Below are 65,298 nucleotides of genomic sequence, written 5' to 3'. Positions count from 1 at the left end.
GCTATTCTTACCAAATGGCCATATGCGAGGAAACGTAGTGGAAACGGTAGGTGTGTCAGAAATTTTGTGAAAAATATTGAATAATTCCACCCCGTCTTTCCAAGCTTATAACTCCTCGAAAAATGTAATTCAAGCCCTAATTTTTTTTTTAATTAAAGGAGCAAGGACCAAGGTTTCATTAAAAAAAAAAAAAATAAATAAACAACGTGGTTTTTTTAAAAAAGGTTTTAAACTTCGGACTTTACAGGTAAATTTCTAAAAAACACTACTTTTTTTTGTTTTAAATTTGAATATATTATTTATTGATCATTTATTTTCAATTTGTGATATATAACACTTTGGTGAGTAAATTAATTATTTACTTTTTAATAGACATTTCAAAATGGAAGGCGTGAAATCATTCGACCCCCCTGTCTTTCCAAGCTTATAACTACTCGAAAAATGTAATTCAACCCCTATTTTTTTTTCAATTAAAGGAGCAAGGACCAAGATTTCATTTAAAAAAAAATAACAAAAGAAAAAACAAACAACATGGTTAAAAAAAAAAGGTTTTAAACTTCGGACTTTATAGGTAAATTTCTAAAAAACACTACTTTTTTTTTTAATTTGAATATATTATTTATTGATCTTTTATCTTCAATGTGTGATATATAAAACTTTGGTAAGTAAATTAATTATTTACTTTTTAATAGACACTTAAAAATGGGGGGGGGCGTGAATGTAAAAAAAAACGTTTGTCTAAAATATTATATTCAGTTTATTGGAAAGAGCATAAAATTTCACATTGACACTGAAAATATCGTAAAAATTCAATCAATAGAAAAATTTTGATAGATTTTTAAAGTTTAAAAATTGAAAAATACTGAACTCGTAAAATTCAATTAATTTCATTACTGTTTAAAGAAAAAATTTCTATTACTTTTAAAACAACTTTATTAGTTTATTTTGGAAGTATAATCCATAAAGAAAATAAACAACCAACTTTTAACAGCGAAATTACCAGTTTTTTATATTTTATTCGCAGTTTCGTGTTAGGAGTGTCAAAAATTCCTACAAAAAATCTGATACACCTAGGAAACGGTTGTTCACATTTTAATAGTATTAAATTTTATCAACACTTTAACTATAAGTAAGAAGAAAAATTAGAAAAAATAAAAATAAAATAAAAGTACATTAGAAGAAATTATATTCAGTTTGACATCTGTTGATTTAGTTTATTTACTTAATATGTTGTGACCAGTTTAGTCTAAAGCAGAATAATCAGATGCAAGCATTCAGTTCAATTCTCAGTAAAATGAGAGATAAACGGATGGTCGTTTCCATTTTGTGTGAACTTCAAGAAACAAAACATTTTTCGAGTAAAATTAATACATTTTCGTTTAAAAGACTGAATTGTTAAATTAATTTACATAAAAAAGTAACTAAAAGATATGAGATTCCCAGTCAAATTTGCAATGGAAAATTATGCAGAGGATCATCCATGATAGAATTTGACTTTTTCAGCCCTGTTCAGTTGTTGGATTCAAAGTAGAAAACATGGTTTTCAAGACTGCTGGTTGTTTGATCGTCTGCATTCACATCCGGGGTCACCTATAAAATGAAATTACAATTAAATTTACCAAAATGATCCAAGATGGTAAAACTAAAGTATATTATAAATATTAAAGAAGTAATATTTATAAAGTAATCTCAACCAGATGTAAAAGCTCGATAAAACCAAATAGGAGATAGAGCTTATAATAATAATAATAATAATAATAATAATAATAATAATAATAATAATAATACAAATCAGCAAATTAATATTAATTTTAGACCTCGAGCTTTTAATAAAATACATACATATATCGGCGCTACTTCAACATTAATTAAGAAAAGAATATCAAACCACATTTCTTCTTTTAACGACCATAATTCTAATAATAACCAAGGAACTTCTCTAACCAGTTTAATTAAAATACTTAATTCTAATAATACCCCCTTCTTAATCAAATGGACTATCATAAAAAAGTTAAATCTTATACTCCAGGCTCTAAGTCATGTCACCTCTGCACAACCGAAGCTATAACTATAATTACTTCTCTTCAAAGTAACAATATAATCAATTCTAAAAACGAACTGATCTCTTTCTGTAAACATAAGTCCAAATTTAATTATGGTAATTTTGAAATTACATAGCTATTACTTTAACCTTTCAGATATATATATAATTTTTCTTTAACATTATCGTTTTTCTATATACTTTCTTAATACTTTAACTTAATAATCCTTTATTTTAATTCTTTATTTCTTCTTTGTTTGCCCGGTTTTTTATCTGCAATTTCCGTTTTGGTGTTTAAATATTCCTATCTATCAAATATATCAATCTACCTACACTTTCATATCCTGTATATTTTTACTTACATTTACTTATATTTTACTATATGCATTTACTTACATACTTACTTGCTTTATCCGGAATTTGCAGATACCGGCCATCCTCTCCCTTAATTTTGTTTTTTTTAGTATCTTTTAATAACTTCTGCTGATATTTTCTTCCTGTACCTTTCAGTTGACCTCTTTTTTTGCCCAATATTTTTGGCACCTTTTAACGTCGACTTGTCTGGGTCATTTTGACATTTGCCTTTCTATTTTATATTTAATTTTATCACCATTCAATCTTTTTTTTCACTCATTTTTTTCTCTCTTCTTCTTCATCCATTTTTCTTAATTACACCTTGTCTCGGCAGCCAAGGTAACGCATATCTTATTTTTTCTTTTAATAATATTATTTGAATTCTTTCCCTTTTTCCTTGTACCTATTTGTGAATTATTCCATGGATTTCGGCCTTTTGGATTATTTTGGACCATCTTCCAATTACGCGATTTCTTTGGATTTTACTTGTGCAAATGGAAATACATTGGATTTACATTTTTGGATTTTACTGTCATTGGATACTTTACCTTTCACCAGACTATCTATTCACATGAAATCACCTTTTTCTTCACCATATTCCCTCTGCTTCACTTTTTGTTATCAAGTAAAATCTTTGACTTACTTGCAGTTTCATCAAATACTTTTGCATGCAAAATCCGATCCCGCATTTTGATAATTCCTACCCTCTGATGAGAAGGAAAGTATTTCTTCGGAACTCCGCGGATTTAGGACTATCCACTTATTTAGTGTTTCCTTTTCAAATTAAATATGTTTCACTCTTTTTCAAGGTGTTTTTTCACATGTTTTATTAACTATTTGCTCTTATATATATATATATATATATATATATATATATATATATATATATATATATATATACACACACTAGTTGGTATATGTCATAGCGCATATATCTATTTTCTTCTTTTTTTTACATAGAAGGCACCATTTATCAAGGCCGAGGGCCACTCGAGGACAAGAGTTAATGAGTGTACAGTAATCAATCGGACAATATCGTAGTAATCCTTAGTAGTGGAAATTTGGTAAATTAGATTACTTAAGAGGATGGCTCATCAAGAACTTGTTTACATTGGATGTGAAGATTGTAGTCCATTGGAAAACAGGCAAACAGAAGAGTTCCATAGGTGTGCAGTTCTAAGAAAGAACATGTTGTTCATGAAATCAACGTTTAGGTTTAGGCACAGATAAAAATATTACCTTAGGTCCATTGATGATGGTTGGGATAGAACACACACTTCTGTTCAGGACTCTGTTTGCTATTTGTCAAAACTGGTGGGAACCAAGCCGCTGCTCAGCTACTTTGGACTTAACAGACTGAGCATACAACTCTCTTACATTCTTTATTACTCTTTTACAGTGGTTGCTTACAGTCCTGAAAGTGGCTTTATTCTTAGTACATCTGTTACATTGGAAACAATGGAAAAAGTGATTCTGGAGAGAACCAAAGCTGGGTGTTAGGTTTTTGCTGGAATATTTTGGGTATAAAGCCGTCTATACCTACAATTAACCGTTCCACCATATCTGATACTATAGAGGACACATTCTTTTTAAACATAAAACGAAGAGGTAGATCTGATATAAATGTACAGAAGTTATCCCAGTCAGCCATAGAGTATCGATATACTGTACAATGGGGAGGTATGTCTGAGGACTTATTACATTTTGTTTTTATCTTAACTGATACAACCAAGTGGTTGAAAGATCCCAATGGAGACAGAATGAAAGATGAACATAGCTCAGGGCAAGTTGTGAGAAAAAGATCTAGGTCACTTGCATACTGACTGTCAGAGTTGGACACATGAGTGGGTTCATGAACAATCTGAGCTAAGTCATAAGCAATGGAGAAATCATGACAGAACCTTCCCTCATCATCTGTCTTGTTTGAGTGGGCTTAACATTCAACATTGTGAACATTGAAATATCCACAGACGTGAATGTTAGCTGAAGGATAAGCAGACAGGATATGGTCAATTTTCTTAGATATCTTCTTAAAGATAGTAACTCTGCTGTCGTGAGGGGGGGATGAGTAGAGAGCAAATATAAACGCAGTGGTGTGAGCAAGTGCAACCCGGAAGCACATATAGAGTAATTTAGGGTTTTTTCTGGAGATTTCCTTCCCACATAGCGATCTTGGGCGTCAGATTTGGAAGTTAAGTTAGAGTATCCTTTAATTATGAACTCATCTAAGAAAATAGTCAGTCCAATGCCAGTTTTTCTTAGGAAGTATAGGTTTGGTTTAGTCTCTTGTAATTGTGTTTCAACCTCTGGAAGTTTCGAACGTAGAATGTTGGAGAAGGAGACATGATAGTGGGGTCTAGGTTGGAAGTTGGAGTTCTGGGTTTAATCCTGTATTTTTTCTGGAGACTTTTCATGATAGAATTTGGGGATTTGTGGAACAGGTTGACAGACTTGGTTAGAGCAGAGCAGAGAGGGAAAGTGAGGAAGAAAAAGAAATGAAGAAATAAATTTTTTTTGTCGCCCATGATAAGGTAAAGCCGTAACAATTACTTACTAATATAGCACCGAGAAGCCCAACCAGAAGCTACTGCATCGTTTAGAATCCATTCACCAAATAGCAATACAGCAGCCCCAGTACTTTGCATCTAATGATAGGACAACCTACTTAGTGGTTAATCCAAACTCAGGTTCCTGACTATCAGGCGGATAATGTCATCCCAGTTAAAACATATACCTCCATCGCCCTTATTAGTGACATGGCTACAAGGATAGACACAGAAAGAGAACATTTCTGACACCTCAGGCGACTACTCACGCAAGAATACTGCCACCCTAGAATACAGTTTTTTCTTCTCTCTTTGTCAGAAAAATCAATCATTCTAAATGAGGACTGAAAGACAAAGTAGGAGGAGCTAGAATTACGGGAGCTGCCGATAATGCATCCACAGTGCCTTGTCTACTCTCCATTAAAATAATAATAATAATAATAATAATAATAATAATAATAATAATAATAATAAATATTCTACATATATAAGTTCAATTGACATTTTTAGGGGAAAATTTGGCGATGATTTTTCCTCTCATTAACTGAAATAAAGAAAGAACTCAGTTAGCAAAGTACTTCTTACAGCAACTCGGCTGTTTTCCTAGAGTCATTTCCGATTTGATTTAAATGGAATTTGTCTACCATTTTGCACACATATTCGACGCTAAGTAGCGCTTTATTAGTATGGGTATTTAAAAAGTTTACTAAAGGGTAGCGACGACAGTTATTTTTTTGCAAAAGAACACGTGGACAAACATCCGATTCAAAATTGGAGAATGCGTTTATTTTGAGGAAAATACCAAGTGAATCACAAACCGCAAATAATAAATTCCAGGAATACATTTTAACAGTAGCATTTAATAAAACACAATCAAATATAAATTCAAAACTGAAATAAATATAATTAATATTACCATTTGCATCTAATAAAAAGAAAATAAATATCGCTAATTCACAACATATCTGCTAAAAGCGTCCGTCTTCAATGCGTAATTATTAAGGATCGTTTTAATTTGAAGGTTGTACCCAGTCAGAGCAAAGGAGTTTGAATCCGAGTAGGTGAGACAATCAGGTAACTGATATATTTACATAGAACACCACTCATCAGGTGTACATCAACGTCTCTTCTCTTTATGATGTGTCCATGTGATGCGGTGACGCATGGACTCAGTGATTGGTAAACATATTGAAATGAGATGAAGACGAATACATTTTTAGCATTTATTTTTCAAGTGGGAAAATGTACAAGTATTTTTGTCTCTTAAAGAAACGGTAACTTGTGCGTAAACACAAAACACAATCCTGAGAATCAAGTGAAATAACTTCAAGTAAATAAATTCAAGAAAGCTGAATTCTTGTAGTTATGATCTTCCATACATTTAATGTCTAACCTTTTTAAAAATACATATAAAAAGGAAATATTTGAAAACCTTATCACACTGGAAAAAATTTGTTAAATTTTATATTTTTCGTTTTTTGAACACACCTTTATTTTAATAACAAATACCAACAAAAATTACATAGGATAGTTACAAAATATCATTTTAAATTTAAAACAAATGATTTTAATGACACACAAATACATACATACATGATGATTGCAACGCCTTGTCAGACGAGTGCCACTCTCTCAGACACTTAAAGTCCATGAGCCCAAAAATGACTTCCATCGCCACAGGACCATTTTAATAGACAAATGCCTGAGGGAGTATCTGTACACAGATGATGTTACAGAGTCTTAGCTTTGTATGACAGCTCTCTCTCTCGGTTGAGATCCAGCAACAAGCAAGAGCAATATAGCCAGCAACAAGTTAAACTGCAGACCAGCTTAATGCGGGTACTGGTCTCCCACTTTACGGTTTTTTAAATCAGAGATTTGCTTCTCCTAGAAAGGTTGCCTTCACCACGGCTTACGGGAGCCCTCTCTACCCCAATACACATATACACACACACAAATATACACGGTGCTAGTTGGCCGTTGACCCTAAAAAAGGGTTCATTCGCCCTTTGGAAAGTTTTGTTTTTAATCCTTCAGGGAGACTAGCCACCCTCCTCACCAAACAAGTCTGGTAGGGGAACCAGTTTAGTTGCCGGTGGCCCGACCATGAGGCAGGTAGTACTGGGTTACATGGTACCAGTAGCATATAACATGACCTGACATACATACATACATACATACATACATACATACATACACGCGCACACATGCAAACACACATACACGCACATTGTTTTACGAATTAAAAAGTGTTTTTAATTTTTGCTTTGGTTTATATTTCAATGATATCAGATATGATGACCCGCTAAACCCGTTCATTTCACCTGCCCTCATAAGTTGACTGCTCAATTTACACGTTGTTTTATTATAACATTAAAAATAACTGTTTTTTATACGATACGAGTGCGTCCAGAAATAATTTTAATTCATTGTTTTTTTTATTATTATTAATCGATATTTTCAATTACTATCGGATTTAAAATATTCACATTATCGAAAACAAACCATCAGTTTTAATTGATTAATAATCGATAAAAGAATGTCTCACATCTGTTGATATTTCAATTTGATTTTACTGCCTTTAAACTGTTGATTAGAAACTGGTTTTAAGTGCAGCATTCAAGTATTATTGTGGTTCATGTTTGCTTCTCAACCAAAATATAATTATATTATTTCCAACGCACTTCTATTGTATCAAAGAACCTAAATAAAAACAGTTTTTTTCACTGTTGTCGACATTGTTTCTGTTTTTCTTTCAATTCGATTTCGTCTAAGTTTTCATCATCTCCACTAAAATTCGGCACAGCATCCCTAGACCTGCGCTTCGATTTGTTATTTTTTTTCTTATTCTTAAATTTTCTTTCATCTTTCCTAACATTATCCGGAACGTCTATTTCGTCCAGACTTTGGGTCATCCTGCCATCTTGAGATGGTTTCCGATTAATCCAAGGGTGCTTCTGGTGATGTTGGTAATCAGCTTGCTCCATACTGGAAGGGTTTTCGAATCTACCGTTTTCAAATAATACCTCATCACCAAAAATATCCGAATCGCTTTTCGATCGAGCTACCTTCTCTATAAAAGTTTCTGGTAATTGCCCGTCAGCACTTCTTCTCTCATCAGAATCCAAAGAAATAATTCTTGATAATCCATCTATTTCCTCATCTATCGATTCTACCGATTCCTCAGAAATTTGTCGGTTCTTCATCTTATGAACAAATTCTTTGAATTTGTCTTGTGCAGAAAGCATTTCAATCCTTATCTGATCGATTTCATCTTCATGCAACTTTTTCAGTTCTAAAAGCAACATTTCAAATTTGTCTTCCAGTTTTGCTTTTTGGCAATCCAATTCCTCAGCATGATATCTTCGAAGTTCTTCCATTTCTTTCAAAAATTCATCGTGAGAACTTTTTGTTGTCAAAAGTTCAATATGGACGCGCCCGAGTTCCTCTTGATACAAAGCATATGTTTTTTCTTTTTCACTCAAAGTTTTCTTGACCATATTATCATGTCCTTCCAATTCAGAATGTAATCTGTTGATCACCTGTTGATCTTCCTCTATCTGCTTCTGCTTAGTTAATTTTTCTTCTTTCAGTTCTTTAATCTCCTGCTCCAGCAATTCGATCTTTTCCTGGAGCTCTTCAATCTCTCGCATCCTTTTGATAAGTTCATTTTCTCTACTTCCTAGACTCATCTTCAGCTCGGAAATCTTATCATCCAAGGCGTCTGTCTTCTCTTTGCACATCTCCCCAATATCTTGGATCTCCTGCTCATGGTGACGCCTCACGTCATCTAAGGTGTTTTTCAAATTCTTTATTTCCTCCTCTTGCTTTTCAATGCCCTCTGCCTTCACAGCTTCGTTTTCGTTGATTGAATCTTTCAAACTGCGCAGATTGTCCGCCATGTTTTTCATCTCTTCTGAATGCCGAGAACGCTCTTCTTCAATTTGCCGTTCATAATCTGCCAATTTCTCATCGGCCTCTATCTGTAATTGTTCGGCGTGGTTAAGTTTCTGCACAACCTTTGCCAGTTTCTCATCATCAGTATATGCTCTATTTGGATCTTGATGAATCAAGTTATCAACAGCCACATTAGGATTCCATCTTTTAAGATCAGAGTTTTCTTTCTTCAAAGCTTCAATTTCTTTGTTCAGCTTCATCTTTTCAGACACAAGATTTTCTTCGGCTATTTTAACCTTGCCATTCAAAATAGCAATGTCTTCGAGCAACGGCCTCACTTCGACATTCCAGACTTCTTCATCTTCGTTACCGCTAACAGATGGCATATCATTTCTGAAAGGTCCATCTTTACTCGTGTGGTTAAACGGATTTGTTGAATGTAGTTTGTCCTCAGAGTTCTTCCTTATTTTACCAAAATCTTTCGAAATAATGAAGTGTTCATTTGCCTTTTTCACATTTGAAAGTTCTTGTTTCAGATACCTAACCTCTTCGCGTAATCGGCTAATTTCAATTGATTCCATTTTGTCTTTGGTTAACAGTTCATTTTTCAAATGCCTTATTTCGCTGTAGAGATCCATTGATCGTTGCCATTCATCTGCGTTTTTCGCATTATTTATTGCTAAAAAATCTGTTTTTATTTTATCAAGTTCTTTATCAATATATTCCTGGGCATCTCTCCAAATTTGGTTATTCTCCATATTCTTCAAAGCAAATAAAACATTAATTTGTTCATCGTATTCCTTTTCGATTTCCTCTCTCATTGCTTTATCATCGATAAGGTCCAAACTTTTGAGATCTTTGGTCGCAAAAATTTGGTTTATATTTGTGACAGGAAGAATAGCATCAGACGTTGAATCCTGTGGTTTGTTTTCCATTTCTGAAGATTCTGGCAGGTGACCACGCTTCTTCAACATCAGTTGGATGACTCCATTCAACCGGTTGATCTCGTTTGACAGCAGATTTGCATCTTCCGATTTTTCGTCCCAGGCTCCAACTTTCTCCTTACCGTTCTTATATTCTGTTGGTTTGAGTTGTTCTTTTAGATATTCTGTCTCTCTTTCCTTGGAATTATCAATATGTCTGAATTCTTTTTTCTCATCCGTAAATCTGTTGCATTCATTTTCGTTTTGCTCTTCATATTTTATCCCAGAAAACTCAGCAGCCCCGCTTTTCAGGAACTGAATTTCATTCTTCAAACATTCGACTTCTTCACTGTGTGTTTTCTTCAATCTTTCCACTTCTTCAACTATATCCCCACTTTCACTGCGCCGTAATATCTCTAGCTCTTTCCATAGAGATTCCACTTCTTGAAGATGGTTCATTTTCAGTTCCTCGACCTCTTCGAAAATGTCTACTCCTTCAAAAGTTTTCAACTCATCAATTTCAACTTGTAATTGATTAACTTCCTCTTCATGTTTTTTCTTTAATTCCTCAACTTCCTGCCAGATGTCGCCATCATCACATGCTCGTAAGTTTGCGATTTCTTCATTTAGAAGCTGCACTTCTTCTTGGTGCTTTGTCTTCAGTTCTTCAATTTCTTCACGAATATCACCATCTTCATAATCCCGATTTTCTTCGATTCTATCCTTTAGATATTCTATCTCGGTCATATTTTGTTTATTCAATTCTTCCAGTTCTTTGATATATTCATCTTTGTTGAATGGGCATCTCCCAACTTTTGTGTTGGGATAGCCCATTTCGTTATTATTGCTGCTGATTACATTCCCTAACAGAATTTGCATTCCTAATTTTTGTGCATGTGCAACCTTCACTTCATTTATGTGGTCTTCTGTGACAAAATCTACATCATCTTTTCTAATGCTACTTCCTTCCATTAACAATCCAGCTGATCCATGAAACAAGATCTCTTCTTCCCAGCGCCGTTTTCTCTTCTGCAACTCACACTTCAATCTATTTATTTCTGTTTTGTATTCATTTGTTTTGTCTTTCCATTCATTCGTGTCCATCTCAAGTTCTTCTATTTGTCTGTTCAGATTTTCCAGTTCATCCTCGTAGACTTTTCTCAGTTTTGGCCATTCCCTCCACTCATCTTCTTTCTCTTTAAGTTCTGTCAACTGTTCATCCAATTTCATCAATTCCAGATTGTAGATTTTATGAATTTCTTCTAGATTTTCGCAATTTCCAGACATGAATTTCTGCGTCCCAACTTCTAGATTCAGTTGTCGCACATCTTTCCGCAGGTTGTCGATCGTTTTTTTGTTATCAGCGTTTATTTGCTCAAGCATTTGTTGCAAAGAACGCAATTCTTCAATTTCTTCATCTTTAGTTTTAATAGCTTCGTCCAAAGCGTTCGCGTGTGATTTGGAATTCCGTATTAATGGCTGACGCCTCAATTTTACCAAGTTTTCTGGTTGGTAGCCGCGTTTTTTCATCTTCTTTTCCAAGTCATTGGCTCGATTGTGTTCTTTGGCCGCGTTCGCATAGGCCTTTGTCAGAAGTGTACGCAAATTGTCGACGATTGCCTCAAAGTTTTTATAGTCGCCATCAAAATCGTTTGAGTTTGGTGAATGTGGCATCGTTGCGTTTTATTACAACTTGGCAGTAATCTGAAATCGATAAAAACAGATATTATTATTGTGGGAAGAATAAGGATATGAATGAATAAATTGCTTTCAAAATATTACAACACAGAATAATTGGGTTAATAATGAAGTAAAATAAAGATTAACGATTTTTAAAAGACAAATCGCATAAAATTGCTGCTACAGTTTTTGAAGAAATTGGATTATGTTGCGTTTAAATGGAGTCACGCTGGACAAGAAGTTTCATAAATTATTTGAGTGATTCAGGAATCAATCTGTGTGTGTGCGTGTATTTCAATTTATCCATATATATTTCGACTACTCTCTTTTATTCCTACTCCCTCCTCTCTCTCTCTCTCTCTCTCTCTCTCTCTCTCCATATATATACATACATACATACATACTAGTGTTGGGACGATTCCTAATTTTTATACGATTCCGATTCCGATTCCAGGAAAATATTGATTAACGATTCCGATACCAAGTACGATTCCGATTCCGATTCCTAGGGAATTATTGTTTTGAAATATACCAGGTAGTTTTATACTTATGGTCGGTAGTTCCCAAATATGTTCCCTAATTTTGGAAGAGATATTTTATGTCTACACCGTCGTGTTTTGGTTTAAATAAAATTATTATATAGTAAACTAAACAGAAAACTTAGCAAAATTTATTTTAGAGAAAATTTATTTTACTTAATTGGAATACAGAAAAAAACCTCAAAGAAAATAGAATTTATCCTTCAGAGAAAAAACAAATAAAATAGAATTTATATAACAGAACAAAAACAAGAAAATTAGAGAATAAATACACACGATTCATTATTTTGGTCCTCATAATTAACAGATTTAATGAATTAAATAAAAAAAAATATAGCGGAAGAGAAAGAAAATATATACTTATTAAATATAAAAAAGATAAATATTTAATTTAATAATTTATAAATGAACGTGCGTAATGAAAAAAAAAAAAAAACAATATAGCATGTGACATGGCGCCGTAGATACAAAATAACCTTTCCAAAGTTAACGACCATATATGAGAAATACCATTAATCGAAAGTTTTTGTGTTTTATACCAAAAAGGTAGGTATAGCGAAAAGTTACAATTAAAGGAATTTCAAAAACGATTTTTTGTTTGGCTATTGATAGTTGTATTTGTGACGGCAGTTCTTCAGACCTCCATAATTCACAAGGAGTAGTTAACACCTATTATTTTTTCTTACTTTTTCATTGCTTTTACACGTTGTTTCTAACGTGAAGAATAAGTTTAGCCAAACTAATTTTGAAATAGGGTATATCAAAGGAACACATATAAAAATGATACTACTATAAAAAACAAATGAAATACTAGATAAAATTGAGCAAACATAATTACCAAAATTACAGAAAAAGATTAAAAAAAAAAAATGGTGAAGTTTGTAGAGTGAAATTAATTCTTGAAAGAAAATTAATTGAACTAACAGAAATGTTAAATAAAAAAATGTCACATTTCAATATTTTTTTAATAATTAAATTCTCAGGGTTGTCGAAATTAAAAATTAAGTGATTTTTTTATTAGACTTCTTTCGAAGCTTGTTACCTTGAAAAATACATTTAAAACCCTGTTTTTTTTTAAATAAATTGAAAAATAAACGCAATTAAAAAAATTTAATTGATAATTGAAACTTTAAAAACATATTAAACATTGAAAAATTACTTATCTCACAAATTAACGTCCAATAAAGTAGATCCAGTTTTCATACAAGAATTCGGTTATAATAAATATATCTTTCCCAAACTTAAAAATTGAATCTTTTTTTTTTTTTTTTTGGAGAGAGAGAGAGTGCTTCAAAATCGCCGGGGAGTGCCGCCTAAAATTTTAAAGAAGTAAATTTTAGGAGTTTAGTGCCTTTCAAAGACGGTTATCATAATTTATTATCATCATTTAATTTTCTTTTTTTCCTCCCCCCCCCACACCTTTCCACGTGGTTCAGTAGTTAACCAGTGCTCCTGTTACTGTCAGTCAGCTATCTTTACCTAAGTTTTAATTTCTAGTTAAAAGAATTTTTCATGAATAGAATCAGCATTTTTAAAAATTATTTTTTTAGTTGTATATATTATATTTACTCTTTGAAGTTAAGGAGGGTTAAAATAAATTGGTGACACCTAGATGGTGACGTAGGCAAAAAAAAAAAAAAAAGACACTGCGATTTCGACCCTCACTAATAAAACTGCTCTGAGTGACTAGTTGGTAATTTTTTGTTCCTTTTCTTTTTTATTTTGCTCCTCCCATTTATTTGGATGCTTCATAGTTAAATGTTTTAACATGTTGGTTGTGGTCATGTTAGATGGTTTTATTCCTCGCGATATTTTAATTTGACAGATTTTGCAAATGGCTTTCAACTCATGATCTTCATCAACTTCAAAAAGTTTCCATGCAAGACTTTTTTTGGAGTTTGGCGTTGTGCGTTCTATCCCAACCATTATCAATGGACCAGAGGTCATCTCATCAGCGTCAGACAGGGCCAAACTATTTGCAAAGAACTTTGCAGCTAATTCTACCCTATGCGACGAAGGCCATCAACTCCCCATATTTCCTCCTACAACACAGAACAAGCTAGGTAACATACAAATATCCGTGCATGAGGTCGCCAAGCTAATCAAGAACCTAGATTCTAGTAAGGCAACTGGCCCTGATGGCATCCCAATTATAGTGTTAAAAAAGCTTCAACCAGAACTTGTTCCCATACTTACGAAACTATTTAAGCGCTGCCTTAAGGAGAAGTGCTTTCCGACCCCCTGGAAGACCTCATCAGTTTGCCCTGTATTTAAGAATTCAGGTGATAAGTCCTCTCCCTCTCAGTACAGACCAATAAGTCTCCTGTGTGTTATGAGTAAGTTGCTGGAATCCATATTAAATAGAGAAATAGTCAACCACCTCAGCAGGAATAACCTTCTTAGTGACACACAATATGGTTTCCGCTCTGCAAGATCTACTGCAGATGTGCTGACGGTTATATCCCACAGGATTAGTGAATCTCTTGACAAAGGCTTCCTTTCTAGGGCAATTGCTCTTGACATATCAAAGGCCTTCGACAAGGTATGGTATAAGGGTCTACTTCACAAGCTACGGTATAACTGGAAATGTTTTCTCAATCATTAAATCATTTCTCTCTGATAGGCTCATAAGAGTAGATGGACAAAAATCGGAGGCCTGCAATATAAATGCTGGAGTCCCTCAGGGGTCAATCCTGGGCCCAACTCTCTTCCTGATCTACATCAATGACCTCCCTAAACACATACTTAAATCATTCGTTGACATCTATGCTGATGACACGACCATCTACGGCAACACATCAAAGGCTGTAAATGACAAAATTCTCTCGGATTCTCTCTGCTCTGATCTTGAGCGCGTGGTTCAGTGGGGGAAGATGTGGCTGGTTACCTTTAATGCATCCAAAACCAAACTCCTATCCTTACATCATCAACGCTCTGATCCCGCGCTGGCATCAATTGTGATGGATGGCTCTCGTCTGGGTGAGGCCCCGTGTTTTGACAAGCTTCTGGGTTTGACCTTTACTCCTGATCTGAAATGGAACACGTACATCAAGTCTGTTGCCAAGGTCGCTGGAAAGATGGTGGGATCCTTCTACCGCTCCAGAAGATATCTCACTACTGATGCAATTCTCTATCTATATAAAAGCCAAGTACGTCCAAGGATGGAATACTGTTGCCATATCTGGGCAGGAGCTGCCAAAATAGCCTATCATGCCTTGACAGAGTACAAAATAGACTTCGTGGTTTAGTGGGGGATGCCCTTTTCTCTACCCTGCAACCTCTCTCCCACAGAAGAGACGTTGCGAGCCTATCCTTGTTTTATCATTATTTTCATGGCAGGTGCTCGTCTGAACTCCAATCCCTCGTCCCCCCTCGCCAATCTTTCACGAAAAACACCCGTCTAGCTGAATCCACTGTGAAAAATTTCCCCCACTCTATATCTGTGCCTAAATCAAAACGTGGATTCCATGAACAAAGCTTCTTTCTTAGAACTGCACGCCTGTGGAACTCTGTTCCGTCTGCCTGCTTCCCTCCGGACTACAACTTGGATGCCTTCAAGTCCAATGTTAACAAATTCCTAATGAACCGCCCCCTTAAGCAAACACTTCAGCAAATCTCCTCACTAACTTAATGTACTTGCAATAACCCTTATTCTTGAGTGGCTTCCGGGCCTTGATAAGTGGTGATCACTGTGTAAAAAAAAAAAAAAAAAAAAAATCCGCTAAAAAAGACAAAAAGAAAAAAATATAAAGAGATGGGGCGGTAAATTGTACCAACCGGTAGTTAACAAAAAAAAACTTATAGAATTTAATTTTTGAAACCAATGTATAAAAGTTTACATAATGAAAAGCAAATATGCATTTTCTTTTGAATTTTTTTTTTGGTTGACTGTGTTCAATTCACACATGTTGATGCGGTTCAATATTGCTAAACTATAAGTCTTAAGTAAAATTCTATTTATAAATACTTTTTAAAATGAAAGTATTTAATTAATCGTAAATATTATTTAGACATAAAAATTAATTGATTACAAAACCTTTTAAAAATATATATATTAATTTCTTTTTCGTTCGGCAAAAAACTGCGCAAAACACTTTTAATTTTCAATTTAAAATTCTAGAAAAAAGATTATATTATTCTGCTTTTAATATAATCAAATTCAGGGTTTTATCTTTATGGAGAAAAAAATAAAAAAATGGATTTTATTTCAATGAAATTAAAAAAAAAAAAACTTGACTGAATTGAATTAATCACCCTTGAATTAACGAAGGGGTTATTTAATAACTTTAGGTTTGGAAAAGATAGGTATGGGGTCGATTTTTTTGAAACTTCAAAAGAAGCCGACTACTGTCAAAACTTTGCGAAATAATACAACGTGATCAATTTCATTTTAGAGATATTTCTTTCAAAAGCCTTCTTTTAAAAAAAGATATAAAAAAAGTACATTGTTCTATTAAACCGTTTACTGCTTAAATAATTTGACTTTGCTCGTTTTATTTTAAGAAAATATAAGTTGAAAAAGCATTTTCATTCAGTATTAGAAGATTTGTCAGTAAAAAAAAAACAATCGCCAAAAAGATAAGCGTTTTTTTAATTTTTACTCGCAATGTAGAGCCCTGCATACTTCTTTTCAAGTTAACTCTTTTGTAGTTTTGATTACAATAGATCTGAATGAATGAACCTTGTAAGGGAGGGGCACTAAGCATTGCCCTGTTAATAATGAATTTCTTTGGTTTCTTTTTATAACATGCTACATTTCTCTCTTGCGGTTAGAAATATCAGGAAATTTTTTTCTTTTTTTCAACATCAGACTAAAAGAATCATAATGAAGGAATCGGAAAATTAAGGTATTTTTTAACGATGCGATTCCGATTCCGATACCTCCCAAAATACACGATTCTTACGATTAACGATTCCGATTAATCGTCCCACCACTAATACATACATACACACATACATACATACATACATATATACATATATATATATATATATATATATATATATATATATATATATATATATATATATATATATATATATATATATATATACTAGCAGGCCACTCGGTATTACCCTATCTTAAATATGATATTTTAATTCATGCACTTTTCGTGTTTATTATTATTATATTAGACTAAATATATATTAATGATTGTAAAAGTTTTATAAAATATGACTTGGGGGCTATCTGCTAGAATTGAAACCAAAACATTTAACATTTCAGACTTAGTCGTTACTGTTATGGCTATCGATAGATAGAAGAGAAAATATTAAAAATTAAGCGACTTTAATGGATATTTACACATGCGTAGAAGAATCAGGTGTAGTCGACTTGCTGTGTGTCATTAAAGCAGTTAACGTGGTACTAAGTTGAACACACTTTGGTTGTACTCAAGGAGTGCAAAGGTTAACGGTGACAGATTAAACCCAGGATTTCCACACATGCGTTGCATGGTCAGTGAGTGTATTTTGGGTGCGAGCTGGTTAATGGAAATTACAGCCCCCCCCTACACACACACACCGTAAAATAAAAAGGAGAGAGCATAGAAAATATAAAGCACAGAAAAAATAAAAAGGAGAATGCTTACAAGTGAGGTTACAGTCAATAGTTCGAGAGTTGAGTAGAAAATTAACGTTCTCATGGAGCGACGAGAGGCAGCTATGTATGGAAGATGAATCAATAGAGAATTTCCCACCCTCCTTCTAAGGATAGGCAGAGAACAGGGACGCGCCATTTAACCGTGAAACAAATAAAATCCTAATTGTCCAGAAAATGAGACTTGCTTGTTGTTATGAGCTTTTTGTTTCAGGTGAGCCGACACGTTCAAGAGATGTAAAGAAAAGATAAAAGGTTTCTGCTTTTATTTTATACCCCCAAAAGGCTGATGTGCCATAAATATGGACATTGACTGGAAATAAGCATGTGGCACTATTTTTTGCATGTGCCACTGTGTTGTCACTCCTTTCCCCCATCGCCAGGAGGTGATTTGGTCGCTCGCAGTAGGATACAGGAAAAAAGGTGACAATAATGCAATTCGCCAGAACCCATTCTCTTTTGTCGCCGGCAAGCATGGGGTGAGCACGTATATTTTTGTTTCGCCGAAAAGGGGGGGGGCAACCTTCATTTCCAGCAGTTAGTTAAGGTTTGTTAATTTAAAAGTTTAATGGTTAAAGTTAATTGTTATGAGTTGTTAATTGTTTTTGTTGTAGAATATAGTGAATATTTTAGTAAAATAGATAAGATCTTCTTATATATTACAATTTGTGTGGCGTGTTGTTTAATTTGCTCTAAACATCAACACGACGTCTGCCACACTTCTCAATAGAACCCATAGGAAAAGGTCACCTTGAGGAATGGTAAAAAGAAAACCATACTAATTCCAGCTTTTTTGAAGAGGACTTCCACGTAACTATATACATAGGGTTAGATGACCCCATCATGTTATATATTTGTTGCCGTTCCCAGGACGTTATGTGTAACTACTGAGCGGTCATGGTGTTACATATAGTTGCCGTTAAACCAGGATATACCCTGAGTTATAAGAAAACACAACATCGGTCCTAATCATTAAACGATCACAAAAATTGTCATATTGGTGCCGAAAACCAACAAACACCCTGTCTAAAATCGATGGTTAAAAATTCACAACGTCCCACTGGCTGAAATGAGGGCAGATTTAACACATGCGCACAAAACACTCAGACATTTGAGAACCCATTAAAAAAACGATGTGGGAAATTCCCTCCAATTAAATTTTAAATTAAAAAAAAGAAAATATTGGAAGGAAAAACCCTTCGTTAAAAAAAAAATGAAAAATATGATTCCTTTACAGAATTGAGATTGTAACAAAAGTCTCTCTAAATAAGTATTTGAAACTATTCCCATCGATTGAAGAAATGTCTCCTTCAAAAAATAAAAAAGAGAATGTTTGAAAATGCAAAACCCCTTCAAATCTTTCTGCATCAGAAAAATGTTGCACTTATAAAAAAAAATCATATTAAAACAAAAGCCCTTCGAATAAATGAGAAAAGAGAACTTTTTAAATGATTAACCACACAGGAAAACTCTTCATCACATTGAATTATGATTAAAAATATGTGTATCTGTTCAATGAAAACCAATTAATTAATCTTAGCTGCTGATGCTGTCTCATTTCAGTTAAAAAAATGTGAATGTTTTCATAACTCGACAACTCTTTAGAACTCGCGATCTTTTATCACATAGAACTGTGATTGGAAAAAAAATCTTTCTATTTCACGAACATTGATTCTACATTTAATTCTGAACTCGTTGATATATGTTCCTTCTTTTCATGTTAGACTGCCATTAACACTGAAAAAAAAAAGACTTATAACTTAATAGATTCTTCACTTGCCAGCAGATTTTTTTTAAATTGATTTTTTCTTAATCGGGTTGAAAAATGTTTATTGGTGATGGAAAATGTAATTATTTGCTCAAAACAAATAGGAACCATGCCTAAAATTTAATTGAAAAAATTATCTTTTTGATTGTTGCTTTTAGAATAGAAAAAAATATTATTACGAAATGTATTAATCACATGGTGACTTAATATTTTCTTCCTCCCATACGCGCTGATTTTGTTGGCCGCAGTGGAAAACTTTTGATAAAAAAATAAAGAAAAAGAAATCAGGCGATTTTGTTGAATTAAATAAAATACTTAAATAATATGAAATTCTTGTTAAAAAAAGGCACCTCTAAAAAAATTGAACACTAACGCTTTTTACTTTAGCGCACGTAGCCTGTATTAGTTTTAAAAGTTAGATTTCAGTCGCCATTATGCGTACCACATAACAATGAGAAATGATGTCCAAAGGGGTGAGGTGAGTTAGGTTTTTGTCATTGTGCGGTGGCCTTGCGTGGTGCTGTTTATAAAGTGGTAGCAGAGGTATGATGAAAGTTCTTCTGTCTCTCTCCCTTCTTTTCTCTTTCTTTATTCTAGTGCTGTTATAAATTGGCCCACATATCGGTTCGGTGAAATCCCAGAACGAGTTACAACCGAAAAACAAAAATACTCTATTAAACTTGGTTTTCTGAATTTTTCGTCATTTTCAAGGAAAAATTAATTACGAATACGATATTTAAAATGTTTTCTGAATTTTTGATAATTAAAAAAAAAAAATGGAACTGGCACTTGAAGTGTTTTCCGAATTTTTAATAATTTTTAAGGGAAAAAATTATTGGTGAAAAAAGTACGTAGAAAATTCCGGGATTTTTAATGATTTTTAAAAGAATAATTATTAGCGGATAATGCTTTAGATGTTACGTGAAGTTTTAATGATTTTGGAAGAAAATTATTTAAGCATAACTAGTAATTATGAAATACTTTGTGGTTGGTGGTTTCTGCAGGTCGTTCTGCGGCGGATCCCTTGCTCAAATAAAGATCCAATTCATGTGGGTCAGTGTGATCATCGAGTCAGGATGAAGTCCCGTAACTTTGGCTTAATTAAAATAAACTAAAAAACAAACTAGACTGGTTGCTGAATGTGGTGTAATTCCAGCGGTAATAGATGCTTTTAATTGTTTTTTTTTTGTCTGTTACAAAATAAGTTAAAGAAAGATACAACTGGTGATCCAAAAAGGGGCGTAATTCCAACTGTTACAAAATGAATTGAAGCAAAATACATCTGGTGACCCCAAAAGGACGTAATCCCAGCAGTAATGCTATGATTCAAAACGTAAATTCAGTGAACGAAATCATAACAGGACCTGTTGTGGTGAAGTCTGTTATGTTAGGAGGTAGTTGAATTTGCCTTGATGGAGGGTAAGGAGTATTGCCTTCTCTGGTATAGGAAGCAATGTACCAGCCATCCACCGTAGCCTTGCTGAGTTCCTGATGGAATGGGAGGAGTATTAGATCACTGATCACAGACGGCTGACTGTTGTACTACCAACGTAAATTTTAAGGGAGTTCTGAAATTTATGATAACTCAGGTACGTTTTTGCTTTTATTTTATACCCCCTCCCTAAAAAGGCTGCTGTTCCGTAAATATGAACATTGACGCAAAATAATTTCAGAATGGATAGAGAGGAATGTTACACTATGTTTTGCATGTGCCACTGTGTTGTCACCCCCCCCTCCACTCCCATCGCTGGGAGGTGATTTGGTCGCTCGCAGAAGGATACAGGGAAAAGGAGACAACAATGCAATTCGCCAGAACTCATTCTCTTTTGTCGCCGTCAAGCATGCGGTGAACATGTATATTTTTGTCTCTCTGAAAAGGCAGCGGAGGCACCCCATCTTCCCTAACAGTTAGTTAAGGGTTGTTAATTTAAAAGTTTAATGGTTAAAGTAAATTGTTTTTATTGTAATATATTGTAAATATATTATATTAGTAAAATAAATAGATAAGATTTTTTATATATTACAATTTGTGTTGCGTGTTGTTTAATCTGCTCTAAACATCAAAACGAGGCCTGCCACTCTTCTGAGCCAGAACCCAACAGGAGGAGGTCATCTTGAGGAATGGAGAACCACCCGAGAAAACCACACTAATCCCAGCTATGCATTCACTTTTTTGAAGAGAACTTCCACGTAACTATACACATAGTGTTAGATGACACTCATCGTGTTATAAATTGGTTGCCGTTCCCATGACATCATGTGTAACACCATCCAGTACATTCTACCGCGATATGTTATAAATTGATTGCCGTTCCCATGACATTATGTGTAACACCATCCAGTACATTCTACCGCGATATGTTATAAATTGATTGCCGTTCCCATGACATTATGTGTAACACCATCCAGTACATTCTACCGCGATATGTTATAAATTGATTGCCGTTCCCATGACATTATGTGTAACACCATCCAGTACATTCTACCGCGATATGCAAATGATTATGTCTGAATACCATGCACTGGACAAGTGAAGCTAAAGCAGTAACATTTGATGTATCCAAAGCCTTTAACAAGGTTTGACAGAAAAGTCTACTCATGGAAATGAAATCATAATCGGCAGTACTTTACGAATATTTAATATTAGTCGTACTACAAGCTAACATGGCGAACCTTCAAATTCTCATTTGTTTCCACGTGCGGTACCTTAACTGCATTGCTGTGACTCAGTTTGTTTAAATGGATCCTTCCCCCAAAAAAGACAAAATTCATGTGTTTTATAAGAAGAAATTAATGTGGCAAATTGTTTTTTTTTTTCATTATAAAAAATATCTTTAAGTTAATTAATAAAGAAAATAGTTTATTTAGTTATTTATTTGGAAAATGTTATCCTCATCTCTTATAGTTGTTGATTCAGGACAATCTGTGAATAAGTAAATAAATGCGGAATGTAAATTAGGTAGATGAATTTTTTTTTTATTTTGTTATAGCAATCTAGCATTGGCTGGTGAAACGAGCACGCTGACACAGAAACATGCAAGAGAAATAATAATCAGAATGATAGAAGAGCGAGATAGAGAGTTTGAGTGAGTGAGAAAGAGAGTGTGTGTGCGTGTGTGTGAGAGAGAGAGGGGAGAGAGATAGAAAGAGAAAGAAAGAGAGAGGGAGAGAGAGAGAGTTAGGAAGAATATATATATATATATATATATATATATATATATATATATATATCTTCTTCTCTTCTCTTCTTCTTCTTCTCTTCTCTTCTTCTTCTATCTATCTTCTTCTTCTTCTATCTATCTATATAAATAAAATGAACTCATTTTTTCCCCTCCGACTTTGACGTTTATAGGACTGCACCTGTATACATTTGGTGCAGCCGTATCATTCACAAACTGAATCACGACATCTGCCGTATGTTATAGGGTTATTACATATCAAGGATCTCGCTGATCACAGTTTCCTATATTCTGTCTGGTGAGAGTCCACTGTAAAAATCGGTTACATTTAATGGAAGTAGTAAAGTAAACTCTCTCTAACAAATTCATCCTACCACCGTCACTCACTTACACCGTACCAGAACGTTCACAGGAGACATTTAAAACCGATCACCGGTTAGAATTTATCTAAAAACTGGACTGGACTTACACTGAAACGAACCACGCTTACTTCGCCATTGGTTAGCATAAAATATAAACACAATTTATAAAGCATTTATTATAATAAAATTAGATTCAAACAGAACACAATCCGTTACCTGGAATTGAATTCACAATTACATTACTTCGATTTCGTTATAACCCGCGTGGTTAAAGTTTAATGAAAACCTGAATTGACATTTACGTGAAACGCACCAAACTTACTTACTTACTTACACAAACACAACTTCCGTTTCGCTCTTTCCTTACGTGCTTTTTTGCTTTCTTTCTTTCTTACCTTTCGTTGTCTTTTTGCTTTATGGGTGATGGTGGTGGGGGTACTTCCCTATCTTTATCTTTATCTTTATCTTTCCTTTCGGTCTTTCCTTCTTTCTTTCTTTCTTTTCTATCCATTTTCTGCTCTTTCCATTGTTAAAACGAAACGAAACAACCGGATATTCCAGGTTTTACTTACACTCTATCACTCTACGACTATTACTTGTGTATCCAACTCTATTTGTGTCAGTAAAAAAAAGTAGCATTTATTGCTTTTGGTAATAATTATTAATTGCTTATTTCTTTTGTTTTTCACCCTTTTTTTAGACTAACCATTCTTTAATCTCACTATAAAATCGATTTTTCCAACTACATTTTAGGTGGGGGGGGGCATTCCAACCTCCGAATGGGGGTTTGTATTACTGTATACATAGATTCGAAAAAGTTGTCAAAAAAAAAAAAAAATACATAACAAATAAATGTTCTCAAAGCCAAGATCAGTTACTTTTCTGCAAAACTGGATATCTTTTTCGTGTTTTTATTCAATGTAACATATTTATTCGGCTCGAAAACCATACAGTGTATACCGATGTATTCGAAAATTCAGGAAGGCGTCTCATACATAACAAATAAATGTTCTCAAAGCCAAGATCAGTTACTTTTCTGCAAAACTGGATATCTTTTTCGTGTTTTTATTCAATGTAACATATTTATTCGGCTCGAAAACCATACAGTGTATACCGATGTATTCGGAAATTCAGGAAGGCGTCTCACACCCTCTTTAACACCGTAAGTATAGAAAAAGGTGTTATAAATAAAAATATATACAAAATACTATTAAAAACACGCCGAATATATGTCAACCTATGTCGCATTAACATGTATTGAGCGAGTTTTTAACAGTATTTCATTAGGTTTTTTATTTATAACATTTTTTCCCAATTCAATGTAACATGTTTATTCAGCTCGAAAACCATACAGTGTTTACCGATGTATTGGAACATTCAAGATGGCGTCTGATTCTCTCTTTAACACGGTAAGTGTGGGAAAAGATGTTATAAATTTTGTATAGTTTTTTTTTTTATAACACCTTCTTCCATACTTACGGTGTTAATGAGGGTGTGAGACGCCATCTTGAATTTTCGAATACATCGGTAAACACTGTATGGTTTTCGAGCTGAATAAATATGTTACATTGAATAAAAACACGAAAAATATATCTATCCAGTTTGGCAGAAAAGTAACTTATCTTGGCTTTGATAACATTTATTTGTTATATATATATATATATATATTTTTTTTTTCACAACTTTTTCGAATCTATGTGTACAGTAATACAAACACCCATTTTGTGTTTTATATAGATAAAGTACAATTGTTGAATGTTACTGTTTTGATTATATTCGTTGGGGGGGGGACAATTAAATAATTAAGAAAGATTAAAATGAAGCGAAATTTAAGTTTCCGTTCCATTTTTACAACAACCGTAAAACAGTGCATACTCAGCAAGTTTTATCGTATTTTATTTATTTTTTTGCATAATTAATGATGGAAGTATTTTTCTGTTTATTTTCTTAACATCTGTTAAAAAAAAAAATAATTTGTACATTCTCTTGAAAAAAAAAATCAAACTTTTCTCTACTTTCACATGTGTTCCATTGTAACAAACTGAGCCACAGCAACGCGTGGCCGGGTACAGCTAGTATATATATATATATATATATATATATATATATATATATATATATATATATATATATATATATATATATATATATTAGTGTTGAGACGATTAATCGAAATCAGGAATCGGAAAAATCGGAAATTTTGGGGGTATCGGAACCGGAAAAATTTGTTCATATTTTCCGATGCCAAAACGATTCTTTAATTATCTTTTTTTTATTTGATTCTGTTTAAAACAAAACCTTTCACTATTGATAATAATGATAATAAAATAATAAATATTTATTGATTTTAAACTAACAGTAACGCTAAAATCCATAGATTACCCCGCTCCCAAGTGTATTTTTACATTCGAGATTTTATGTGCACATTTAATACGTGTTTTTACCGTAATCGTGGAAAATATAAAATTTATATATATATATATATATATATATATATATATATATATATATATATATATATATATATATATATATATATATATATTTGTGCCTATTTGACCGAGAGCGTTCAAAAAATAAAATAAGCGGAATATGAAACGTCGGGCGGGCATATGAAACGAAACACACGTTCCGGCTATTGAAAGAGAATCGTTCATTTAACTGGAATTTGAATAAAGATAATAAAATAAATAAATAAATTCGACTTTTTTTTTCTTGCGTTGTAAATTTTTTTGTCTTCTCTTTTCTGATTATTTATTACATACGAAGAAGTGGTAAAAAACGCAAAATGTTATCAAAGGCCAGATAAGTTACCGTTCTATCTATATGAATACGTTTTTTACTCGCTTTAAAATATTATAAAAATAGCCGCTACTGTACACTTACGTCTTTGAAGTCTTGCTAATGACTTAAAATAAACAGATAAAACAAAATACTCTTAGAAACTCACCCAGGAAATTTGACTGTGATATTTATTGAGACTTCAAATAGTTACGCGTCAACATGCGGTCATTTTTCTTGTTCTCACGTAATGCATTGCTAGACACTATTTTTTTTCGGATAAAAATTTTGAAGTTAATAAATTCATTGTAAAAATCCTTTTAAAGGTAAATATTAGTTTCCTCGGTCTATTATAATTAGTAAAGTCCTAAGATATTGAATTGAATAAAAAAAAACCCCACCTTATTTGGACAAAAAATAGTTTAATAATCTCCCAAAAGCAGATTCTCACTTCATAGAATGTCAACAAAACTAAAGTCTCTAAACATGCATTATACGGAAACCTAAAATGTCAGACAGTCAAAAGGCTGTCTGAAAATGACGTCAGGTAGTTAAACGGAGGTAAGAGGTGCTGGTTTTCTTATTTTTTCCATATCCGTGCATCTGTACATTCCTATCGCGAACGTTTGTATAATTTTTGCCATTTTTAATTTAATTATTTGTCTATGCTCCTGCTTTTAAATTTATAAATAAATGTGTTTATTTTTCAAGATTATATAAAAATGATGTTACTCCGAAAGTTTACATTCATCCAAGCAAGGAAAATATTAGAATCTAAAATATAAAAATTCTGTGAAACCTGTAATTTAAAAAAAAAAAAATAGAAATAGTCAGAACGCGTGTTTTCTTTCATATGCGCAACATTTCATATTTTCACAATTTTGATTTATCAGATGATTTCGGCTATTATTTTTTGTATTTCCTCTCTCTTTCTCTCCCTCTCTCTGTCTATATCTTGCTCTCTCTCTCTCACATCGGCATTCATTTTACATGTAGTTATTCATAACATTTATGAATTATTTGCTTTATTTTACCACTTCTTTGTACGTAATAAATAGTCAGAAAAGAGAAAACGTAAAAAAAAATTTACAACGCAAAAAAACAAAACAAAAACAAACACATAAAAAAACAACCACAGGCGATTTTATTTATTTATAATTTTATTTCTAATTCCAGTTAAATAACCGGAACGTGTTTCGTTTCATATGCGCAATGTTCCACATGTCGCAATTTTGATTTACCAGGTGATTTCGGATATTATTTTTTGTATTTCCCCTCTTTCTTTCGTTCACTTTCTCTCTCTCTCTCTCTCTCTCTCTCTCTCTCTCTCTCTCTCGCTCGCTGTTGTCTCATGCTGCCTGCATATAGCTGTGTTCGTGTGTTCATCAAGAAAAAAGGAACACAACAATATACTCATAAGGGAAAAATAGGTATCACTGCAACGCCATATTTGAATAGTAGCTTAGCCTTCGTTTATGATGAGATTATCATAAAGCCCGGGTATAAGAATGGTCAGAGCTTAGCTAATCAGAATGGCCAGAATAAGGCTAAGGAGACATTATTTGCAATCTGGAAAGTGGAAATAGTATGTTATGTGTATGTAATAACCAGTTAATGGTAGTGCAAGAATAATATTTTATGAAAAATATAGAATTTGTCCCAGCGTCAACTGGTAGTGGTAAGAGCACTGAATATCGAGAGAGAAAAATAGGAACTCTTTCCTCTGTAGATGTGGCGATTGTGATGGTGTTGCTCATCGGATGTAATGTAACATTTTATTATCATAAGTGAATGAGGCAGAAATGGTGGTCGTAAGCTACATAAGATAGTGACTGTCAGAGTAGATGTATTGAATTTGTATGTAGTATCTCTTGTTGAAAATCTACAGTACTTTGGTCCAGAGGGGAATTTCTGCAATCAAAATATTATTCTTAGTTAAAAAATCCATAATTTCTTGATGGCTATACATCTGAACATGATACTAATGCACGTGTCCACACGAGGGCGATCTTTGAACTTTTATTATTCTTGAATTTTATAAATGACCTCTCTGATGCAATTGCATCCAAGATGGATATATTTTCTGATAACACCACTCTAGATCCTAGACATGTCGATAAAACGAACCCACACATATCTATGTCGCTGTTAGAATTCTTAAAAAATGACCTTCAGTCTGTAGTGGAATGGGCAGGTAAATGTTTGATAACATTTAATGTTAGTAAAACCAAGCTCCTTTCATTTTAAAACCTTTTCAACCATTGATTGCCATGTCTTATAGTACCCTACCTGATAGGTCATTATTCAAATTCCTCACCCTAACCTTCACAGGAAACATGAATTGGAACAAATACATAGAAGACATTGCCAAGGTTGCTACAAATAAGATGGGCTCCCTCTACTATGCTAGAAAACTTCTCACACTTGCTAGTATTGTATATTTCTACAAAACCACCATTCACGCATACATAGAGTGCAGTTGCTCCTCAACGTAAATATCACTAACCAACCTGAAAAGTAGCAAATCCCACTCCTTCACTCTAAAGGTCCCCAGATACCAGAAAGCTTTCTACTCTAATAGTTTCTTTCCTCAAACTGTTAGAATTAGGCTACGGAACTCTGCCTCATCTGTCATACTCTCCAGATCTCTTACCTATCGACTACCACTTTTTAAAGCATCTTGACAACTTTCTGCATGAGAAATGCTTCAAAGACATAAGGGATATCAAAAACGCCTTCAGTGACCCCATCGCCACCAGAATGAAAGATTTTAACGTTACTAGCATAAATGCACTTGTTTTGCGTTGGCAAATGTGTGTTGATTCCGATGGTGCTTATTTCAATTAATATATTATCGTTTGAGCTAAGATATATTCATCTGAATTTAAAAGTTTAAAACCGCAATAATTTTCTTGTCAACGTTACATTTTACTTTTTGATAATAGCAACATTATGAAAGATAAGATTTTTCATGTGATTAACACTAGCTGAGCAGCTTAAGTCAAAATTGATGAAGAATCGTGTATTTTGGTAAGCAAGCATGAAACTTGGCACGATTGCTCACAATCGTCTACTCTTCCGAAAAAACTTTTGGGCCACTCAAAAAATCCAAAATGGCCGCCATTTTTCAAGATGGCCGCCACGGATGGTAAAATTTATCATTCTGTGAACTAAATGCCTCATTTTTGACCGATTTCCACATATTATATATCAATTTATATGTTTCTGATGTCAACAAAGCCATTTCTGACGACAAAATAAAGATTTAACACCATTTGAGTGTAATAAAGGCTATATTTTACACACTTATGTCAGTTTATCCCGCATTTTTCTCTTCTTGTTCTTGTGTTTTCATCAGGATTCACACGTTCAACACTCGCAATTGCAGCTACATAAATTTGTACATAGAAGGCCGAATTTATAGCATTTGCATCTTCCAAAGCATTGTGTCTTGCATCCACATTTTGTTAGTTCCTTGCAGCTTTCTGCAACTGGCGGAAGTGTTGTCCAAAATATCTTCCATGTATTGCCGTGCTTCTTCCACCCCCACTCGCCAGGACTATCAATTTCCATGTGACAGCATGTTGCTTGACACCAAATGCACCCTGCTTGATATGTTGCACGCTTTGTGTGTTCAGTTAAAGCTGCTTTAGTTGGGGGTATGGAGTCGTAGGGTCTCTGTTTACGAGCAAACATGTCCAATCTTACAGCATCTATTTCTGTGAGGGAGGTAGATCTGTCATACATTGTGATGACAAACTGGTCAATAACTGCTTGGTCCTCACTTGTTATGACTGGTGGATGACTGCTCAGCTTGACAAATACGTCTGCCACGTCAGGTAAAACATTTCATGTCTGAAATGCTGTCTTTTTGGCTTTATATCGAAAGGCTGACACATTGTCACAACCAGTAAAGGCATGGAAAAAGGACAAGCCTTTTGCTTTTTCAGGGCCAAGTACGCTGATGACTTCATGTACTGGAATAAACTTTGTGTCATTTCCTTGACCAAATTCAATGAACATTGCCTCCAGGTCCAACTCTTTCAAGACTGGAAATACAGTGATGGCAATGACAAGGACATCTGTGTCATTAGCTTTCAGCAGTTCTGTTTTGTAACCATGATTAACTGCATGTTTTGCGTGTACAAACATCCTTGTGTCTGATTCCTCATGGTTGCAAGGTGCTAGTCCTTCAAAACTGATATTCTGATTGCTAACAACATCTGCAACTCTGGTGATTACCACGAGATTTTCATGATCCTGTGCTAGTGAAGTGATTCTATCAGCCAGAAACTTGAAGAGAGCTGTTTTAGTGTCATCATCCCTCAAGAAATTTCGTCAGTTGGGAGGGAGCTTGCCGTTGTGGGTTACCCGACGCTTTGCACCTTGTCCACGTTTTGTCCGTGTTTCAGCTTTCAAACTTGTTGGTAAGTAAACATCAAAAACAATGTCAGTCCTCTCGTATGCTGAACTGAATTTCAGTACCTTTGGAAAAAAATCAAGTTGTGCATACTCTTCGAAGGTTTTTGATTTGCAGGGTGGTATTGTGTTTACCAATACTGAACCATCGATGATGATGACTGACACATGTGGAACTGAATCTGGACATGTAACTCTGGACTGAAGAAGCAATGCAAGTTGAGACTTTGTACCACTGTAGAGGTTTCCATTTTCACTCAACGATGCAGGAAAGGAGTGGTTCTCATGTTTAAAGAATTCCATCAGGTCACACTCCCTGTATTGGCAAGATATGAATAGTTTAGAGAATAAGCGACATCTTTCAAACTTTTATGTTTGGCATCAGTCACTGCTGCTTCTTGTGTCTGGTCAAAGAAGTCTATGTTGTTCCTTTTGATTTTGGAATAGAAAGCAGCCCAGTTTTCTCCCTCTAAGGTCTTCATGAACTCTTTAAAGCGAGTCCTGCCATTCCTTCAGCTGTGGTTTCCGATGCTATAATCTTTGTATTCAGAGTGAGTAGATCGGATGATTCTTCTTGAAATGGATTGCCCATTTCATTGATGACAGCCGTGAGCTTTGTTACTTTACCATAGAAAGCTTTCTGGGATTGACTTGTTTGTTCTCTGTGTTTCATGTTTTCAGTAACATCCTTGTTCGATGACAGTGCTTCATATTCTTCAGTAAGACGACTCACTTCTGGCCCTGCTACCATCCATCTTCGTAGTGCTGAAGTATCCTCTACGACCCCACCCTCTCCTTTGATGATTGCATTTTCCTGTTCATGTGCTTCATCAATGGCCATAGAAGAAAATGGTCGCAATGACTTGAAGACAACAAATTTGCCATTTTTGAATTGCAAATGCGTATCAGGATGGGTCTGCTCTAAGCACAGCATGTCCTTCAGATGAACTGATAGCCATCTTGCATAGTTGTAGTTATTGTTGGCAAAGAAGTATGGTATCAGCTCCATCAGTGTTTCGATATAAAGTTTGAAGTCAGCTTCCCTGAAAGAACGTATCAGAGATAGTATGGTCAGTGCCATTGCAAGCACTAGATACCAGTAACTGAATTGCGGGCTCTCTGCTTTTCGCTTCTCACACCACTCATCAAAGCTTAAGATAACTGACGCATCTTGCTCCAAAGAAGTATCTGCAATGTAATACTCGTATGCTTTTTTCATCAGTGTGTAGAGACTACATGTAGTAATCTGGTTAGCGTATCGTGTCCTAGTAACACTTGGAGCAGTGATGAAAGATTCTGCAATACCAGACGAAGCTATATCTGCCTCTACAATGGCTTCTATCCAACCACTTGCTTTCAGAAGCCACCCAATTGACTTCAGTGCAGCCATTTCAACATGCAAGCTGCCAAACATGATGATGAACTTATTTTCACCATATTGCTGAGGCCAATGCATAAAGTGGCTGATCAACAGTTATGACTGGAATTTGCCCTGGGTTGAGGAACGTTATTATCTCTCTAATCCTCTCCATAACATGTCGTATTGTGGCAACTGAGTGGGCTTGTTCTCGGAGGAGAGGTAGAATTGATGTAATGCTCATTTTGAAATCTAAACCTCTCTTCTCAGAAGCATGGTGTGCCGACCATGTTATGTTAACGTCATCATCAATGCTTTGTGTCAGATGAACCTTTTCTAGCCACTGAAATTCATTTGCTAACAAAAGCCTGGGAAAGTCAATATCAACACTTGTTGGATATTCGAACTCTGGAGGCGACGGAGTCTTGTTCTTTAGATATGCAGGATGAATGTTTGTGAAAGATTCTGGAAGTTCAGGCACCCGTTTTATACTATGATTTTTGATCATAAGTGGTTCACGCAGTTCACCATCACTGTCAGACGTTGGATGTTGAAATAGTGAGATACTGGTACCATGAAAGGATGTTGTAGCTGTTGTTGCAGACGGATTGTGGTCTATATTGTCCATAGCTGATGTGGTAAAAAGACCTTTCCTAAGTTCTGTAGGGCACACAACACCCTCTTCAGTGTACCTGTCAACAACGGCATCACCCAATTGAGCAGATATTTCAAGCACCCTGTCATATGAAATGCTTAGTCCATGGTCATGTAACAGTTCCACAAGTCCTCGTTTTCGTGTTTTCCCATACAAAGATAGGCCCATAAAGATGGGAAAGGGAGTCTCACGATTGTGTCAATGTCTGAATGTGGATGAATTGCTTTTGTGGCTGTAGCAGTTGCACTGCAGGAGCTGAGCTACAGCCAAGTCTGTCTTTGATGAACCTAATTCCAGTTGCGACTTGATATCGACGCCGTGCTCCACCATACAAACAAATTGTTGTAGTGATTGAGGAATAGAATTTCCCACTGAGTCTGCACGGAATCTACCATTAAATTTCCATTCATGAGCAAGCATGTGTCTTCACAAAATACTAGTAGCTTTGTTGAGTATAACAGCATCAGAAAATTCTGAAGCTTTTGACAAGATTGACCCTATATCCTCTGTAAAGGACAAGATAACATCTCTCCCACTCTTGTGAACTTCAAGTGCTGGTATATCTGACAAAAGCTTCTCTTTCAGTCTTGTTGAGTGAACATATGAAGCAAGTCCATGCAGTTCCAACTGTTCAAGTCGTTGCTTATACAGTGTGATGAGATCTGCAAGTTTAAACACAACTGGTGCATCACTGTTCGTATTAGTTTCAACTATATAAGCAAGAAGCTCTGAATATACCAATGGATGGATTCCTTTTTTCTGAGAATCTTCATTTTCCTGTTTTTGTAGAGCAGCAAGGTGACATCTTTCCCTGTTGTAAAGAGTTGTTAAACAATCTTTATGATACTTCAACTCTTGTGCAATGGCATCACAAGCACTCAATCGAGCAAGAATTTTACATTCACCTAGAGTTGTGGCACATTCATTGAGCCTACTGCTGAGCCCCATTGTCATGACTTCACGTCTTTGTCCATCATCTAGAAATTCTTTGTCGCAGATGAAACATTGTTCTGGCTTTAAACTCACTTTTCGAGTCTTTGAACAACTCTTGTCAGTATGTTCCTGAGCGTCAGATGCCCTTTTCCTGGCCCGATCAAGTTTGGCATTTTTGAACAAAGCATGGTAACTCTGATGGTACTGAGCATTGTTTTGCTGCAATGTATCTTCAATACCATCACCTTCATCGAGCCTAGGAGGATTAATAATCATGAGCATCTGACAGAGTTCTTGAAAAAGAGGAATATTTGTAGCCAGCATTGAATATCCATCTGATTTACTGCGACCTGGAATGGGACTACTGAGATCCTCTCCGGTTTTATTGTCTGACATAGGCAGCATTTGCTCCAATCAGTTTTCACATTTGACGTCTTCTCAATAGACATTCTGTAAATGTTATAGGCTTCAGGCCGAGGGTTTATCCTTTTATCACCTGTAACCACAGTTACCGAATATATTTTGACACATTCAGATATGGGATACAACTAGGTTCAGAAAGGTAGGTTCCCTACACCTAGCCCGATCGTTCATCCAGTATCATTTAAGTCCCGTGCGATCTGTACACCATCCAGGTAACTATAGCCCCGTTACCTTTGGCTCGGCTCTCCCGCACTGGCATATCCTGTCAATTCAGGTGCGGCTATCTAACAGACTGAACATTATTTTGTCCATGGGCTTATTAGACAGCATTTGGGACACTGAAACATGAACAGTGTGTCCGTAATTAGTTGATATTGGACCCCATGCTGAGTTTTACAGCAGTGATGTCACCGTTATGCCCTGGTTGTGTCATGACAATCACTCTCTTACATATGACATATTATAAGAATGAGCTGAAAGGATTAATTTTTATAACTAATACATTCAGCTCACTTGGGGAATTGAATATCGAGTCAATGATTCGGTTTAATGGCAACAAAAGGCAAAAATTGACAATATTTGCTTAAATTCATCTCATATATGTGCCTTTGTGGATTGTAGGACACATTTATCGGTTATTTTTGTGTCATTTACTGCTTTCCCATCCCCTAAAACATATAATTTGACTCAAAAATTGTGAAAATCGGTTAGATACTTTGTAAACTAGCAATATTGGATTTCAGAATCTTGAAAATGGCGGCCCTCTTGGATTTTTTGAGTGGCCCAAAAGTTTTTTCGGAAGAGTAGACCATTGTGAGCAATCGTGCCAAGTTTCATGCTTGCTTACCAAAATGAACGATTTTTCCTTAATCTGCTCAGCTACACTGAAAGACAACCTGTTTATTAATACTCGTACCAGTTTCATAAAAAGAAATACGCTTTTGCCAAACAAATGTTTTACAGAATGCATAAAATTTGCTTTAACATTTCTTCCAAAAACTGACGTTTCAGCTTACCGATCATTCATTAGTAGATTATCAAAGCAGTAATGCGTTCCTAACAACTATCAACTACTAATGCCATAACTTTGCAATGGGATTAAAATGCTTTTGAAGATAAACATTATTAAAACCTTTTTTCAAATACCCATGCATAATATTCCCAATTTAGACGTCATTTCTCCGGCTTTTTTGAATTTGTTCATCTTGCAATAGCCCTATGGAACAACTCAGCTTTTTCAGAGATTGATTAACCATGTATTACGAAGACAACCATATGCATATGCATTTATCGATTAATGTCAGCATAAAAAACATCCTGATCGTTTTTCAGACGAAAATTAATATGAAAAGATTATTTTCACGACACATGATCAATTTCAACAGATTATTTTTTCTTACCTGATAAAACAGAATGTATATAAACAAAAATCCTTATATCTCGGTCTATCAGAGAGTTACACAGTTTCATTTTGACAGATAAAATTTCACAGACATTTAACGTGACTAAATCAGTTTGAACCAACTTTACAAAATTTTCTTATAGCAACGAAAAAAACTACGGATGCCTCGAGGAACAAGTGATTGACAGTTTTTTTTTCTATCTATGAAACTTACTTCCACACAAAATAACTTTTGACCATTTATTTAGCTATTAAACATTTTAAGCATGAATAGATAGTCGCAGTTTGACCACACATACTGCCCATAAGGCTTTAATCTATGCCATGAAAAATAATTTCAATAAATACACATCTCAAGAGATCCAACAAGTTTATTTATTCCATTAGCATAGAAATCCGGGTTCTGGAAGTGATGAAGTCAGTGAAGGTCGATTCGGCATCATTTTGGCTTTTGAAGCATTTTTCACACAGGAATTGGCGAGATGCTTGAAAATGTAATAATCAGTAGGCGATAGGTACAGTGAATATGGCAGATGAGGCAGAGTCTCTCATTCATTCACTTTCTGCAAGATCAGTTGAGCAACATGTGCGCGAGCATTGTCATGGAGGAGAATTGGTCCCTTCCATTGACCAATCTCAGGCAATTGGAGCTTAGATAAAACCGGCCACAGACCACTAAACAGTCACCATGAACTTTTAATGGTGCAATTTCGGGTTCGGGAAGTGTTGTGGAGCTTCTCCGGCATCCAACCACCGTACCAAACGTCGCCAGCTGTCGTAGAGGATCCACTTCTCATCACATGTCTTGATACGCTTGAGAAATGGGTCATTTTTGTTGCGCAGAAGGAGTGTAAAGGACACCTCAAAACGATGATTTTTTTTTGATCATCGTTCAATTCATGTGGCACTAATTTATCCAACTTTTTTGACTTCCTTATTTGCTTTAAATGGCGAACGACTGTTGAGTGGTTGATCTCGAGTTAAACAGCCACTTCTCATGTGGTTTTGTGAGGATTGGTATCATTTAAGTCTTTCAAATGTTCATTATCAATGCAGTCGGCCGGCCCAACCGTCTTCATCTTTGAGGTTCTCGTCACCACTGCAAAATTTTTTCAACCAATGTTGTGCCACAAGTTCGTTAGTGGTTCCAGGATCAAACACATCATTGATATCACGAGCTGTCTCGGCAGCTTTTCGGTCTAGTTTGTGACTGGAACAAGAAAATCGTGTGGATTTGAATTTTTTCCATGCTGTCGAAAAGCCTGCTAAAAAATGACTGAAGTGATTGAGAACGGTAATGAATAACATGATTCCATAGAGCAAAATCGCGCTTCAAAATTATATCAATGAATTAATTCAGAAGTCATGTATAAAATAACATATGTGAGAAAATGATCTTGTTTTTTGCATCAAGCTAATATATAATAGTACAATATATGTATAGTACAATATATGTATAGTACAATATATGTATAGTACAATATATGTATAGTACAATATATGTATAGTACAATATATGTATAGTACAGTGATTAATACATTTTCACACACAATGACAGTTAATAACATGAAAAACATCTGATGCGATTGGAAACTGGTAATTTTTCATTGCTGTTGTTACAACCCTTAATGACATTGCTGTTGTTACAACCCTTAATGACATGCTTTCAAATACATTTCTTAAACTGAAAGAATATCTTGTGCTCCTCAGTGCCTTTCAGTGATACCATATATACTTCCCAGAATTAGAACAGAAATTGTAAAAAAGGCTGATTCTAACTGCTAGAACACATGTACAGTATCTTGCCATTGTAGTGGCTACCAGTCGGATCATATGTCCAGTGTCTTGCCATTGTATTGGTCGCCAGATTGTAAAGCAAATGGGGCCACAATCAACTAGTGGTAAAAAAAACCAATGTCAATCATTGTAGTTTTTCCATTGCACTGAAGCTGTGTCTTTTGTCAGACATTTATAACAATTCCAAATAACTACTTTTATTGTCATTTTAGACAAAATAGATCGATTTTATGCACAAAATATAATGTTCGCCTGACTTCAGGATGCACACTCTGTCTGAAAACTTTGTTGTTCAGCTGTGTTGAGTTCAGGTTTTCTGTGACCAGAGCACACACACTAGCTGTGAAACTCTTATCAGTTAATGTGCTCAGTTCCGATCAGGTCTTACTATCACTACATCAGCTGAAATGTTGTACTCTTTTACAAGTGAGATTCTTCTGTTTCTGCTTCATGTGATGTTGATGCTTAATCGGTGTGAATGCATTCCTGTTTTTATGTTACAGATTGGCCTTCTATTTAAGTGTAACGTTATAGAAGGTGTTCTCATTTTGTTCTTCCTCTTGTCTGTCAACCCCATCGAAGTGCCAAACAAATAAGAAAAAATACTTTGAACTCACTTTTTTTTGAAAGACACGGGCTTTCCATTTTACATAACAAATTTTCACAGAGCTGTTACCGGCTAGTGGAAATTTTCTGTCGTCTGCTCTCTTTCTCCCCTGTTCATGCTGTCATGTCTTTCCCACTCCACTCTCTCTATCTTACTGCTGCTGCTGTCTCCACCTGACGTCGCCAGTCCTGCTACCTCCTACTTTTCCTCTCTCTATTTCACTGCAGCTACTGCTGTCTATGCGACGTTGCCGCACATTATGGTGCATAAGCATAAGGTTTAATCCTTTTAGCATGGCATCCAGCTTTTCAATGTTTATATGTTGAGTATCTTTTGTTGGTTGCAACTAGTATGCATCCTTGATGATGGCTCTACTGATGCCAAGAACTATGATGATGGCTCTACTGATGCCAAGAACTATGCCCACAGTCAGCTTGCATTCACCTAGACATTCAGTTCCTTCATGCCAATGTACCACTTTTCTCAGATGATATTTGATTCGTGAAATTGGGCAAGTGTATTTGCTGTCTGTGTGACAGATGTAGCATGACGTTTGATGAAATGTAGCATGACGTTTGATGAAATGTAGCATGACGTTTGATGAAATGTAGCATGACGTTTGATAGCTAAGGCTAAGTTTTTATTTTTAACAAATACAAAATAACTTTTTCAACCAACGATTGCCATGGCAAATAACACTCTACCTTAGATCTCATCCTTTTATCTCCTGGATAGGAACAAATGTATTGAGGATATTTCCAAGGCCGCTGTAAAGAAGGCGGGCTCTCTCTCTCTCTCTCTCTCTCTCTCTCTCTCTCTCTCTCTCTCTCTCTCTCTCTCTCTCATACTAGAAAATTATTCAAATCAGAGAGTATCCTCACAAGGCTAGAATTCGCCCATGTATAGAGTATTGTTGCCACATTTGGGCTAGTGCATCTATCATTAGTCCCTCACTCTTAGACAGTCCAAAAGGGAGTCTCAAATCTAATAGGTCCTGCACTATCAGTTCTTTAATAACATGTGCTCTGATAAACTCATCGAACTTATACCCCCGTCTACATGCATAATCTCTACTAACCGGACAAATATCAAAATTCCAACCCTTCATTGTTTAATCATTTCTTCCCTCAGACTGCTAGACTTTAGAATTTCTTCCTTGTTTCCTGCTTTCCTGACTGTACTAACCTCCAGAAACATAAATGTACTGTGAACAGACATCTCACTGCTTAACTTCCCACAGTTCCCTATTAGACACGATCTTAAATAGCAAACTCTTACATCCAAATGGCAATATGGCTTGTTTGAGGCGAAAATGAGTAAATGAAAAAGTTAAACGAAAAACTTACAAAATGGTACCTGATACACCCTAGCAAAACACTCAGAATCATAAGGTGAGGATCAAAGATAAGTGGAATAACCCTGAGAAACGAGTGGTACCTTTCCTTACACCTCGGTGTAGTATCTAATGAAAAGAGAGCCTTCGGATCGCGATAATAATTGACCACTTTATTTTTCATTTCATAAATATTTGTAGTATTTAAAGTGCAATGGATAACACGTTTGGTGTACTATCGGTGAGTTTTACAGCTAGAGGAACGAGTAGAAAGTACTGAGATAAGGGGAAAAAAATAATTTGCATCATGATGGATTACAAATTATGAAACTCTCAAAAGAAGCTTGAATACCTCAAAAGCAACCGAATGTGAGCTGAAGAATTGCGACAGGAGTGTGAAACCTGTGGCAAGCAGAAAAAGGATCATAGCAGATGTTTTGACTTTGGCTGCACATTGATAAACTAGAAAAAAACGAAAGATTTAGGCAAGGCAGAAATAAACATCAGAGTGGCGACTAGGAAGAACATGCGTAACAAGGATTTTCAATATTTCTTATACAAAAGTCGGAAATGCAAACTTCTTATCTAGATCAAACACATAGTTGAGCCAGAGCTAGTTCTTCTCAAGATAAGTTGCACAAGACACACACACAGAACAACAGATGGCTAACCTACAGTCTGCATGAAATTTTGTCATGAGAGTCACTCAAACTGTGATGTGTTTCCAGCGAAAGTAACACCATCTCACATCTACAAAAAAGAGACACACACTGTGGCGACCGAGAGAAGGAGGCCAATGACCTGAAGAATCATGTGATGCACAATGTAGCAGCATCTAGGCAAAGGAGATTTCGTTACCATCGTAATATTTTATGTGATATTTATAAAACAGTATCCCGATTCCAAACAATCTAAAGCATTATCCAGGACTGCGTTCCAGAATTGTGCTAAAATAACCATTTGGGAAGTACTCATAAATGCCTCAATTTGTCAAAGAAAAGCGGCAAGCTCAACATGGACAGTAAGTGCATAAACTTCAATAAAACGAAATGCCCTACCTTTTATGGTAACATCCAGAATGCACAGTTTTTTTTTCCAAATTTAAGAAGCAAGGGTCACACAACACATCCAATGATTTTTTCACTAACCAAGAAACATCTCTTAAACAAGAATCAAAGTATGCTGAGTAAGCATGATAGCTCCTAGACAGCGCACTCAAATGATTAGCTGGAATGAGATATCCACTTTGAGGTGCTGCAGATTCCAGCTCAGACGAGGTTTGCACGAGTCGACCCTCAGCCTCTAGATATTCAAACTAGCAAGCTTGAGATCCATTAAGGTGTCTCAAGGTTGAGATCCAGAAACAAACGTCGTAGTCATCAGTATGCTGACAGCTCTCCTAATTGAATAGGTACCCATTTGAGTATTGATGAGCTTGTCACAGGAGTTACCACTGACATGCTAAGGATAGCTTAATTTTGCTATACAGGGAGGGGTACATCTTTACGAGGGCCTGCCCAACACAGCATTTTCATAAATTACTCATATCTGCATCATTAAAAATTACTAGAGGAAATGAAAGTTCAAAGGATTTATTAGCCTCCTCTAGCATTAACCATTTACTTCTTCCTTTTCCCTGATTACGGTTAGAATCCTTTTGACATTGGGGAAATTACAGCAATCTTCAATTAAGGATATGTATGGAGTATGATGGGGCCTTACAAAAGTGGATGGAACCGGGAAGGGAGCAGGTTTGATCTTTTTGACAGGATTAAGGAGGATTCATTTTGGTAACTTCTGGGAGATGGGAGATGTGATAGGTAGACGCATGGCTCTTGGTGGAGAACAGGGTTTCAGTTTTGTCAGGAACTGGGTGCAGTCTTTAGATGTAGACAGCTTCGGAGGGGATTATAGACTTTGTTTAGGAGGGGGGATTGTGGTTTGCTGAGGGATTCTAAGGTGGTCATTTTCAGGGTATTCAGATTTTTTTTTAGTTCACAATTTCCACATATCTCGATACTCCAAATCATTTTTCAGCATGGCCGCCTCCTGCATTTAGTCTAGATTCAGGACATCAGGGGCCTTTTTAATCTGGAGACAATTAGCCAAGTTTCATGGTCTGAGTCTTTAGCAGTTTTTTTGGGGAAGGAACCCCCAGGCGTTTGCTCACTCTAGTCTTTGGGTTAGGCTGAGGTTTCTTTTAAGGGCATTCTATGGTAAGATATCTAATCTCCTCACAAGCCCAACAAAATGGCTGTCTGCGACAATAATGAGGAGTTTTTCCTCCCTCACTTTTAAGTGGAATAGGATTTTTGTAAAACCTTCCTTGTTTAGAAGAATATTAAATATCCCTATATCCCTTGGTATTCCTCATGCGAGGCAGCTACTATTTCTCCAAATTTAAGGAAGAACACACCCAGATGCTCACCATCCACATGGAAGGGGACATCGAAGACAGAGGCTGTGGTTCAATGTCTTCCCATCTTGAAATTGTGTTTATTTGGGAGATCTTTATGTACTCCTCCTTAGATGAAAAGAGGGTATTCTAGATGTTATACCCTCTACATGTAATTATATAAGAAATGACAAAATCCAATACATAAAATTAACAGCAATAAAAAAATAAGATAATAATAACAGCAATAACAAAAAGACTTATTTAAACAAATAATCCATATGTTGTCCCCCCCCCAAATGAACGTTTATTTATATTACTCGCATTCAACTCATTTGCATATAAAATTCACCATTACAACGTATTAACCATATTCACTTCTTATGCACAACTCTCACCGTTTTGATCACAACACCTCATGATCTCATGATCACTTAGAGAACAGGATGGCTGACGTGTCCTGGTCCGCACACTTCCGCTGAGTGGCATCATATTAATTGAGACATCAGTCATAAAACTTCCTACATTGTTATCAGCGTTCGAGAGATTCTGTGCATCTGGACTTAGTGGTTGCCGAAAAAAAATCAAAGTTTTGCCATCCAATGACTCAATATTGTTGCTCTCACAATCGATTTGACTGCTCGACCCTACAATGAGTCACAAATCCTTTATGTGTTGCGCTGTACCATCAACCTGTACCGCCTGTACACCATGAACGTCAGTTACACAACCCATTCTAAAACAAGTTACGCATTTTCCACCAGGAGTATTTACCCATACTCCAACTACATCTGGTGGGGGCACAACATCAATACCACATATTCATACAAGATTTTGAATTGCATCAGCCAGTGCAGTAGAACACAACATACCATCCTTAGGCGTTATGTTGCATCAATAGACAGCATCTATGGAACAGTGTTTCCAGACATTAATAGCTTTTATATTCTGATGGCTTCACTCCACTAAGCCATTTCCAGCAGATACATAAGCAGATCGGTAATGGAGTCTAATATTCCATATTCTCATAAGCTGTCGGAACCCTTCACTGGTAAAAGCTGTAATAATTCCACGGATCAGCCACGCTCAAGAGAGATTAATTCTAACTGATGCACAATGCTGAATGAATGTTGTTAACGCAACTGTCACGAAATGGCATATCGTGAAGGATCACAAACACTCAGTACTAGAAAGTGATTTCCATTGTTATGCTTAATGTCTATAGCAACAAATTATTCTTCATACTCAAACGTCCTTTAACCCATTTTTTGGATCTGTTCAGCATATCAGTTATCATAGTCTTCTTGGGTTTCATTTTCCCAACCCGATTTAATGGCAACTGCCCCCATCAAACCCCGTACTGGATGATGTTGCAACATGCAACTCTCGATTTGACTACTACTTTTTTTTTTTATTAAAGTGCTCGATTTGCTTGTTTATTTACAAAGAGTTTTGCATTACACTAAGGAAGTAGTAGACGAAATCATTTACCAAAGTGCTTTACCCAAGAAAGGGACTTATATATAGTCATTCACAGACAGGCTGTATCACTGTATCACAGCTCATCGGTATGGCTAGACTAGCACCCATCCCAAGCCAGAAATCAAATCTAGTTAATCATTGGATGTTCTACTATCTGACCTATGGAGTCGGCATCCACAAATACTATCTTCAAATGTTTCAAGTGACAGGTTGTGCAAGTGCAGTTTCTATTTGCGTTTTATGTCGATTGAATTGAAATATTGGCTTGTCTACTATTTTTTTTTCTTTTGGAAAGCAGAGAAAATTCACATTTATTGATACAGCTGATTACATGAATTAGTGCAAAATATGAATCAATGAACAAATGCACGCAGACTTGTATTGTCAGAATTTTGCATCTCTTAGATAGACTGTCGACCAGAACTGAAAAGCTTCTACTTGCCCATGAAGTGGGTTATTACACACCAGACACCAATCTGGTAATTTTCTATCCTACACACACACACACACAAACACACACACACACACACCTAATATATAAAAGGCTATGTGTCCACCTCTCTGTCTGTCTGTTTGTCTGTCTCCATATTTTCAAACTCTATCTCTTTTGAAACTAAAAGTCACAGAGCAGCGTTAGGGGCCTCAAATGGTTGGATTTTTTATTGACCGTTCTTTTATAGTCTTTAGCCAGTTAAAATAGTTTTTAAGGTGTTAAAATTGAAAAAATCGTTACACATTTTGTACATTCATCTTAGTTTATTTTTAATTTTTAATTTTTAATCATACGTGACATGTTACCAGCTTTGGATGCAACAGTTTTGCCTTCGGTTTCGATTCTAGCTAATGGCATCCAAATACTTTTTTTTACTTTTGAAATCACGACTCTATAATAATATATACACGAAATCTGGACAAATTAAAATATCATATTTAAGCGTGTTTTACAACCGGGCATAGTCCCCCCCCTCCCACTCTACTAGTACATATATAAAGCTGAATGTGTGTGTGTGTGTGTTGTCATGAATCATCATCATCATCATGACGGGCTCCTTGTCCGGACCAATGTGAGTCTTCCTCTCCAGAGTTTCCTGTCTTCCATCAGTTGCCTCAGATCTTCAGGTTCACAGTTGGCATCGTGTGCTATTTGTTGGATGTACGTAGATCTAGGTCGTCCTCTGCTTGCGCGTCCGTGTCGTGGAGTCCATAGCAATACATCACTCACCAATTCATACTTGCTCCTCAGACAATGACCAGCAAATCGTAGGCGTCTTTCTCTGATAGTATTAGATATGGCAAGTAGATTGCCATAAAGTTGCTGCTTCGTGGGATGATTTTGCCAAGATATATTTAATATTGTTCTTAGCATACGGGTGTATGTGCCATCTAGTTTTCTTTCCAATCTTTTGGTGAGTGTCCAGGTCGTAGCACCGTAAACAAGAACAGACTCTACCACTGCCCTGAAGAACTGCCTTTTCAGTTTGTTAGCCAGTCTCGAAGTCCATACTGAATGTAGCCCATCCAATGTGGTCCATGCTTTTGAGATGCGAATTCCGATATCTCTCTCTATGGAAACTATGTTGCTGCCCAGATACGTAAACTCAGCGACTTCTTTCAGTGTTGATCCAATCAAAGCCCTGATCTCTCCCTTCACATTGAAAGTCATAAACTTTGTTGTATCCGCATTTATGTGGAGACCAATGTTATTTGCAGACTTTTCTAGCTTACATAACAGTGTTTGCGCATCAGCAGTGTTGTTCGCGAACAAAGCAATATCGTCTGCGTAATCTGCATCAGTTATATGTGCTGATTGATGATGTCTGTTTCTGGATTCATTTAGGGTGAAGCCTAGCATGTTGTGTATATCAACAGAGGTGCGAAGTACAAAGTCAAGACAGACAATGAAAAGAAAAGGGGCAAGAGTATCTCCTTGTAGAACCCCAGTGCGGATGTTGAAAAATTCAGTGTCCTCATCTGGGGACATAACCATTGCTCGAGTGTGCTCATATAGCATCATGATAGCGTTAATGACTTCATTTGGAATGCCATATGCTTTTAATATGCTGGCCATTTTTCCTCTTTGTACAGAGTCGAATGCTTTGGAGAAATCTAGAAAGATCATGACTGCCTCAATGTTTTTTGCTTTGACTTCTTCAATCAGTTTCCTAACAGTAAGTATTTAACTAGTAGTAGAGCGATTCTTTCTAAATCCATTTTGGTTCTTCCTGAGCACTTCTTCGATCTTTGGTTGGATACGGTTGAGAAGCATGGCATTGTAGATTTTTGCTGCAATTGGAGTGAGTGTTATTCCCCTGTAGTTGCTTGGTATGCTTAGGTCACCCTTCTTGGGGGAAGGGAAGTATGCATCCTTCCCTCCATATATTAATAATGTTTTGATTATATACAGAATTGCATGAATTAAGAAGTATGTCATTGAAACCACCTGTCTTCCATACTTCAGGAGGTATGTTATCTAAGCCTGCAGCTTTACGATTCTTGGTCTTCTTTAGTACATTTAGAAGTTCCTCCATTGTAAAATCACCCTTCTCAATATCGAGTTCCTGTACAACAATCTAGCAAAATGTAGACATGCGATCAAAATATCCACCTTTAATGTACGGACACTTCAATCCACATCTCAAATATCAGAACTTGTTGCTTCATCCAAAGAACACGATATCGATATTGTGTGTATTCAAGAGCACCGTCTCTTCCACAACGACATGGACATAAAGTACCATAAAATTGGTAACAGCTGGACACTAGTATGAAAAGTGTTGAGAAGATAACACAAAGGATAATTCTTGCTACCTTCAGTGACAATCCTGCTACTACTGTTATTTGTTGCTACAGCCCTACCAACGTCAGTGACAAACAAGTGATACTGAATTTCTACGATGAAATGTCAGCAATAATGCGCTCAATCCCCAAACATAATTTATTGGTTATCGGAGGTGACATGAATGCACATATAGGACGGGAAGACAACAAGCATAAGTTCTCTTTCCGTGATGGAACAAACCGAAATGGAGAGTATCTATTAATTTTTCTCCTTGAAAACAACCTACAATGCATGAATATCCGTTTTCAGAAAAGACCCCGTAAGCTCTGGACCCATCAATCTCCAAATGGAGACAAGGCACAACTGGACTATCTTTTTATGAATAAGAAGTGGATCAATAGCTGTCATAACTGTGAAGCTTATAGCAGTTTCTATGGTGTGTCCACTGATCATAGGATTGTAACCTCTAAGTTGAAGTTAAGCCTGCGAGCGAACAAAACTAAAAAATCATCTAGACAGCCTTACAACTGGTCAACGTTGTCACATGACAATCAGATCAAACAGAGATTCATCTTCGAACTGCGAAACAGATTTGATGCTTTACAAGCACAAGAGCAAGAACCAACTGCTAATACCACCTATGAAAACTTCGTTAGATCGCACCAAGAAGCAGCAAAGAAGTGTATATCTCTGAAGCCCAAGGTAAAGTGAAAAGTACCGTGGGAAAATGACAAAATAATATTAAAACGAGAAAAGTTAAAAAACATAATAAAGAAGCAACATGAATACAAAATTAAGGAAGCAGGCGCTTCAAGAGCTTAGTATGATGTACCTATCAGAACAACAGAAGTATGTTCAAGAACAAATAGATCGAATCCAGAATGCAGCAGATAACAAACAATCCTATCTGGCTTGGCAAGTAGTAAATGAGATATCTGGGTGCAAACGACCTGCAAAAGCTAAGTTAAAGGCAAACACACTTTGGTCACGAATAGGCTCCTATATGGTTGACTATTTTAAAAAACTGATTACATACAATGATAGAAGATGTATCGAGACACAGGAATGGGTATGTTTGATCTGGCAGAATGGTGGTTCATCAAAATTGTGGAGTCTGCGTTCACGCCTGGTCCACAAAGTAGGGAAATAAAAAATAAAAAAATTAAAAAAAAAACGTTTACAAGTGTTTTTGATATAGATGTACATAATAATACTTTGATAAGTATGTTTTAACTTAAATAGGGATGGTATAATAAAATTGTGGGGTCTGCGTTCGCGCCTGACATCCATAGAATGGAAATAGGCACAAACTTTAATAAAGACTTTTCATATCTATCTGTGTAATTATACTTAGATAATTATGTTTCAGTTTGAAGAAATATGGTATAATAAAATTATGGGGTGTTCGTTTGCACCTGACCTCCATAGAATGGAAATATGTCACAAAGTTTAACAAAGTTTTTTTTAATATAGATCGACAGAATATTGTGATAAGTGTTTCAGCGTGAACAGGTATGGTATAATAAATTATGGAGTTTATCTATTTTATTTTTACTTTCATCATATTGAGCTTTGGTTTTGATACCCTCAAATTCAACCCAAATTTACAACATTTTCTTTTCATAACCTATTATACTTTCATAAATCAGAGTCCATTTTCTGTAGGCTGTTTTTGAACCCAGTCAATGACGGCTACTTTTGCTAGTATATATATATATATATATATATATATATATATATATATATATATATATATATATATATATATATATATATATACAAAATTTAGGACCACTTTAAAATCTTTAAAAAGAAACCTTTTTTAAAGGATAGATTTTAAACTCCTCTCACTTAAGGTTACCAATACTACAACCTGTAAGGTTATGGTAAAAAAGCAACATTCCAAACATTTAATTCAGAAATTTATATTTTTATAAAATGAGGTATTTTACACTCGATCAAAATTATAAAACCAGGGGTATAAATTCTACGAAATTGTACGAAAAGTGTATGAAAACATTCAACAACCAAATTTAATAATGAGTTCTGCCTCCACTGGTTTTGATGACTTCACACATTCTTTGGGGCGTGCTAGAAATAAGCGTTTGCGTCAAGGTTTGGGGGATGTTGCTCCAGCTTCTGAAAATGGGTTCAGGAAGTTCATTTTTTGTTGAATATTGTTTGCCATTTCAATAAACATCTCTTGTCATCCATCCCCAAACATTTTCAATTAGGTTCGAGTCCGGTGAACATGCAGGATGTACCAAGAGAGGAACCCCATTTTCTTACAGAAAGGTCAAGGTCCGTCATACAGCATGAATTGTAGCACTATCCTGTTGGAATAACCATTTATCCCCACACAAACGATGGCTCTCTGTCATCAACGATGCTTTTTGTAGCATACCAACATAATCAGCTACTGTCTGACGACCCGGCACCATCTGGAGCTCCATCATCCCTATGTGAGAAAAGGCACCCCATACCATTAGGGACCCTCCACTACTATTACATGTGGAGAAAATTTCAGGAGGCATGTTTTCGTCATGCCAATGTCATTGGAAGCCATCAGGACCATCTATATTAAATTTTTTCTCATCAGAAAACAGGATTTTCTTCCACTTCTCAATGTCTTATGTTTGGTATTCATAATGAAAACATAAGCGGTCCACCTTGTAACATGTTTATGCTTTTTATTTACTATGCCTTTTTGTTGGAAGTCTCATCTGATGGTTATTAGCCTGCAATCAACATCTGTGACTGCCTTAATTTGACTAGAAGAAAGTCCCTTGCCTTTCACAACAACCTGTCTTATTCTCCTACTCAATGCAGGAGAAATTTTGAGGGCTACCAGTGTTTTAGGCATGGTGACACCTTTATGCAGTGATTGCTAATCTGTAACAGAACTAAAAAACAATTTATAGCCCTGATCTTATAATTTTGATCAAGTGTAAAATGCCTCATTTTATAAAAATGTAAATTTCTGAATTAAATGTTTGGAATGTAGCTTTTTTCTATAACTTTTTAGTTTGTAGTATTTGTAGCTTAAATGGGAGGAGTTTAAAATCTATCATTAAAAAAGGATTTCTTTTTACAGATTTTCAAGTGGTCTTAAATTTTTGATTAAGAGTTTGTATATATATATATATATATATATATATATATATATATATATATATATATATATTTAAATGAGAAAGGTCACCAATAATTGGTATGTATTTTTTAACATTATTTCATTATTCCGTGTTCTGATTTTTCATTTGAAAAAGGTATCATATTTAGATCATTGTAATAATGTTTTTAAATCATTGAAATAGTTTTTTAAGCGTTTCGGACGTTCTGTGAAGCGTCCTGTATTCAAAGTGTAAAATATTTAACTATTTAAAATGTGTTCAGAATGTATAAAAGCATTTTCGCAGTCCATGTTGGTGACATGGAAATGTCTGTAAATGATTCTAAAGGTCTTCACGGGTGTGTTCCACCCCTACCCTTGCTTATTGGGGGGGTCAGACCATGGTCATTGCTGTCTTTTGCTTTTCCCACTCTTTTCTTGTTTTTCCTTTTACTACTTTATTTATTTTTTTATTACTTGGGTGGAAGTGAAGGCCAGGTTGGTACTTGGTCAAATGAGTGCGTAGGGGAGTGTGTGTGTGTGTGTGTGTGTGTGTGTGTGTGTGTGTGTGTGTGTGTGTGTGTGTGTGTGTGTGTGTGTGTGTGTCTGTGTCTGTGCATGTGTGTCTGTGCGTGTGTGTCTGTGTCTGTGTATTGTATTGGTTTGTAGAATGTGTGTTATATGTCTAATAGTTTTATAACATTATAAATTTAGTTGCTTGCCTAAGAAAGCAAATGTGATACAAATTCGTTTTAATGTGTGTCGGGGACCAACTCCTCTGAAACAAGGGTAATTGGTAGAGATGTTTTCATTTAATTTCGATTTTTTGAATTTTTAGATTTTAGTTTCTTTCTATGGTGATTTTCGTTTTAATCTTAGTCAGTTGGGGCATTCATAACATTATGCTTGTTTATGTGTGGGGTGTACATGTATATGAACGTGCGTGCGAATGTGCTTTGCATTTCATTTGTTTGTGTGTTGATATTAAGCTATGTTTAATTCGGGAATGAATCTTATGAAATTTTTATCCTGTAAATAAATAAAAGTAGTTGTCTGTTTGGAAGATTGGCATTATTTTGAAACTATTTCCACTGCATGTATGCACGTGTTTTGAAACATAAAGGTGTCTGTTATCTGCGATTTTAATGTTGCTCTTATGTAAGGCCACTTTATTGCTGAGGTTTTTGGTGGCGCCTATGTAAGATTTGTCGCATGTTGTGCATCTTAGTGCATACACTACATTTCTGGAGGCGCAGATTAGGTCCTTTTCATTCTGAACGTTTGTGTTGGATTTTTGAATGTGTATGTGTTTCCTTCTATTATTATGTCACAAACTCCACATCGCTGTTTATTGCATTTTGTGACTCCTTTTGTAGTGTGTTGAACGAGTTTAGAGGAGGTTAAGATGTGTTTTAAGTTTGCTTTTTATTATTTTTGTTCTTTAGTTCATCGTTCTGACTGAGAAGGATAAGTTTTTTATTATCTCTGTAAATAGTTCTAGGTTGTTTGTGCTGTGTGTGGAGACGTATGCTAGAATTTTTTCTTTGTTGTGTTTTTTCTGGTTTTTCGTTGGTCTACTGGGATTTTTTCTGCCAGTTCAATACCTTTACGTATTAGTGGTGGTGGATATCCTCTTTTCTGCAGGGTTATTTGCAGTTCATTTAGTCGAGTCAAATGGAGGTGTCTGTCTGTGACTATGGTGCAGACTCTACGTGCCAAGGAGTAGAGTATGGATTTTAGAGTTTTGGGGATGGTGGCTTTTGAAGTGAAGGTATTGTTGAGTGTTTGTGGGTTTGTGGTAGATGTCTGTGATTATGTTGTTGTTTATAATTGTTACTAGGATGTCTAGAAAAAGTAGTTCTGTGGGGCTCTGTTTTAGGGTGAAGTTTATTTTTGGGTGTAGGTTTTGTAGTATAGTGTGAAGCTCTCTGATATCCCCCCATGTGGTTTTCCAGAGGATAAAGCAGTCGTCCAGGTATCTTTTCCAAGATTTTATAAAGAGTATTTTGATATTGTGTCTGTATTTCTGTTCTATCCTTTCATAAAGGATTTCTTCCAGGAAGGCGAGTGTAAGGGTGGCATATGTTGGTGCCGTTTTAGTACCCATTGCTGTGCCTAGTGTTTGGATGTAGTTGTCATTATTAAATTCGAAGGAGTTATTGTTGAGGATTATGTCAATGCTGTCAATCACGAATTGTTTGGTGAAATTGGGGTGTAAAGTTTGTGTATGTTTGTCAATCCAGTATGAAATAGCTTTTCCCCAAGTTGTGTGGAATATTGCTGTATAGGCTGCTAACATCGAATGTGGCTAGTATTGTCCCATCGTCTACTGTTTGTGGTAGGGAGCTAAGGAAGTGTATGTTATCTCTTATGTAACTTTTAACTAGATCGGTGAAGGGCTGTAATAATATATCTAATAGGTTGCTAAGTCTGCTTGTTGGTTATGCTACTATGGGTTTGGATGTGAGGTCATTGGGGTTTGGGGTGCTTATGTATTCTGACTTTTGTATGTTGATGGCATGTCTTACCTCATTAGATTTGTGTATTTTGGGTAGTCCATAGAAGATGTTTGTTTTTGTTGTGAAGTTTGTAAGGAAGTCTTTTTCTTTTTTAGTTAATGTTCTATTGTATGTTACGCAGAGTTTTGTGATTTTAGATATGGTTGTTTGTCTAGATTAGAGCTAATTAGTTTGTAATAGTTTTTGTTTCCTAGTGATTCTAAAATTTCTGTTTTATAGTAGTCTTTATTCAAGATAACCACCACACTACCTTTGTCTGCTTCCTTTATAATTATGTTGCTATTAAGTCGGATTTTTTTCAAGTGCTTGATTTTGTTTTCGTGTTAGATTACTGGTGGGTTTTTTCTTTTTATTGGGGGTTAAAGTTTCAAAGAAGGTGTTTAGTTCCTTTGTATTGTTTTGTTTGTTGGGGAAGTATATTGATTTGTTTTTCACTAGAGAATCATCTGTTGTGGTTCCCTTGTCATTTAATAAATCTATCAGTCTGAATTTGCATTCAAATTCTTTAAGGTCTTTCTTTAACTCTGCTATGTTACTTTTAGGGATTGGGCAGAATTTGAGGTCCAGTTTTAGTACTTCAATTTCGCTATTTGTAAGTGTCTCTGTAGATAGATTTATGACTTTGGGTTTTATGCTGTCTAGTCTGCTGTTGTCATTACGTAAATAGATGAGTAAATAAATAAAGAGTTAAAAAAATTAAGGGGAGAGGATGGCTGGTATCTGCAAATTCCGGAATAAGGTAAGTAAGTATGGAAGTAAATGTATACTTACTTGCCTTATTCCGGAATTTGCAGATACCGGCCATCCTCTCCCCTTAAAATCTTTTTATTTTTTATTTACTCATCTATTTACTTATACGTATGTATATATGCGTGCATATATATATATATATATATATATATATATATATATATATATATATATATGTATATGTGTAATTGTATGTATTTATATATGTATGTATGTATGTATGCATGCATGTGCTTGTGTATGTATTTAACTTATCATTCTTCTCAATTCATTTGCTTCCTTTAATAACTCCTGCTGATAATTTAATTCTTAAGTAATAACTTGTATATTTCAGTTGACCCCTTTTTTGCTTTAAATTTGGTGCCATTTCAACGTCATCTTGTCTGAGTCATTTTGACATTGGCTTTTCTATTCTAAAATTAACTAAATCACCATTCAATTTTTTTTAAATTCATTCTTCTAAATTAACTCAATCACCATTCAATTGTTTTTTCTTCTTCACTCATTCTTCTAAAATCAGCCCAGCCTTGCCAGTCGTTTTAAATTCTTTTTCCTACGCACATCTTATCTTTCTTTTAATAATATTGTTTGAACTGATTCCTTTTTCCTTGTACACATTTGTGAATTATTCCACAGATTTCTGCCTTTTGGATTACTTTGAACCATCTTCCAATTACGCGATTCCCTTGGATTTTACTTGTGGAAATGGAAATTTAACCAACTTTTTTGTATTTTGTATTTTTGGATTTTACCGTTATTGAATATTTTACCCTTCATCAGACTATCCATTCACGTGAAATCACCTTTTTCTTCACCATATTCCCTCTGCTTCACTATTTGTTATCAAGTAAGATCTATGACTTACTCGTAGTTTCATGAAATAATTTTGCAAGCAAAATTCGATCCTGCATTTTGCTAAATCCTACCCTCTAATGAGAAGGAGAGTATTTCTTCGAAACTCCGCAGATTGAGGACTATCCACTTATTTTGTGCTTCCTTTTTAAAATTAACTATTTTTTAACTCTTTTTCAAAGTATTTTAACATGTTTTATTAACTACTTGTTCCTATTATAAGCTCTATTTCCTATGTGGTTTTATCGAGCTTTTACATCTGGTTGAGATTACTTTATAAATATTAACTCTTCAATATTTATAATATACTTTAGTTTTGCCATCTTGGATTATTTTGGTAAACTTAACTGTAATTCTTATTTCATTTATATATATATATATATATATATATATATATATATATATATATATATATATATATATATATATATATATATATATATATGAGCAAACAGTTAATAAAATATGTTAAAAAAACACTTTGAAATGAGTTAAAAAACATATTTAATCTGAAAAGGAAACACTAGATAAATGGATAGTCCTTAATCCATGGAGTTTCGAAGAAATACTTTCCTTCTCATTAGAGGGTAGGAATTAGCAAAATGCGGGATCGGATTTTGCATACAGAAGTATTTGATGAAACAACAAGTAAGTCAAAGATCTTACTTGAAAACAAAAAAAGTGAATCAGAGGGAATATGGTAAAGAAAAAGGTGATTACACATGAATGGATAGTCTGGTGGAAGATAAAAAATCCGGTGACGGTAAAATCCAAATGTAAAACTTCAAGAAAGTTAAAAGAATTTCCATTTGTACAAGTAAAATCCAAGGAAATCCCGTAATTGGAAGAAGATGGTCCATAATAATCCAAAGGCAGAAATCCATAGAATAATTCACAAAAATGTGTACAAGGAAAAAAGAAAAAATTCCAATAATATTAATAAAAGAAATATAAGATATGCTTTTCACTCTACTTCCGAGACATAAATATAAATAAGAAAGATCAGGGAAGAGAAAGAGGAGAGAGGAAAAAAGGAGAGAAAAAAATGATGATGAAGTTAAATATAAAATATAAAATAAAATAAAGGGAAACAAAAGTCAAAATGACCCAGACAGGAAATGTTAAAGGCGCGAAAAAATATATAGGGCAAAATAATATAGGTCAACTGAAATGTACAGGTCATCACTTAAGAAAATGTCAGCAAGAGTTGTTAGACGACACTAAATGGAAAATAAATAAATAAATTAATAAATAAATAGAAAATAAATAATAAATAAAGAATAAATAGATAAATAAAAAAGCTCTATTTCCTATTTAGTTTTTATCGAGCTTTTACATCTGGCTGAGATAATTTTATAAATATTAATTCTTTAATATTTATAATATACTTTAATTTTCCATCTTGGATCATTTTGATAAATTTAATTGTAATTTTTATTTTATATATATATATATATATATATATATATATATATATATATATATATATATATATATATATATATATATATATATATTTGTTTAAAGATAACACAATTTTCTTTTTTCGTTATTAACGGTGTTGTCTCCACTGGATGAGTTTGTTTATGTATTTCTGGTCAACTTATCATTCTTGAGTTTCTTGTCTGCTCACCCTGCATCAAGCAACGCCTAGTGCCTTTTTCTGGTACACGATAGTATAACAAGATACAGTGAAAATCTTTCCCTTGATAAACGCGGTGTTTAAAAACACCTGTTCAACATAGGATTGCTCTATTTAGGATATTGATGACTCCCGGGCAACGCCAAGTAAACACACCCGCTCTATCTATAAAATCGAGCATTTTGGATTAACTTATATCACTTGCCAAATGTAACAATGCATTATTACTATTATGGCTCTCTGTTAAAACCGAGTTAACAAAAGACAGAGAAGTTTTTTTTTTTCCGGGTCAACGTTGCGTTTAAACACATTTGCTTGCTCTGTCTGTCTGTCTGTCTGTGTCTCTATCTTTCTAAAGGATTACGCTCGCGTGCGCATCAATAATATGCATGTGCTTAGTAAACTCCCAACTTATCTTTAGGACTTATGGAATATGTATTCTAGGCTACGTGGGTTGGTATTATAATTATAACAGTAAACCCCGGAATACGGCGGCCATAGGATGCGTTTTTTTCAGGTTACGATGTGGAATACGATGTTTTTCCTGCATCTGGTTATTTGCCCCGCCTTACGGTGGTATTTTAAATGTTATTTGATTATATACATATGTATTATATACTGTACTGTATTTTGTTACTAATTTTTTATGCCGTATTCTGGGTTCTACTGTATTATTATTTACTCACTGGGAGGAGCCACATAAACTATCATCAAAGATTGCTCTTAGAGAACAAATGGTGATATTGCCTGGAGTTTTTGTTGTTGTTGTTGTTGTTGTTGTTATTATTATTATTATTATTATTATTATTATTATTATTATTATTAGCAGCAGCAGCAGCAGCTATAAAGTTTAGAGGCGTACCACCGAAATCCCCTCACCCACAGAAAGAAAAAAGCATTGGAAATCAAAACCAATGCTACAAATATTTTACTAGAAATATGTACAACTCTGAAAAATATGGTTTTAGCAGCACTTTGAAAGATTACGTAATTTTACTTTGGGTAATTGTGGCCTGGTAGACCAATACAAAACCTACCTTGCAAAACTTGTTTTTGAAGGGTTTTCGGGTATGCTGAAAACGAATATTGCATTTAAAATTGGGCCAGCATTATTTTTCACGATACTGAAAGTATCGTGAAAAATAATTTTCCGCATGTTTCATGTAGCAATATAAGGCGGCAGCCATATTTGACCATATTTGTAAAATTTTATTTGGTTTCTACCTTAACATCTTCCTTTAAAATAACTTCTAACGGTTTTCGGGTATACTGCAAACGAATATTACATTAAAAATTTCCGCAAATAAATAGTTTTCCGGATATTAAACAATGTAAGTCTTTATATTATAAATGGTGGCGGTGGTCATTGTTGTACGCGCAAGCGGATATACATATATATATATATATATATATATATATATATATATATATATATATATATATATATATATATGTATGTATATATATATGTATATATATGTATGTATATATATATGTATATATATATGTATATATATGTATGTATATATATATGTATATATATGTATGTATATATATATGTATATATGTATGTATGTATATATATATGTATATATATGTATGTATATATATGCATATATATGTATGTATGTATATATATATGTATGTGTATGTATGTATGTATATATATGTATATATGTATGTATATATATGTATGTATATATATATGTATATATATGTATGTATGTATATATATATATGCATGTATATATATATGTATATATATGTATGCATATATATATGTATGTATGTATATATATATATGTATATATATGTATGTATGTATATATATATGTATATATATATGCATATATGTATATATATGTATGCATATATATGTATATATATGTATGTTGTATGTATATATATATATATATATATATATATATATATATATATATATATATATATATATATATATATTTAAAGATTAGCTATTCATTATCTTAAAAATTCACTACGTTGTTTCTGTTTTGAACAAATATGGCTGCCGCGTTATATTACTACATGAAACATGCGGAAAAGTATCTTTTCAGTATCGTAAAAACTAGTTGCCGGCCCCAATTGTAAATGCGATATTCGTTTTCAGCACACCCGGAAACCCTTTGAAAATTAGTTTTTTAAGGTAGGTCTTATGTTGGCCTATCGGGCCATATTTACCGTAGTTATCCATTTATCTCGATTATTGTCGAAAAATATTATATAAAGAATATTTTTATAGAAAAAAAAAAAGGAAGAAAAGATGCGGTACATACATCTGTAGTATAAACCAAAATTCCTTCCAAATTCATTTTAAATGTGAAAATTTGTGTCTGAACATTGGATTAAAATTGACGAAAAAATATTAACACATGGGTTTGTTTACAACGTCTATATAATCTCTTTCATTCATTTCTAAATGCGTAAATGTCCACATTAGATTCGATAGTTGTTGTTGATGGCCGTGGTTGTTGGCACTTAACGCTCACATTGTAATTAATGTGACACTAATAGAATTGTAAATTCATCTGGCATGAAAAAAGTGCAGTTTTTTTGCTTACCTGTGAAATAAATTTGCAAATGATCTTAAGCTGAATATAAATACGTGTACATGGTAAACAGAAATGTCCCGTTAAAAAACAACTTTCATTTTACACTGCGATTTTGGTTGTCAATCTAGTGGACGTGTCCGTATTGTGATTGGTCAGTTGACAGTGGCAATACTAACCACCTTCTTTCGAAAATCAGTTAAAGACAAGTTCTTTTGTCCCATAAAAAAAATAAACATCGTATAACTCACACACGTATGTACACACACTCGCACGCATGTGCACATACACGCGTGTATATATATATATATATATATATATATATATATATATATATATATATATATATATATATATATATATATATATATATATATATATATATTAAACGTACCCGTGGCATATTGTCACAACTTATATTTCCTTAAAAATTCACAAACAGCAATATATTTTTAAGACATTCTTCTTCTTCTTCTTCTTCTTCTTCTTCTTCTTCTTCTTCCTCTTCTTCTTATCATTATTATTATTATTATTATTATTATTATTAACAACAACAACAACAACAACAACAACAACAACTACTACTACTACTACTACTACTACTACTACTACTACTACTCACTAGGAGTTTTCATACAGATTATCAGTGATTGCTCACTGATAAAACCAATAGTGTTTCCTGGAGTTTGAATGACGATAAGTCTCGACACATTTCCAGTACTCTTCACATTTTTTTTTTTGCAATGGACTTGGCATTATTGCAGAAATCCTTTATTCTAGCCATTGATTTCTGACTTTATTTTTTTACCAAAATTATTTTTGAAGGAAGAATGTGATGGCAGTTCATGAAATATTTTGAAGTTTCAGTTCCATTGGGATCATGTGGCTGTGTTCTTTCTGTGTGATTTTTGCTTTTATTGCCAATTTCATGTGACTGATTAGTGTATGCCGTTCACGTGGGTTGGCTTCCACATCCAAAGATTTTATTTCAGATTTCAGTTATTTTCAAACTTGCTGTCCGATGTCTCAGGTTTTCCTTGGATTCCAATTTCTTCCAGTTTTTTTTTTTAATTTTTCGATATTATTTTCTCTAATAAGTTATTTGTTTCGTTTTTATGTCTTATTTATCTGTGAAATCAGGGACAGCAAAATCTAGCTTTTTTCTTTGTTATTGACTGTTATGGCATCTGGTTTTCTTGCTTGGATGATTATTATTATAAACTCATCAGGAGTTCTTACACAATCGGAGATTGATCAATGATAATAAACGAGGGTGTTCCCTAAAGTCTGGATGACAAGTCTTCCCAAATTTCCAGTACTTTCCACCTCTTACAATAATAATTGCAAATGACTTTGTGTTATTTCAACAACCGTTTTACCATTGATTTGTTGCTTGCAATGATCATTGATCTTTCTTGTGATTTTGGTGGCAAAGTCCCACTACTTTCGCCACTCTTCCAGTAAAGGTTTCGCTAATGTTATTCCTCCTCGATCTTTCCATCCTCTTAACTCTTCATGATTATTTTATGGCTGATACCTTCATTTTTTAGGGGGGGGCGATACAGTTTCAGGTTTTCTTTCGTTCACGTGATGGTGTTCAGTTTATAGTTTTGCTTTATTTCTATTGCAACTTCTATGGGATTGTTTAGAGTTCACAGTTTCTGCAATAAAAGATTTTCCTGAAAATTTTAGCTGTTTTCCTCATTGCTGTTCAGTATATGATATTAGTTTTCCAATCATCATTATTGTTATAGAAGAACATTCGCCCTAGGAGGAGTAAAATGATTTCTGTGACACCAATTTTTTGTACCAATTTTATGTCCCTACACAAAGATTAAAATCAAGATATAATGATATAAACCTTATGCCTAGAATCCTTATACTAATTATGATAAAAATCCATTACATGGTTTTAATTCTAGAAAAATGTCTAAAATTTAAGGCTTAAACTTAAAAAGGGGTTTTAAAATAAACTTAAATTGGGGAATCTTGCTTAATTGGTGTCTGATTGCTATAGATGTTGATCAATGCAAATGTGAAATATTTGAATTTGAAATGGAAGGTTGTATTGTATTGTTAACATTTTGTAAAAATCAAAAGTATGTGAATTTTTATGAAGCCTTCCTCCCACTAACCATTTTACATAAAACTAAATTAAACTAAATATACTCCACATTTGGACAATTTTCGCCTAGCAGCTGTGTTAACAAATTCATGAAGATTGGTTAATTAGTTTAACAATAAATCATGTCCATGCAAATATATGAACGTTTACACATGCTTAACTTTATACAAATAGAGATTAGTATTCATTTTTATTGTTCTATAGAAATAAAGAGATTATTTTGCCATCTGATTTACATACATGTTTGTGGTGTAAATTAGATGCAGACGCGAATCATTCTTTCTATAAATTCCCACAGAAACATTAAAAATTATACTGTGCAACAAATTTCAGGTTAAAAAAAGGTACATGCTACATAAGGACAGTAAGAAAAATATCCTGATACTAAATCTGACCTTTATTTCTCTAGATTAGCCATTGTTTTCATGTACTATAAATCATATTTTTTTTATTGATTATGCATGAAAAACACAGAATTGCAAGTTTAAACATTTGTCATCTTAACCCTCTTGTGTTGAGTGTTATCTTCCCTTTTTATATTCCAGCAGTAATCAGACGACATGCCAAGGCCCATTTTCTTTTAAAATGTTATTCTATCACTGAAGTATCCTGATGGAACCTCTCGCTGTGTTCATCAATCACATCACTAGAATTCTCTATAAAATTCTCGAAAATGACAATTTTGCAAAAAAAAAAAAAAAAAAAATGTAAATAATTTGATAAAAAAGGGCAGAAATGGCTTTTCCATGCCATTGTGGTTATAGGAATGGCCACAGATGTTGTGTACTTTTTTTTTTAGTTTTGTACAATGTTATCAGAGTGATTTTATCAAGATAGAATGAGAGGAAGCAAAGAGAAATACATAGATAGCTGAAAGAGAGAGAGAGAGAGAGAGAGAGAGAGAGAAAGAGAGAGAGAGAGAGAGAGAAAGAGAGAGAGAGAGAGAGAGAGAGAGAGAGAAAGAGAGAGAGAGAGAGAGGGGGTGGAAGCTACACAAACATTTGTGTTTCATTCTCGATGGAAATCATTAGATTAATTAATTTCATGATTTACCCCAGAAAAGAAACAAAATTTCTGTGTAGCTTAATTTCCATAAGTATTTTTTACTACAACTAAGCTCGATTTACATATATTTATAGCACACTTCTTTTACATCTTTTTATAAGTGATCACCAGTAGAGTTACCCAGCGGCACCCCAGCAGGGTGGATAATGATAGAGAAGAGTTAAAAAAAAGTGTGTGTAACACCTTTCTTTTAAAACTTCTTTTAATTTTGATTGATCCCTCTCTCTCTTTGGATGCTACCTTTCCCTCTCACTCTCCCTAGCATCTGATTCAATATCGATAGAAAGAAAAAATAAAAGAAAGAAAATAAATGCTTGATTCACTATTTGACCTAGTTTCAGTGTTGCTTTTGAAACAACTACAAATAAGAATTTAAAAAAATGTTTTTATTCTTCCATAATGTACTAATTTGTGGTGATCTGAAGGGAATGGATACTACAATGTATTGTTACTCTAACCAATTCAAAATTATCACGTTGAATCTGGTGATGTGTACTTCACATGTATATGACTTTCATATGAATACTAAAAAAAATTAAAATATTCCTTTATATTACTACTTATTGTAGACTTAGTTGAATAGATATCTGATTACACCAGTCAACACATTTGTTAATTGGACTAGGATCAAAGTGTGGTATCTGTTTTTTTCATAGATAAGAAGAAAAGAAATACTTCTATATTAAGGCAATTTTAATTTTTGTACCACTCCAGTGCCCCTTTTTGATAACTTGAATGTTTCGTTTAAGTTTGATCTACAATGGCGAAGCAAGTAAATAGATAACATTATGAGTAGTATCTCTATTCATAGATGAATGCAATAATGGTAAAACAAATAAAAGATGAATCTGTGCCATGACTGATAAGTACTGATTTATATTTAGTTTCATTTGTTCATTTATATCTGATGCTGGAAATATAGCACTTATGAGAGCGAGAAAAAATTGAGGAAAATCTTTGCTCATTTCGAAATCCGAAAGAAGCGGTTTTGTTCCACTTTGCAAACTGTCTGTCCGCGGTCCTCCCGACACACTTTGCAAACCGACATATTGAAAATCAGTTGTAGACTCATGAAAGAAGTGATAGGTCATTTAAAAAATAACATCTTTTTACTTCAAAGATTATGACTGTGATGGAGAGAAAATAACAGTATTCAAAAGATTATTTAATGGAAAGTAAACATAGAGATGGATTATTTCAAGGACATAATTTAATTTTTTCAACTAATAAAATACTGGTTGCATGTAAGTTCAGTTTAGTACAAGTGACATTTTGCGATGTGGTGGCAGCTGCCAGGCAGTTATGCAGTTGACAAAAGCTATATTACCACCAAAATACCTGAATAAGATTAACGTTTGTAAACAAGCAATGTCTTTATAGACGTTTTTGAAAGTAGCTTATTGAAACAGGACAAAAATCGAATATTAAAGAGATTAAAACAACTTCTACTTCTCAACAAATTTACAAATAAAATCAATAGTAATTAACCAAATGATCGTTCTACACATTAAAGTTTTATTTTTTTTTCGTGGTACATAGGCAAGACAATTTATAAATTCTTAGAGAGAGAATGCAGAAATGTTGAAATAAAAATAATAAACGCCAAAGAAACAACCCCTCCACCCAATGATAGATAGATAGCAGAAAGATTGGTTCACGGGACGCTGACTTTAGGCAACCAATCAGAGAAGTAAATAATATTTCTTAGTACTAGGACTTATACTTTGTAAATGACTTTTTGAAGCAGACAGTCGATGATTTGGACCCTGGCATCAGCTCAATACTAAAACATCTCTGCTCATCACTGCATCTCCCCCACCCCACCCAAAAGCAAAATATTGGCCAGCCTTGTGTCAGCTGGTCTGAATATTGTATGCTTCGATGGTACAGTCTAACCCCGGATATAAGAGATCCGAATATAAGAAAAACGTATATAAGAGAGATTTTCTCCGGTCCCAAATTAGAGCCTGTGTTAATGTACATTGGTCTGCTGCCAGATGATCAAAGCAATGACGCGATCATCCTTTGAAGATTATTAAATAAAATATTCTCAAAAAAAGTTTAAATAAATCAACATATTAAAATAAGCAACCTTTACTTTGATTAGACAAGTTTTTAATTGTTGTACTGAATAAACGTGTATATAATTCTTGATTTTTCTTTTATCGAATATTGAAATAATTTAGTCTCAGTATATATCGTGTTCTATATTTTCCATTTTCAATGATTAAAATTGTTTTTTTTTAATTCATTATGTAAAAAGCTCTTATTTATTAAGAGTAAACATCATTAAAAGTGTGAGAGACTTTTAATGATGTTTACTCTTAATAGAAATATTCGACAAGATTAAGATAATCTGTATGTTTTGTGTTGATCTCCTTGCCTCAACTCTTATACTATAGAAATTCTATCACCTTCAACATGACTTAACCCAAACAAATAGAACGGAATTAATAACTAGCCTAAACTTAAACTTTCATTTTAACTTTCTGTTCTAATTGAAATCAATAGTTTTCTTGGCACTTTTGGCCAAGATCAAAGTGTTCTTCAGATGCTGCACTTCCATTTCTTGTTCTCTTTCGGTGGAGGAGCAGTCCTTCACGACTGAGACAATTTTAATTTTTGTACCTTTTCTCCACGTTAAAAAACGACCCTGGTGTCTAACTCTGCCCCGTGGGGAGGCATTGTAAATAGGTACTATATTAAAGCATTCTTAACCATAGCTTTTACATAGCCAACTCTAAACGTTGACTAGTTTCAGCCTCTCACATCCACCAAGTACATTATAAATTTAAACAGGAAAGAATATGCACGATTAGATAACATAAACTTATAACTAACTCTGAAATATTTTTTATTTATATCTATTCCAAATAAAAAAAAAACATGTGCGCATGTACATACGTATATATATATATAAACAAATGATTAATAAAACATGTTAAAAGACATCTTGAAAAAGAGTTAAAACATATTTAATTTTAAAAAAGGAAGCACAAGATAAGTGGATAGTCCTTAATCCGCGGAGTTTCGAGGAAATACTCTCCTTCTCATCAGAGGGCAAGAATTAGCAAAATGCAGGATCGGATTTTGCATATAAAAGTATTTAATGAAACTACAAGTAAGTCATAGATCTTACTTGGTTAAAAAAAAGGGTGAGGTAAGGGAAATAGGAGGTAAAAGAAAAATGATAAAAAGATTTCACATGAATGGATAGTCCGGTTACAAGAATGGTAAAATCCAAAACGGTCGAATTTAAAATTTCCAATCCAATGGGTAAATTCCAAATGGTCCAAAATGATCCAAAAGGCAGAGTTCCTTGGAAAAAATCGCAAATGGAATGAATTCCAAATCATTAAAAGAAAAAGCACTGGAGAGAATATTTAAAACACGTCTGTCAAGGCTGGAGGAATCAAGTAAATTAATTTTATATATATATATATATATATATATATATATATATATATATATATATATATATATATATATATATATATATATATATATATACTAACAGTTCAGCCCGGCCCTATATACTGTTCATAACTTACCCTACGTGTGAATACTTTATGTAAAATTTTAAATGTTTAGACCAACATTTGTCTGTGGAGACCACAGAGGTCAATTTCTTTTAACTTTGATCCCAATTTTGACCTGTTAACATTTATAATTTTGGTCCCAAATCAGAATACAAAATTTTACCCATATCCAAGTTTCCTAGATTTAAAATTTCAAGTCTTTAAACCCAAAATTGACGGAGGAGTTTGGTAGAGTCTGCAAAGGTCAACTCTGCAAACTTTGACCTCTTGCCAGACAAATTTTCGCCCAAAAGCTGATTAAAAAACTTGCTGCAATGGTCAAATCTTTTGAACTTTCACCCCTTGAAAGGCAAAAAAAAAAAAAAAAAAAAAAACGATTAAAAAGTTTGCCCTATCTCTGAATACACTTTATGTAAAATTTTAAATGTTTAAACCAAAAATTGGCTGAGTAATTTGGTACTTTAAAAAAACAAACTTTGACCTCCAATTATGACCCCTTACCATTTATTGTTTTGGGCTCAAATCAAATTATAAAGTTAGATCCATGCCCAAATAATCTATATCTAAAATTTCAAGTGTTTAGACCCAAAATTGGCGGAGGAGTTTGGTAGAGTTCTTAAAGGTTAAATCATTGAACTTTGATCTCTTAACAGCAAAATTTCTGGTCGAAATCCAATTAAAAGATTTTCCCAAATCTCAATACTCCTTATGTCAAGTCTCGAGTCTGTAGACCGAAAATTGATAGAGTTATTTGGTAGGGAAGTGTACACACACAGACAGACAGATACACACACACACACACACACACACACACACACACACACACACACACACACACACACACAGAGACATTTTCACTTTTATAGATATATAGATAGATCTATACACATATATATACATATATATATATATACATATATATATATATACATATATATATATATGTATATCTGGATATGTTTAGATCGATTATCTAGACTTATTTTATCTTTTACCTTTTGCTCCTCATCTTCTAATTTCAATTATTCCTTACATTTTGATTTTTGAATTTTACTTTAAACACTTTCTTCCCACTATCCGTTTACATTATTAATCAATATAATTATTATTATAAATTATCGTTATCAATTATCATAAATATTGGTGATGGGACGATTCCAAAATTTTTCCCGATTCCGATACAATTATCGATCCCGTTCTAAATTTCCGATTCCGATACGATTCTAACAACAAAAGCGCTAGGTGTATCCGAATTTTTGGGGAATTTTTGACACGAAACTGCGAATAAAATATAAAAAAACTTGTAATTTCTCTTTTAAAAGTGGGTTGTTTATTTTTTTTATGGAATATACTTCCAAAATAAACTATTAAAGTTGTTTAAAAAATAATAGAAATATTATTTTTTATTTAAAAAAAAAACAGTGTTTACAAAATGCCGACGCGCCTTCATGCAGCCATTTTTTTACGTGATGAAATCAATTGAATTTTACGAGTTAATGTTTTTTCAATTTTTAAACTTTAATGTTTTCTATGCAGATATTGTTTTCTTTTTTAGATATTTTTAAAAAAATATTGTTTTCTTTTTTTAGATATTTTAAAAAAAATATTGTTTTCTTTTTTTAGATATTTTTAAAAAAATATTGTTTTCTTTTTTTAGATATTTTTAAAAAAATATTGTTTTCTTTTTTTAGATATTTTTAAAAAAATATTGTTTTCTTTTTTTAGATATTTAAAAAAAAATATTGTTTTCTTTTTTTAGATATTTTTAAAAAAATATTGTTTTCTTTTTTTAGATATTTTTAAAAAAATATTGTTTTCTTTTTTTAGATATTTTAAAAAAAAATATTATTTTCTTTTTTTAGATATTTTAAAAAA

The 65,298-nt window shown here is 34.1% G+C and overlaps 1 protein-coding gene across 1 annotated transcript; it reads right to left on the bottom strand.

Annotated features, from left to right (window-relative positions):
- Positions 1-5,708: 5,708 nt before the first annotated feature.
- On the bottom strand, positions 5,709-56,901 carry LOC145293830 (uncharacterized). The gene is made up of 2 exons (XM_080140485.1): positions 56,707-56,901; positions 5,709-11,465 (listed from the first exon to the last, which is right to left on the bottom strand). The coding sequence occupies exon 2, from the start codon at positions 11,433-11,435 to the stop codon at positions 7,665-7,667; it is 3,771 nt and encodes a 1,256-aa protein (XP_079996611.1). The 5' UTR covers positions 11,436-11,465; positions 56,707-56,901; the 3' UTR covers positions 5,709-7,664.
- Between the last annotated feature and the right edge of the window lie 8,397 nt (positions 56,902-65,298).

This window comes from Euprymna scolopes, chromosome 15 (assembly GCF_053919585.1).
Source record: "Euprymna scolopes isolate OS-2025 chromosome 15, ASM5391958v1, whole genome shotgun sequence".
NCBI lineage: Eukaryota > Metazoa > Mollusca > Cephalopoda > Sepiida > Sepiolidae > Euprymna > Euprymna scolopes.
Note: the sequence above shows the minus strand (reverse complement) of the source record. Positions and strands in the feature narration are given on the sequence as shown.

Coding starts and splice junctions, on each gene's coding strand:
- LOC145293830 (XM_080140485.1), bottom strand. CDS start 11,435: ATGCCACATTCACCAAACTCAAACGATTTTGATGGCGACTATAAAAAC.